Source organism: Quercus suber, unplaced genomic scaffold, assembly GCF_002906115.3.
Source record: "Quercus suber isolate HL8 unplaced genomic scaffold, Cork oak 2.0 scaffold_26, whole genome shotgun sequence".
Taxonomy (NCBI): Eukaryota; Viridiplantae; Streptophyta; class Magnoliopsida; order Fagales; family Fagaceae; genus Quercus; species Quercus suber.
In genome coordinates this window covers 1897954-1961203 of record NW_027069491.1, presented here as the reverse complement: position 1 = coordinate 1961203, position 63250 = coordinate 1897954, and the positions used below count along the sequence as shown (strand labels likewise).

At 34.8% G+C, this 63250-nt stretch overlaps 6 protein-coding genes across 7 annotated transcripts; 2 read left to right on the top strand and 4 right to left on the bottom strand.

The window, feature by feature from the left end:
* Positions 1-7825: 7825 nt before the first annotated feature.
* LOC112028249 (uncharacterized) lies at positions 7826-9350 on the bottom strand. Its single transcript, XM_024060924.2, has 2 exons — positions 8921-9350; positions 7826-8324 (listed from the first exon to the last, which is right to left on the bottom strand). Exons 1-2 carry the CDS (start codon positions 9115-9117, stop codon positions 8036-8038), a joined length of 486 nt encoding a protein of 161 aa, XP_023916692.1. The 5' UTR covers positions 9118-9350; the 3' UTR covers positions 7826-8035.
* Positions 9351-10742: 1392 nt separating this feature from the next.
* On the bottom strand, positions 10743-13042 carry LOC136065377 (probable serine/threonine-protein kinase At1g54610). The gene is made up of 2 exons (XM_065768495.1): positions 12931-13042; positions 10743-11398 (listed from the first exon to the last, which is right to left on the bottom strand). The coding sequence occupies exons 1-2, from the start codon at positions 12982-12984 to the stop codon at positions 11105-11107; spliced, it is 348 nt and encodes a 115-aa protein (XP_065624567.1). The 5' UTR covers positions 12985-13042; the 3' UTR covers positions 10743-11104.
* A 67-nt stretch (positions 13043-13109) lies between these two features.
* On the bottom strand, positions 13110-17266 carry LOC112033682 (E3 ubiquitin ligase PQT3-like). Of its 2 annotated transcripts, none has more exons than XM_065768483.1 (11): positions 16489-17266; positions 16123-16297; positions 15475-15571; positions 15130-15211; positions 14863-15029; positions 14693-14772; positions 14531-14596; positions 14241-14397; positions 13999-14147; positions 13582-13746; positions 13110-13492 (listed from the first exon to the last, which is right to left on the bottom strand). In XM_065768483.1, exons 2-11 carry the CDS (start codon positions 16286-16288, stop codon positions 13125-13127), a joined length of 1497 nt encoding a protein of 498 aa, XP_065624555.1. In that variant the 5' UTR covers positions 16289-16297; positions 16489-17266; the 3' UTR covers positions 13110-13124. The 2 variants fall into 2 exon arrangements, with proteins under 2 accessions (XP_065624555.1, XP_065624559.1); XM_065768487.1 differs by having other exon boundaries at positions 14531-14587; positions 16489-17265.
* A 4916-nt stretch (positions 17267-22182) lies between these two features.
* On the top strand, positions 22183-22938 carry LOC136065147 (uncharacterized). Its single transcript, XM_065767922.1, has 2 exons — positions 22183-22394; positions 22515-22938. The coding sequence occupies exons 1-2, from the start codon at positions 22183-22185 to the stop codon at positions 22936-22938; spliced, it is 636 nt and encodes a 211-aa protein (XP_065623994.1).
* Positions 22939-36181: 13243 nt separating this feature from the next.
* LOC112033686 (uncharacterized) lies at positions 36182-45708 on the bottom strand. The gene is made up of 10 exons (XM_065768478.1): positions 45488-45708; positions 40282-40341; positions 40134-40173; positions 38643-38821; positions 38460-38498; positions 38197-38283; positions 37855-37915; positions 37240-37364; positions 36528-36619; positions 36182-36381 (listed from the first exon to the last, which is right to left on the bottom strand). The coding sequence occupies exons 1-10, from the start codon at positions 45533-45535 to the stop codon at positions 36267-36269; spliced, it is 846 nt and encodes a 281-aa protein (XP_065624550.1). The 5' UTR covers positions 45536-45708; the 3' UTR covers positions 36182-36266.
* LOC112033685 (uncharacterized) lies at positions 45534-52486 on the top strand. The gene is made up of 6 exons (XM_065767919.1): positions 45534-45576; positions 45696-45802; positions 45844-46105; positions 46352-46770; positions 51708-51933; positions 52340-52486. Exons 1-6 carry the CDS (start codon positions 45534-45536, stop codon positions 52453-52455), a joined length of 1173 nt encoding a protein of 390 aa, XP_065623991.1. The 3' UTR covers positions 52456-52486.
* Positions 52487-63250: the final 10764 nt, after the last annotated feature.

The window sequence follows — 63250 nt, the reverse complement described above, 5'->3', positions numbered from 1 at the left end:
ATAAAAAATTAGAAAAAATGTTTTTTTTTTTTTTTTTTTTTTTTTTTTTTTTTTTTTTTTTTTTTTTGAGAAACACATATATTGGGGAAGGGGGAGCCAAAACGTAGTTAATTGAATAAAAGACACTTTAATTATTTTTATTTGGGATAGGTGGATGTCAAGAACAATAATTATACAACTATGACATTTGTCAACAGACTCAACACCAATGGGACTACTCTTCATTGAAGTCCTCAGGATTTGAATAAACAAAACTTAATTAAAAACCCATAATTGAGTGATTCTACAAAGCACGTCAACATATAACTAATTGTTTTCTTTGCTTCAATATTTAATTTTTGACTGAACCTTCTTCATACAAGTCAAGTAAATGGCAAGGATCACAAAAGATTCAAAGAAATAATAGAATCAAATTGTAATAATCTTCAAAGCTGTATTCTATATATAGAGAGTCAAAGCCTCAAAACTAAAGCTAGTGAAAAAAAAAAAAAAAAAAAAAACTACCTTTTGCCTAATTTTTCATGTCTATGGATGAGCTAGGAAACATTATTTAAATTTTTATTTCCATGGTTGCTTTTGATTGAAGCTAATCAAGCTTGTCTTTCAGGACAAACCATTAATCATGTACTAAAAAAAGAAGGAAAAAAAAGGTTCCAATGATTTAGTAGTAACCGACACGTCTTTCTTAAGGTCCTATCGGCTATCACGTTTCATTAAATATGCAATAAACATATATGTGACTTGAATTGAACCACAAATCGAAATAGAATTGGTTGCGAAAATGTCAAATCCATAGTTTTCTGATAGTGACTCAGCCTTATGAATATTGAATAGGTATCGACGCCCATGCTACCTTTGAGTTGTTTCAGAATTGGATGCTGCCTGCCTCAGATATAAATTTTGGAATGTAAAATTTGAGATTCAGATCAGTTGCACCTGATGCAATTGTAATTAATGGTTAAAATTGAATGTTGGAAAAACTCTTTTTCAATTTTCAATCTCAACCATTAAATAAAATATATTAAAAAAGTTAAAAAATAAAAATTATAAAAAAATTGGTGAGGGGAAATAGGTGAATTGCCTCAATGCAATGTCTCAATCCTAAAATTTGTTGTTTTGTCCTTTTTACTTTCGACACAATCCCTCTTCTTCTTTTTTTTTTTTTCCTGCCGCGGCAACTTTTTGGTTGGTTTCCGTTTCTCTCTGATTTTCTGGCCGGTTATAGCCGACCAAATAAAAGTTAACAGGAAGTTCCAAAACCAAAAGCCAGTCCCATAAAATCTATATCTTGTTTATCAAAAGAAAAAAAAAAAAAAAAGCGTCTTGCTTGTTGGGTAAGTACAAAAAATTGCTGTTTTGCACAAGAAGACACGGCATGATTAGACTTGCTTGATGTCTATTACTTGTCAAGCAATTTCTTATTATCACCCAATCCATATTCTAACTAATAACTGTATTAATTTGTTTCTCAAAAAAAAAAAAAACTGTATTAATTTTGTAAATAGCATACAAATAGATTGGTATTACCTATCTCTTAGCAAACGTGAGAGATCTTAGGTTTTGGTTTGCTTAATTAGTAAAAAAATTTCACTTATACTAAAAAGGAATCTATCGATATTTTAACTCCATAGCAAAGAACGATGATCATGGAGTGGACATCATAAATTCAAATTCTATTGTATTTATAAATAAAATAAAATAAAATAAAAAAGAACTTAAAGTTTCCAATTTGTAATCTTTTAGGGTTTGTCTAGAATGGAGAGGCTCTCTCCTCTCCCTTCATCTCCCTTCATCCAAATATAAGGTTACACAGTCACGCAATGGTCTTTAAATTGTATTGTAACATTAATTGAAATATTTAAAAAAAAGGAAAAAGAAAAATCTACTTATATGCAAATCGACAATTTTATTTTCTTGGGTTTGACTTGCTTGTCATTTTAGATGGTAACAATTTTATTTTGATTGCTTACCAGTTGCCACCATTATTTTAGATTAAAACAAGTTATTAAATTAAAATTCAAATCTCAAAACTTTCATGTCAATGATCTTAGTGGTTTGCTTAATAAGTCAATATAGACTTTTTTTTTTCCTGTTTCTCAATTAAAAAAAAGTAGTGAAATATAAGAAGTCAAAAACAACAAGTTTTATATATACTAGTATGAAAATTCTGGTAGTATCCGTTGATTCCTGTTGAAAAAGAATGTGTTCTAAAAATTTTAAGTAACAAATAGAAATAAAAATTAATAAACATAAACAATGGGAGATGTTGATAAGGATTCACCATCAGCATCTGCTTTGTGTTTTTGGAAACGGTTTGGTGGAGGAGAAGTTTGTGTTGTTTTTATAGCAAGGGGAAGTGTTGGTGCTTGTAAGTTGAAACTGCTAGTAATGGCTGCTAGCTAGTGGGATAGAAATTAGAACGTGGAATTTGAATTTTTAGGGAGATACATGTTTACTAGGATGCCCTCAAATTTTGTCTTTGTTCAAACCTTATTTGTAGGGGTATTTTTGAATGAATTTTTAAGAAACTAAAATTTAGGAATTGAAATGGAGTAAGTGTGCTAGTTTTTAGAGAAAAAAAAGTATCAAATGTGAGGTGCTATGTCCACAACATTTTCACAACATTTTTACAACAAAATCATAGTTAGTTAGTTGTTGTTGGTTCAAATTTGAAACTAATACTAAGATTATTTTTTTGCGCCAACAATAACAACCAATAATAACCTGCCATTTAGAATTTGTTATAAAAATGCTGTGGACACATTATTTCTTTATTTAAATAGAGAATATCCTAATTTTTTGGAAAAAAGTTTCTCTGGTAGTTTTTTTTTTTTTTTTTTATTTTGTTGAATTACAATTTTAACCTCTTTTTTTTTTTTTAAAGAATAATGATTATCTAATTAGATTAGGGGTATTTTTGACATTTTTTGAAACCATAACTAACTTTCTGAATCTTTTTAATATATAAAGAAGAGATAATATAAACAAAAACAAGAATAGAAATTGATGTGTTGGTCTTATGATTTTCCCGCTATTTATACTTTTTATTCCTCTCAATCCATAAAAGAAGAGAAACAAGGAAACTACTCTACTTACCTTTTGCTCAAAAAAAAAAATAATAATAATAAAAAGAAGGAAACTAATCAAATCTTGCAAAATGTAGACCATCAACTACGGGTGTTCACCAAACCACATAAACCGCACCAAAACCGCCCGCAAAATGACATAACCGCACCGCACCGCAAGTAATAGTGCACTGCACCGCACCGCACCACACCGCATGGTGCAATACGGTTTGCGGTTTTATAATAAGAAAACCGCACTACACCACACCGCACCCTCTCTATATATTAATATATTTAATTATTTTTAATATTAAATATATTATTAATAGTTTAATAACCCTAGTTTAAAAAAAAAAAATTGATAACCCTAGCAAGTATTGATTAGAAAAGCCAGCCCAAAATAAAGAAAAACTAGCTCAATAATTTAAAACTTGGACCAAAACAAAGGGAAAAATTAGTTTTGGTCTAGGTAGAAAAAGTCTAAAATTTGAAAAATATACCAACTTCAAATCATTCAAACCACATCTTATACACCGCACCGCATATGTAACCGCAAAAATGAGATGTGGTGCGGTTATGATTTTGACTAAACTTTAAACTGCACCACACCGCGCCGCACAAGTAACTGCAAAAATAAGGTACAGTGCAATTATGGTTTTAGTTAAACCGCACCGAACCGCATCGCAAACACCCTTAAGTCATTTTTTATCATTTAATTCATTTTCCTTTAAAATTTCAATTGACAACGGTTTTTCTAGCCTACATGATTGCCCTACATGATTGAAAGCAATCAATTCTCTTCTAGAGACCTCTCAATTATGATCATCGTTGGCAAGAATTGAATGGATCTCGCCTAATTATTTATGCAATAATCGTGACAACATGTGAACATAGTGCCCTTCTAAACCTCTCCTCATTCTTAAAACATGAAATTATCTTGTGGATTATTTTATGAAACTTACCTTTCTTGTGATTTGCTTTAAGCGACATTTACCTTGTGTGGTTTTCTTTTTGATATTTTTCCACTAATTTAAATAAAATTTGGAATAATGCTACAGCCACAAATTATTTTACAACATTTTTACAAACTGTTAATTTGACCAATTTCTTATTAGTTTTTATTTAGGCACACCATTAACATTACTTTTTTATTTACTAATAATCACTCATCATACTAGCAGTTTGTAAAAAAAAATTTAAAAAAGTTTATATCTCTAGCACTATTCTAGAATTTGATGATGGAAAAAATGCTATCTTCATATAGAAAAAAAGATTTGAAAAGAAAATCGTTTTACCATCATATTTTTGTCCTCTCTAACTTTCTCCTTCAATTTTCATTTGTGTTTGGCAAATGTAAGTTTTAAGGTATAACCGGATAGTTGGTTTTAATTGTTTTAGTTTAGAAAATTGGTTCAAAATTGTACCAAATATCTTCCCATAAAAAATTAGTTTTAAAATGGTTGTTTGGCTACACATTCCAATTTTTTTTTTTCGTCTTTTAAAAAAAGAGAATTTAAAATTTACAATATTCTCATTCATTGCTTAATGGCTTAATGCATGTAATATATACTAGCCTCTGAGCATGTGCTCACGCGCGTGCTCAGAGGCTTTTCTATTTTTTGAGTAAAGATTAATAATTTGCATTTATTATAATTTGGAATTTCTACTTTTTCCAATCACAAAAAAAAAAAAAAAAAAAAAAAAAAAAAACCCAAGGTGTGATGAAAAAATTATTTCCCCCACAAATGCATAAATCAATACTACCAAGAACTTTGGAAGATACCTATTTGCTCAACAAATGGTTTGAGTCTTGATTGCATTTGCCAATCTCAATTCCAGACCCCGTAAAATGTGTTCCTAATATCAAATCCATTGAAGCCATCAATTAGTTGCTAAAGTTTGGCTTAATTTTAAAAAATAACCATTGAAAAGCACAAATTGAACAAATTGTCAAAAAAAAAATTTACAGAGAAAAAGAAACATGAGATTGATGAGAATGAAATTTGACCTTCACAAATATAAGATAAATATAAAATTGACTAACAAACGTGGAGGTTAGTGATAATGAGGAGATCGTGAGTGAGAAAGTGAAAAACAAAAATTAAAGCGTGAGAAATTATATAATAGTAACTACTTTTTAGTGGGGATGTTGGGATGATAAGGATGGATAGAAGTTATAGTACTGATTTTATAGTAGGAGTCTTTTTTCTTTTTCTTTTTTTTAATAAAAAAGAAGAGATTTTGGAAAATATAAATGTGAGATTAGAGTAATGAATTTTTTTTTTTTTTTTTAAATTTGAAAAAAAAGGGGGATAGAAGAAACAAATACATCGTGATGAAGTAAAAAAAAAAAAAAAAGAATATGTGAGGTGAGTTTTGTAGATTAGAGGAGTTTTAAAACTAACAAAAGAGTGATCCTATTTTGTAGGGAGTTAGTGAGTAGAAGCAGGAATTTAAATCAACTTAAAAGTAGAAGTTTATTAGAAGCAAGAAGGCATTTTAAGGTAAAAATATGAATTTATTATTTTTGTCAATTTACTATTTTAATCCCATATTTAAGTTTTAGTTAGGGGTATTTTTGACAGTAAAAAAAGCAATAACTAATTTTCTTTTGCCAATTTACTATTTTAATCCCATTTTTAAGTTGTTGGTCAATTAATTTAAGAGTATTTTTGATAAGAAAAAATGCAAACTAACTTTCTAAATCCTCTTAATATATACCCATTTTTTAGGAAAAAAGTTTCTCTAGTAGTTTTTTTTTTTAATTTTGTTGAATTACAATTTTAACCCCATTCTTTATTTTTTAAGAATAAAGATTATCTAATTAGATTAGGGGTATTTTTGATATTTTTTAAAATCATAACTAATTTTTTGAATCCTCTTAATACATGGAAAAGAGATAATAAAAACAAAAACAAGAATAGAAATTGACGTGTTGGTCTTATGATTTTCCCGCTATTCTATACTTTTTATTCCTCTCAATCCATAAAAGAAGAGAGAGAAGGAAACTATTCTACTTACCTTTTGCTCAAAAAAAAATAATAATAATAAAAAAAAAGAAAAGAAAGAAACTAATCAAATCTTGCGAAATGTAGACCATCAACCATGGTTCATTTTTATCATTTAATTCATTTTCCTTTAAAATTTCAATTGACAACTGTTTTTCTAGCCTACATGATTGCCCTACATGATTGAAAGTAATCAATTCTCTTCTAGAAACCTCTCCATTATGATCATCGTTGGCAAGAATTGAATGGATCTCGCCTAATTATTTTATTTATGCAATAATCGTGACAACATGTGAACATAGTGCCCTTCTAAACCTCTCCTCATTCTTAAAACATGAAATTATCTTGTGGATTATTTTGTGAAACTTACCTTTCTTGTGATTTGCTTTACGTGACATTTATCTTGTGTGGTTTTCTTTTTGATATATTTCCGCTAATTCTAATAGAATTTGAAATAATGCTACAGTCATAAATTATTTTACAACATTTTTACAAACTGTTGATGTAGTCAACTTCTTATTAATTTTTATCTAGGCACACCATTAACATTATTTTTTTTATTTACTAATAATTACTTACTACATCAGTAGTTTGTAAAATTTTTTGTAAAAAAGTTTATATCTTTAGTATTATTCTAGAATTTGATGATGGAAAAAAATGCTATCTTCATATAGAAAAAAAGATTTGAAAAGAAAATCGTTTTACCATCATATTTTTGTCCTCTCTAACTTCCTCCTTCAATTCTCATTTGGGTTTGGCAAATGTAAGTTTTAAGGTATAACCGGATAGTTGGTTTTAATTGTTTTAGTTCAGAAAATTGGTTCAAAATTGTACCAAATATCTACCCATAAAAAATTAGTTTTAAATTGGTTGTTTGGCTACACATTCCAAAATTTTTTTTTTTGTCCTTCAAAAAAAGAGAATTTAAAATTTACGGTATCCTCACTCATTGCTTAATGGCTTAATGCATAAAATATATATGACTGCCAACGATATTTTGGTATTGGACCTGAGCTATAAAATTTCCAATCGGCCCAGACAAGTCTCAGATGGCTAGAGTGTTACACATTTCCTGCCCCCTGTTTAATCCAGCATGCCCTTGATGACCATTTTGCATTAGCTTAATACTTGTTTAAGGGAATATCAATATAGCCCAAATAGAGCAGTAGATTGGGCTAGGAGAAATGGGCCTCTTCATGGTGTTTTGGGACAGGCCTGGACTAGCCCTTCACCAACTCTAGTTGGAGTATTCCCTCAATCAAGAAAAACCAATTGTAAAAATGGGTAGCGAGAATTGGTTTTAACCTCTCTTCTAGGCAGTTTTCTTGATACTGTGACTAGTCTTAACTCTTAACAAACTCCTCCAGTCGGTAATGTTGCATATTCGTATATATGCTATGCTATTTCACAATTTCACTTGCCAATACCTAACAAATGAAGTCAAGTTTACAACAACCATTACATTTGTATGTGTTCTATAATTTTATTATAAACTGTTGTTTTTATCTAAAAATTATTGTTACTTGGTTTAGTCACCGCAACTACAACTTCTAAGCCCTTTATGAAATTTAGTACAGCCATTTAGCGTAATCACATTTTTGTAACTCAATATATGATTTGCCACTGAGAAGAAAATTGTTATTGTGGTAGATTATAAGCTATCAAATATGTTTTGCCACTGAGCAGAAATAAAATTGTCATTGTGGTAGATTGGAAGCTATTAGATATGAAGACAAAAATACAGAAGTAGAATTTTAGAAGGATAAAAATATGTTATATCAATCCATAACGTACATTACATTTCTTTGTTAGAAGATCACTTTGAGCATTATGTGCCATCATAAGTGAACGTCTATCACACTCAAAAAAGGTGAAAATTTGGGGTTATGAAAAACATATAGTCCTGTAACCATATGTATTTGGTTACATGTAAATACTCATCAACAAGTGAAATGACAGGATTTAAGGAGGTGGAGGTCCAAATGGGTCAGGTGGGCCACCAGGAGGTCCAAATGGGTGAGGTGGGCCAGGGGGGCCAGGAGGACCAGGTGGAGGAAACAGAATAAGAGGAGGTCCAGGTGGTGGTGGCGGAGGAGGCCCAGGAGGAGGAGGAGGTGGAGGTGGAACAAATATAAGAGGAGGTCCAGGGGGTGGCGGTGGAGGACCAGGAGGAGGAGGAGGAGGAGGAGGAGCTGGAGCTGGTGGACCAAAGCAGTCCTGTACTAACCAACAGCAGCACAAGAAGTAGAAACTGCCAAACAAAATTAAAATGTTGTTAGATTTTTTTTTTTTTAATTTGTAAAAAATGAATTTTGAAATAGTAAGAGTAAGATGAATAGTAAGTTGTGATTATATATTTGGAAAAAAGTTTGGCAAATAAGTAGAAATGGTCCCACAACAAAACAAAACAAAACATTTTTTTTTATGCCTTATGTGCTGATAAATCAATCAACCTATTCTCACTTTTCATGGTGGCATATGGTATAACTGTTTCCATAGTTTTTTTCACAACTTGTTAAGGTTGTAAAGTTGTGAATAAAGCAACGTCACATTTGCATGAACCTATCACAAACACTATTTTTTTTTTCCTGCTAAAATCACATTTGCATTAACATATACTATATAGTATATTGACAGTTAAAAAAAAAATTGAAAATTATTGTACCGCTTAATGGATATAGTATGAGATACAAATTGGCTAAGAGCCATTTAGCTCAATTGGCACCTACCTATATACAAATTGTTTGGGGGTCTAGGAGAAAAAGCTTTGAACTGTGAAATTAACAGTATATTGTAACTACATAGGAAAAAAAAAAGATAAAGTATGAGATACAAATAGTGACTTACCATGAGGATATGGTGTTGCATAATCCACCAAATAAGCCACCAAGAAAGTCTGGCGGTCCAGGCCATGGAACTGGAGGTCCGGGAGGTCCAGGTGGACCCCAACCAGGCCCAGGCCCTCCAGGACCCCAACCAGGTCTAGGTCCAGGTCCAGGTCCAGGTCCTCCAGGATGAGGCCCACCAGGACCCGGTGGTCTCATTTAGCCCTTGAAATCCAACCAACCCTCTAGCACTGCTGCTGCTAAGCTTAGAACACTAGAATTGATTTTTCTTTTCTTTTCTTATTTTTTTTGGATTCTCTACAATTTGGAGGCAGCAATAGAGGAAAGCAAGAAACAAAGAATACAAAGATAGGGTTCAGGGTTTATGAGTTTGGAGATAAGCCACTTGTTGTAATATATATAGAGAGGGTCTTGAATACACTTTTTTTTATGGTACATTTGTAGTGATTTGTTGAATGGCACAAAGCATTTACACCTAATACGGTTACTAGTTTCTACGAAGTTCTAAGCCTTCCCAATCCTCCTGTCAAACCAAACAACTGCTTTTCTTCAACCTACCTACCTGTCTTGAGGGCTATATATTTTTCCATATGACCATTTGGGCTCTGCTTTCCATAGAGGAAATAAGTGACTATTGACAAAGTAAGAGAAAAAAAGATGAGCGGAAAGAAAAGTTTTGAGGCTGTAAATTGCTTTAGATCACAAGTCATGTTGGGTAGTTAGGTTCTTTCCATCCAACATTCCAATATCTGAGGAAATACTTAATGATAGAATAAATTCAATAAATTTAAGGATACAAAATATTTTAACAAATTTTAAAAATAATTGTTAACATATCATATGTTGGTGCATATTAAAAATGATATCAGTAGTAAGTTTATATAAAAATGATGTTATTTCAATCACCCATTACCCTTTTTCTTTAAACTATAAGATTGCTTGAATTCAATTTTGTTATTTATTAGACTTGACTACCCAGTAAAGAAGATTGTCATGGTGATGAATATTGATTTTGTCATGGGGAACTAACTACTCAGTCATGAAGACTGTCATGGTGAGCTGTTGGATTTGACATCATTGAGAAGGGTTTCAGTGTTTCACAACTTCTACTACACCCCAAAAAAAAGAACTCTGCCAAGCAAAACAGGTTCGATATCATCATTTATGAGGTAGATTGGTAGTTGTCACCAAATTTTTTTTCCATCTTACTGAAAATCACACTGCTTTAGCACCCTTGGATGGATTAGGTCGTCTAATAAGTGAAGATAGCACAAGTCAACTAATTTCTGTACTAGAATTTACAACCTACTCACCCATACGATTATTTTTTCAGTTATGCTATTGTAGTTGGATTAACGCAAGGGTGAATTACGCAAGAAAAATGCTAGACACAAAAAAAGTCCACACTTTTCAAATGACGAATTATAAGTGGTGGAGGTAAAATGGTGGGACTACACCTCTACCACCCAATAGAAGGCATTTTACACTTTTACTTCTGTGGTAAGATATGATCATTGCTGTAATCTTTTATTCTTAGCTAGAAGCAAGTGTTCAGTGTGCAACAGAAGCATCAGTACTTATAGAATAATGCAATTATCTTAAACCATGGGTGGGCAATCATGTGATTTTATTCAAACATTTAACTCCAATTACACTCCTAAAGAGAGAGAACACTTGCAATATGGATTAACTAAAATATTCTTATGTGAAAAACCAGAAAGCAAGCTCTCAGATAAGAACAATACAAAAGTATTTGGCTTAGGAAAATATATTTAAATCTCAAAAAGAATCAAAAAAAAATTACAAGAGTAAACACCAGATCAGGGTTCTCAGTGCAAATTTATTAGAATTTCAACTAAACTAATAGAGTATTTCAACTCAAAGGGGGAAATAATATAATAAAAAAAAATATACAATATTGAGAAGCCTCTCACAGTTCAAAAATAGAACAAGAAATTGAAAACTGGATTACAAGATATATTACCTCTCCATTGAATTTAATTGGCTTTTCCGGCTTTAATATATGACATCCGGCTTGAATATAAGACACCGAATCAGTAGCATTTGCAGCTTCATGAATGCTCTCAGAAATTCATATAAAAAATATATATTACATGCCTTTTGTCTCTTTGATCCGAGAAGAATTCTTATCTTCTTGAATGACTGTCCATGATGAGCAGAATTCTTATCTTCTTGAGTCTTTTTTTGATGATTTTGAGTGTCCATGACCATCACCTGCATGTTTCTTTCTCCTTGGAGCACCAACAGCAGCAGGGTCCACTAATGGACCAGACCATGTTTGGATATGTGTTTTTGAATATGAGAAGTTTGTAGAACTGAATGGAACATCAGGAGGATCAAATGCTGGATCAATATGATGTGAAGAACCCAAAGGATAGCCAAGTGTTCCATCTTGGTGTGGAGGTGGAAACTTCTCGCTCTTGCTCTTTGCATTTGCATGTGTAATTAGACGCCTCCTCTGTAGTAAGCAGTAACATAAAAATAGAATCATCATGAATATTCAATTGAAAGTAATTACATGGGCAATAGTGGTGAAATTATACAGTAAGGTAATGCAAGAGACTAAAAACTGCATGAATGAAACAACTGCATTATTTTAAGAACACACTTATCCTGCATTGTGAGGAGAGAGGGGCACCATGTAGGCAACGTATCAAATTAGCAACAATGGCTAAAAACAAAGTTGTTCTAATCTTCTACATTCTAGGACTTGGCATAAATCAAATGGTTGGTCAGATGCTAATCCTAGTCAGCTGCCTCATGAGTCCAAATATGTTGAACCCAAATGGGACATGTACAAATTATCCACTTTATGTGACATTTTTTTGATAATTAAGTATAATGTTTTATTGAAAAAGAAAATTACTGTGTGTTCATGATGATCGCTAAGTATTTAAAAATACAAACAATTAGATAGAAGAACCTAATGAGTTATGAAAATCAACAAGGGAAGTAGACATTTAAGGGGGAAAAATAAATCGTGTTCACCTTCTCATGGAGCCACTATAACAGATATCTTATTTGTTTGAAAATCTATCATGGACTGATGTTGAAAAGAGATGTCATACTGTTTCTGACAGTTTGTTAACAGAGTAACTTATACATCTCAAAATGAACATTTTATAACAACTCCAAATTTGTACTATATGCACAACTAACTCACTGGCTAGGGTGAATGCAGTCCCTAAGCACATCTGCAATGCCAACATTTACATCATAGCAATTCAAATCTTGGAAAGTGAAGTATTACTTGCATCCCATACTTATAGCATGCATGACAACAAAGAATATATTTCATAAGAAATGGCCGATAAATACCATTTTTCCCCCACACAACATCCAAAATCTTTAATCAAACACTCTAAAACATGGTAAGTGTATGCTACTTCCTCTCTATGAGGCAGCTAGGCTACTTTAGACATTTAGCAAGCTTATATTATTAGTCCTCCAAGGTTCCAAGTGTTCTATATGTCAATTATCATCAAGTCCACACATATCCTCTTCTATCTTTCCTTCAACAACACCACAGTTCACTGAACACCAATTTGCTCTTTGGTGTGAAATTCAATTCTTGTTCCTTTTTTTCACTTTTATTGCGTCAAAGAAATGACTATATTGTACACTTCCTGTACAGATGTTGGTGAACAATACACCAACAAGAGGCACTTTTGTTCTCAAGGGGATTGTGCGTATGAGTGTGAAATTGTTTTTCCTGAGGCACTAGGGAAAAGCAAAGAGTGAAAAAGGCCGGCCTAAGTGGTGATTAATTATAGGCAGTGCCAACCATTGGAGTCACATGCTTCTCTTCTTGTCGGACTCATGCATCTACCTAATCAGCCAACAGAGTAGAAAATTGAAAATGTTCTTTCCTAAGTTTTAAGGTAACATTTTCTACTCCAAACAACTTAATTTGTGAAAAACCATGGAAATAGAAACATATATATATATATATATTTTTTTTTTCTGAAAGAAGCAACTTATCTAACATACATCAAGATTGGCTTGAAGCTCAGCATTTGCTTCTGGAGCAGGAATTCCCCTCATAGCTCGATCACGTTGACGAGATCTCCTCACACCATCTGGATTAGCTTTGCTAGTAGCTCTTAAAAAAAAAAAAAAAAACATATGGGAAATCCATGGGCTGAAGTATATAAGATTCTAAGCAGCAGTGGACTCAATATGCATTAGGAGTGGACAAAAAAGAAGTGGATTAAGCTGAAAAAAATACCATTAAAAAATACATTACCAGCATCACTGACAGCCACCCTCTGCTGCACTTCTTCCTCAGCCAAGGGAGCACTCCCCTGTGATGCTGCTGGTTCTTTCACACTCATCGACTCGTGTGTTGCTTCAGAGATATCAGCTGTTTTTGCAGTCCTTGCTCGCTCTGCTGTCTGTTGTGGGAGAATAGCAGCAGCCTTTCCCTCAGCTGCAGTATCCTGTATCTTTGGGGTCTCTTCATTAATGGTTGATCGCTTTTGTTCACCCTTTGATGCAGCAGATAAAGTTGGGGATGGAATTTTGGGCTGTGGACAACGAGCAGACTCCATATCTGAATGTTAAAAGTCAAAAAGTCATTAATAAAATGTATTATATCACACAATTATGATTAATATAAAGGCTATTAACTAAAACACATACCTTGAACTTGAAAAGTACTTCCAGCATTTTCAGCACTGCTGTTACCAGCCTCCAATATTCGATTGATTGTATCCCTAAGTGTCTTATTTGGCAGAAGATCATCTGCAAGTATATTTGTTGCCCCACATATACACATTGACTTCGAGATTATATGGTCCCTGATACCTGAGTAAAATTATACAAACAAAAATTTCAAAGATATGGCAGTTTAAGAACAAGGAGCAGTAAAGTGGTTGAAAGAGTGCTAAAATCACTGATGGATGAAGACAAGCAGATGAAACCATAGTACTGAAGTAAAGATTCTAATTACGTTCTAATGCTGGCAAAAAATAACTGCATTTAAAGGTTTTTTTTTTTTTAATAAGTAAAAAGAGAGGATAATAATATTATAACTGCATTTAAAGGTTTAAAACATACATCTATCACAGAAGCTCTGAAAACAGCACTTGCTTGTCAGCACAGCATCTTTCATTACATCCTTGCACAATGGGCAGTGGAGCTCTGGTGGTAGCTCACCAACAGAACGTGCGGATGGTAAACCTTCAATTTCTCTCTCAAAAGCAGCCCTGTTTTCAATTTAAATGTTATGATTAATTTTCAAGCCTACAATTAACAGTATGGATAGCCACTGTAAAAAACTTTGAATCATATCGGCTTACTCATTTGGTCTCAAGACAGCTACAGCACCACTTGGCAATGCATATGAGCCATCTGGGGTTGCCATCAGCATGGACTTCGGTATACCAGTTGGTGGCTTCACCTTTTTGATGTCAAAATTTGGATCACCGTTTGTAGGGCAGTGCTGAATGAAGTGCCCTGAACACAAAAAGTTTCACGTAGTGAGCCTTTTTTTGCCACAAAGATAGACCTCTCAGCAAGTAATTTTATAAATAAAAAAAGGTGGAATGACCAAAAAGGGAAGGAAAAAGGCATAAAACCATGAACATACCAGGCACCTTGCACCTGTGACATACATAGCCCTGAGGAGGAGTTTTGCGCTCAAATCCTGCTCGACCTCAAAGAGAGATTAACAAATTTCAGCTTATCACAGAAATACATATTAGTAATGGTTGATGTGAAATATAAAACTAAATGTGGTATACGGACTCACCAAATCCACGCCCACCCATTCTACCTCCCATACCCCCCCTTCCAAAACCTCTACCATGGGCAAAGCCATCAGGACCTTGACTGCACCATCCAATACAAATTATGAATATATGTTTCTCACATTAGTGATTTAACATCATATAACACAACAAAAAACAGAAAGCATCTCACCGTTGCCAGTCCAAGGCAGGAGTATCAATTAGAGCTTTAATCTTGCTGTCCTCATCAGCTTTGTTAGTTGGGAGAGCTTCCGGAACTGGATTGTTTGACTGAACAGGGAGAACTTCAGGGATTGCATACAAATCATTTCCAAACTCATCCCATTCCGAGTCTTCAGGCTGTAAAGTCAAATTAAACACATTATTACTTAGATGCATTACATCTAAGACAAAAGTCAAAGTTCAATAATAATGTGATTAAACCCAAGGGTAAGCATACATATTTCATGGTAGAAGCATTAGAAACTGGAAAGCTACTCTTTTCTGGTTCAGGGTCATCCATCTTACTTTCCACCTTCGGTCTGCAAAACAAAACGCAGTCCAACTCAACCACACTTTCAGAGGTTGCTTCACTTTAAAAAGGACTTAATGAAGGGAGAAATCTGTTACTGCACATATCACCACCATGATACGGCCTTGGTAGGAATATGACAATAACAGCCCATATCATGCTTGTGAGCCTCATGCTGCTAGCTCAGATTTTATAATTGGCTATTCCATAAAATAACTAAACTGAATCAAATGCAACTATGCAGTCAAAGATATTAAAGGTTTGAGATAGTACTCTTGTTCAGTAACAATTGTCATACGAGGCCGTCCAGGAACACGACGAATTAAAACTGAGGTATTTTTAGGTATCAACATTGCTTCATCAAGATACTCTGAAATTGCAAAACAGAGAAACAGACCGACTGTAAAATACAGCTAATAGATATTAATCCATGAAACCAAACATACACAAGTATCAAAATAGAATTCCCCCAACTTGGTGACTCTATTCTTCCTAAAAGTATGCCTAAACATTCATCTAACTCCAACAATAATCTCACAATCCATCACCTATCAAGGTTCATGAAATCAATCCCCTTACAATTCAATGACAATTCAAAAATTCACCAATACACAAATTATATCTTTATATATGCCAGGGCACGAGGAAGCACATGTCAATGGCATTGTAACAGTGCAACCCCAACCCTTTATAATTTCCTTTGGGTAAGTAATTAAAAAAAAATTAATGAAATTTAACCATTCACAACATTAGACACCTATAATTATCAAGTGGAGAAGAAAGCCCCAAATGAAAACTATGATCCCAAAATTAATTGGAAAAAAAAAAAAAAAAAAATCATCTCACCGCCCAAAACCCAAATTTTGTTGGAATATTGAAAAGGAATTATTACTTAAGTAATATCTAAGAATCAGAACCAACCTTCATTGGTCTGGGCATTTGTGACCACAAGGTCGAAATCAGTGCCCCTGCCCAAATGCTTGGATTCAAATATTTTTTCTTTCAAAGTACCAACTGAGAGGAAAGGACCATCCATGGGAATTGAATCATAATCTTTTGCACTCTTAAATTTATAATACACCGCCATGCTATTTTTCTTCAAAAAAATATAACAATAATACCAAGAATAAGAACAAGTAATAAAGCCCTAAAGAGCAATAACCAAAGGCCTTAAAAATAAAAGGGCCTGATATTTAACTTGAACAAAATCAAACAGTACAAAATCCAAGCTTTTTTTGTTTTTGTGTTTTTTTTTTCTATGACTCAAATAAGATGAACAATTCGAACCACAGAAGGAGAGCTCTTTAATTCTTCTTCGTGCGCCGCTGGTCACAGAAATCTCTTCGCGCTCAAAATCTTCAAACAATAAGTGTAAAATCAGATAGCGTCTGAACGAGAAAAATCAGATCGCAGTGATTATTCTTCTCTTCCGATTGCCACAGTTGCCGTGGAATTACACAGATCTCAGCAAAAATCGAAGAATCCCCCTTATCTTCAAGGCGAAGCAAAGCCAGTTCTTTGAATAGTGAGAAATCCTCACAAACCCTAAATCTTCCACAATCAGTCCGATGAGGGATGCATCAGAATGAAACGAGACCCGGTCAGAGGAGCGAGATCTCCGATTGGCCGTACGTGTCTTCAAAATCGCGTACTCGAAGAAAGCGTCTGAAATCGAAACCTTTCAGAGAATCGCCAGGAAAAAATCGAGGGCTTGCGAGAGAAGATACGTATATGAGAATTCTTCGATGAATCGCAAGCCCTAGATCGAGTATATAGAAGCCGAAGATTGAAGATCACGATGTGGAGCTAGGGTTAGGGTTTGAGAAACATGGAGAGGAGAGAAGAGGAGAGAGATAGCGAGAGCAAAAGGAGAACTAAAGAGAAAAACAGGTGAATTTGGAATTTGGTAGAGATTTTTTTTTTTTTTTTTTTCCTGTGTGAGAGTTTTAGTCATCAGTTACCAATGTAGGAAAGAGTTGGGAAGTATATATGGAGATCGATCGGATTGGGGTCTATGGCCTTTCTCTCCTTGCTCACGAGTCACGAGTGGCTGCGATGCTGCGTCCACACGCTTTTTACATGCGCGTCTAAAATTGTTGCGCTGTGAACTTACGCTATGTTTCGCAATTCGACTACTGCTCGGAGTCGGACTAGTCCAATTAAAATAAATAAATAAATCATGTTTTTAGAAACATTAAAATCGTGTTTTATATACACACAAAAAAATCGTGTTATACATATATATATATATATATATATATAAAATAAAATAAGTTTCATCAAAAAATAAAATAAAATAAGTTGCTAGGTTCTCTAATATTTTGAACAATAACCAAGGACAGAACCAGGGTTCGAAAATGAGGGGACCAAAGTATTAAAAAAAAAGAAAAATTAGTATAGATCAAACTTAACATAAGCTTGTTCAATTGCATTGTGTTAATTAACATCAAAATATATTTGTGGTAATTTTAGATTATTCTATAATGAACTATTACCATTTTATATATGGTGATTTTTCAAAAATTTATTTGATGGATTTTAGAAATTGGGACTTCAAACTAGATGTTGAAAATACTGTATTTTCAATATGAACTTCTAAATTATTTTGAATATTTCTTAATAAAAAAAATATCAAAATTGAACATTATTTTTCCATGATCTTTAAAAAAAAGGCAACATTAATTAATTATAAGGAATTTATCCTACATCTACCTAACCATTTATATAATATTTTGACATAAGGTTGACAAATTTCTCTCATTTATTAAAAAGTAACGTTACCAAACAATTTATTACAGCAAACTCATTATATAATTTTTTTAATAAAAAATAAACATTATTATTACAGCAAACGCAACTAAAAACTTTTTAAGAAGTAACTTAAAAAATATAACAATAAGCACTTCACAGTTCACACCATGTGAGCTGAACATCATACATTTAATAATGCCAAATTTGTGTTTTACTTATTGTTGTCAATATTAGTTTGTCTACAGGTAATTCATGTTATTTTTTGGGCAATTGGGTTTCTTTGTCTACAGGTAATTCATATTAGTTTTTGGGCAATTGGGTTTCTTTGGACTAAATTTGTGTTTTATTTTTATTTTTTTGGTTATTATCCAAAGGTTATTGTAATTATTTTTCAAGCAACTGGGCAAAAAGGATAGCATAGAACATATACTTTTGGATTTCATGGGCCAATTTATAATTATTTTGGAGGGAGGGGGCCAAGATTGCATATTTTGGGGCAAATTGAAAATTTTCTTTGTGCACACACGTACTAAGAATTTTTTTTCCATTTTGGGGGGGGGCCATGCCCAAGGCTAGGTCTATCTCTGACAATAATAATTATTTTGCAAATTTTGCCATCTAATCTCTTTAGTTTAATTCCCCAAAAAAATCTTTAGTTTAAGACTTTTTTTTTTCCATTTTTTTACAATTTGCTAATGTGATAAATAATGATTGGAGTATAAATTCCAAATGGACCCATCATTGATATTATTTTATTATAAACCAGTCATAACATATTAACAATGTATGTTAGCAGTTGTCCAAAATTTATCAATATATTTGTAGGAATAAAGGTCCAAATTTGTATATTGGGCTTTGGGCCTTATCTGGGAATGTATGCATGTTCGAGGAGGGGTAAGTAATTGAGAGAGACCCCAAGTTTAAAATCTCACAAAGAAGGAACGGATGGAGAAAGGTCCGAGGAGTAATTCCTCCTCAGACACAACAAATACAGTTTGAATCTATAGTCCGGCAACCTAGATGACACATCACGAGGTTTACACGATGAAGATGAGCTTCTAGCATGTATTTAAGTGATAAGAACTCAGAAATATCTAAAGAAAAAGCTGCTACTATCACATTAAATGCATTGCAGCTACCTTTCTAGCCGCATTTATTTGGAGAAGATCCCTGAACAGTGCAGCCTCAGCTATCACTATTCACAGAAAGCCAAAGAATGCGTCTAATGGTACAGGCACTCAAGTGAAAGTTTAGATAATTGACAAGTGTAGGGTCATGATGGCTTGAGAGGAATTATATAATGTGAGAGACCTTCCACGAGAGGGGGATGGAAGACAAGAGAGGAAAGAAACACTGTAATAATCAAAGTTGTATTTATAAATAGTTATATTAATTTATACTCAGAATTATCTCCTCAGACAGTGAATTTATTCAATCCAATAAGTCTTGTTCTTGCTTGATCATCTTCTAAATCCATACTAGCCGTTATTAAGTTCATTAAGGCCTACCTCTTTAACTCATTCTCTACAAATTTATTGTATTGTGCTCATTAGGCCATCATCCAATTCTTCTTTGGGCTTGGGCCCTATATTGTGACCCTAAAATATATTTTTGGGATAATTACAGTAAACTCACCTGAGATTAGGCCCGTTTTCACTTTGTCTACCCGTGGTTCAAAACTTATCACTTTGCCCACCTGAACTTCAATCCGTTACTCCCCCGTTGCCCACCTCACCCTCAAACGTTAGACAAACACGTTTTTATTCCAAATTAGAACATAAAACGGATTAAACAACACGAACTCACTCTCTTTCCCTCGCGAGCCCTAGGAAAGCGAAAATTCCTGTAACTCATCTGATATTGACATTGTGTTGCAAGTGTAAACCCAGAAGAGCAACGGGTTGTTCGAGGGACTAAAATCCTGGTAAGAAATCAGTCACTGTTTGGGTTTTTACTTTGGGCTCATGGTTGTTTATTGTGTTTTTAGTATTCAATCAATGGTCAGTGTTACATGTAATGGAATGAGAATATTAGTTGTGTCGGTTGATGCTTATGAAAAATGTGACCACCTGTTCTTTGGATTTGTGTTTGTTTGTGGGCATTTTGTCTGTTTGTCGTGGTCATTGTGTCTCACAGAGTGGACCCAAGTTTCTATTTTGCTTTAAATTTTCAGTGTTTGCATGTGTTTAGTGAAACAGAATAAAAAACAAAGCAAAGCAGAAAATGTGGTCCCTCTGTGTGTGTTGCATCCCAAAAGCAAAACAGAAACATGCAACTGTTTAATCTTTTGTTGTTTACAGTTCTTTAATTGTTAATTGTATACGTGTCAAATGGTAATTTGTTATTGCAGATGGATGATATTGTAAAATTGGAAGTACATTATGGGGGTGCTTTTCTGTGGAACCCTAGTTTAGAATACTTTGGAGGGAAAGTTGAAATAGTGTATAAGGATCCTGATTTGCTTAGTTATTTTGAACTAAAAGGTATATATGAGGAATTGGGGATTGATGAACCGTGTAGAGTTCATTATTTAGGTCCTGGGGGCAACTTGGAGCAAGACTTAAGGCTCATACAAGATGATCAAGATGTGGTAGCCCTGTGCAAGCCTAATGAGGGAGGGCCAAGAGACACCATCATACTGTATGTGGAGAGTGGTAATGCTCCACTTGCAGTTGAAGTTCCTGATGGTGCAAGGGTTGGTGTAGAAGCTGGTGCAGCGATTAGTGCAGGGGGTGCAGGGGTTACAGGGGCTAGTGCAGGGGCTGGTGCAGGAGCTGCTACAGGGGGTGATGGTCTGGAGGAGGAGTTTGATTGGTTGAGTGAAGGTCTGGAAGGATAAGACTTTGCTGATGACATTTTTGGTGAGTCTTCTCCACCTCATCCAAACACTGATACACCTCATCCAAATACTAATACACCTCATCATCCAAACACTGATACACCTCATCTAAACAGTAATACACCTCAGCCAAACACAAATACACCTGGCCCAAGCAATGTTCCTCCTGCAAACATAGATTTAGATGAAGAGTGGGCTGAACTGGCTTTAGAGGATGATATTGCAAGTGTGGATAGTTCTGATGATGAGCAAGGTGGCAATTTGGAGTTCAATAAGAGGACTGATATGGAAAATATTAGGTTGGCAAAAGGGATGAGGTTCCCAAACTCCCAGGTGTTTAGGAAGGCTTTGAGGGAGTATGTGATTCAGCATCACATTGATGTCAAGTAGAAGTTAAATGAGAAGAAGAAGATTTCTGTATATTGTAAGAACAGTTGTGGATGGAGGTGTTATGCCTCAATGGTGAGTGGAGAATGCACATTTAAGATCAAGACATTTTATCCTGAGTGTACCTACCCCCTAATATTTAAAAATGGGCAAGTAATATCAGCCTATGTGGCAAGAAGGTATTTGAAGGATTTTGGTAAGAATCCTAAGTGGGAAGTCTCAGGTGTTAAGCACCATGTGATGCAAAAGATTTCTATTGATTTAAGTCTCAATCAAGTGTATAAAGCAAGGACGGCAGCTAGGGGGCTGATTACTAGGAATGAAGAGTCTCAGTATGGCCTACTTAGAGATTATGCAGAAATGATATTAAGGACAGATGTAGGAAGTATGGTGATTATGCAAACAGAGATGGAAAATGAGAATGCACAGCCCAATTTTAAAAGGATGTACATTAGGTACAATGCTCAAAAGGTTAGCTTTCTAGGTGGTTGTAGACCATTTGTTGGGTTGGATGGATGTCACTTGAAGGGTAGGTTTGGTGGCCAATTATTGTCTGCCACTGCCAAGGATGGAAATAACAATATATTCCTAGTGGCAATGGCTGTTGTTGAGCAAGAGACAAAGGATAGCTGGATGTGGTTTTTGGAGCAGTTTGCAGATGACATTGGCAGGCCAGAGGAGCTCAATCTGGTATTCATCAGTGACAGGCAGAAGGTATTGCTTACCTTAGCTGTTTACATTAACTTACTTCATTGCAGGGCCTTTTACATGCTTACTTGCTTTTTACATGCTTACAATGTGATGACATTAGCTTGCTTGCTCGCATGCTTACTTGATTGCAGGGCCTTTTACCTGCAATGGAGACTCTATTTCCAACTGTGGAGCACAGGTATTGTGTGAAGCACATATACAACAACTTCAAGCTTAACCACAAGGGCATGGAGTTGAAGAGTGTTCTGTAGAGGTGTGCTGGCACAACATCAGCCAGAGAATTTGAGAGGGGGATGGACCATCTTAAGAGTTTGGATGAAGAAGCTTGGAAGTACCTGGCTGATATAGAGCCTGCACAGTGGACCAGATCCCACTTTTCTTCAAGAGCTTTGACAAATTGTATGGTAAACAATCTGAGTGAGAGTTTTAACTCTATGATTGTGAAGGCCAGAGACAAGCCCATCTCATCAATGCTAGAGTGGATCAGAGTTAGGCTTATGAGCAGGTTGTATATAAAGAAGACTGGCATAGAAAAGTATGGTGGCAAGTTGTGTCCAAGCATATAAAAAAAGTTGGAGCAGTTAAAATTAAAGTCTAAGGGTTTTTGTGCAATGTCTTTTGGGAGGTTTGTGTATGAGATTGACAATGAGAGGGAAAGACATGTCGTGGACTTGGTAAATAGGACATGCAGTTGTAGAGTATGGGACTTGACAGGAATCCCCTGCAAGCATGGAGTTGCAGCCATTTTTGTGAACCGTGAGAAATCAGAGGACTACACCCATCCATGCTACTACAAGGATGCTTATGTGGAGACATACAAGATACCCATACCTCCCATGCCTGGCCAGTCTGAGTGGATGTCAAGTGGCCAACCCAAGCCTCTTGCACCTATTGTCCATAAGCCACCAGGCAGGCCACCCGTGAAGAGGAAGAGAGATGCTGATGAGCCAAACCCTTATAAGGTGTCTAGAGCAAACAGGCCACTTAGGTGTGGAAAATGTCACCAGAAAGGGCAATGCAAGGGGATGCAAGGCCAATGTCACTGGTGAGACAGCATGGGAGAAGAGGCAGAGATTGCAGAAAGGGAAATCTGTAAGTTTTTACAAATTTTTTTATTCAAATGCAAAATGCCAATAACTGACACTGTAAAAACATGCTCATATTTGGTTGTAGGAAAGTGGAAGGCCTTCCACACACAGACAAGGATCCCAGGTCTCATCTTCATCACAGACCCAATCCTCAGCTTAACCCCCATCTTCATCACAGATCCAATCCTCAGCTCAACCCCCACCAACACATCAGTCTTACACTATGGCATCATCCTCATCCAACCAGGCAGCAGGGTCACAGCCACAAGATCCAGCTCCTCAGCCACAAGCTCCATGGTTAGGGCCACAAGCTCCATGGTTAGGACCACTAGCTCCATGGTCACAGAACCCAAGTCAGTGGTACTCTTTAGACTTCAGGTACACAGTTAGAGGAGCTCCTTGGTTCTCTTCAAGCCAGTCAGCACCACACACCCCTGCAGAAACATGGGACAGTAGAGCACCATCATCACAGGTACTGTACTTGTAGGTTTGATGTTTTATTCATTGTAACTGTGATACTGGTAGCTAACATGTGAATTCTTGTACTTTGTAGCCTACAAGACCACCTGCTACCAGAGGAGGAGCTGCTTTGAGAGGAAAGGGTGATGTAGCTAGGGCTTAGAAATGTAGAACAAGAGGTGGAAAAGCCAGCTGTGGTGGGAGAGGCAGGGGCAGGGGCAGGGGCAGGGGCAGGGGTAGTAAATGAAGACCAAGTCAAGCCACTTTTGTTGCTATGTATAATGTATTAGGGTTATGTAGTGTTAGGGTTTTATGTAGTTTGTAGACAATGGCAGGGCAGACAATGGCAACACTTTTTTATATAGCTGTTCAAATACTTTTTGTATTTTTGTAAGTTTTGTAAACATTGGGCAGCTGCAACTGTTTTGGTTGTTGTACCAAATGCCTTGTATTACTTGGGGTTGATGAAAGATTAAGTCAATAACACCTTAAAATATGTATACAATTTCCAACTTAATGACAGGTGTTCATAATTATTATTCTGATTATTGCAGTTTGTTATTTGAGTTATTATTATATGAGTTTGTTTATGTGTTGAATAGCAGGTGTATGTGTTGAATAGCAAGTGTATGTGTGCATTTGTTGTCTTTTCTTGCAAGTTGACAGATTGTCATGCACTTTAAAACAACTTTCGACACAATTGTCTTCACACAATGCGCTTTATGCACAAACCAACACAGTTGACAACATAAAACAAAACACCAACACCAACAGCAACAGCTCACAGCTCACAAGTAGCCAATTCACTTTAAACAAAAATACCAACAACATCTAACAGAAATAACATTTTATCTTAAAAAGGCATATATTATTAAGTGGCCTTACATAGTTCTCATTCTCAAAAAATTCTTTCATACTTCTATTACAATACAATTGAGGACCAGCTTATATTACAACCCATTAGGCAGACTCAGTCTCATCATTCCAACATTCTCACTTGAGCCAAAACATGAAAACAACATAACCAAAATAAAAAAAACCCCATGACACAATTAGTGCAATTTTGCACTTTCTCTCTTGCTCTAAAGCTCTAACTGCTATCTCCTTAGCTTGAACAGAGGAAGCTCGAAACTTTCTCTCCCTCTCAGTGGCTTTTACTGCCCTATCTTGAGCAATTTCTGCCATTTGGGTAGCTTCTGCTGCTGCCTGGATAGCTTCTGCTGCTGTCTAGGTAGCTTCTCTTTCCTTTTCATGTGCAAGTTGCAGCTTTGTTACACCAAATGGGCAGCTTCATTCCCACGCATACAATTGGGATTATCAATCCATCTAAAGAAAAGGCAGTTGGGACCAACCTGTTCATAAATTAAGTTGAACACATGACATTCTAATCTCATGTGAATCAACTAGATTAAGTAAAAACTATACTTACCTTATATCGGCTACAACCCAGAAACCTTCTCCCAAAATTATCCACTGTCAGACTTGTTCTCAACACAGAAGTCTCATATGTACACATATGCCCACTTGAACCTGAGTAATTTCCACTCGAAGAAGACATCAATTACCAACTTCCTGTGAATCAAAGCTACCATCAAAAACTTGAAATCCCAGCTCAGAACCATAAAGCAAAAATGTCGTACCTGGTGATGATCTATCTCCGAATATTCAATACCTCAAGACAACCCAAAGTTAGAACCTCACCCACGAAAGCACGATCAGGACCAGCTTAGTTACAGGAATTTTCGCTTTCCTAGGGCTCGCGAGGGAAAGAGAGTGAAAGAGTGAGTTCATGTTGTTTGATCTGTTTTATGTTCTAATTTGGAATAAAAACGTGTTTGTCTAACATCTGAGGGTGAGGTGGGCAACGGGGGAGTAATGGATTGAAGTTCAGGTGGGCAAAGTGATAAGTTTTGAACCACGGGTAGGCAAAGTGAAAACGGGCCTAACCTCAGGTGGGTTTACTGTAATTATCCCTATATTTTTTGAAAAATAAAATGGCTCTATGATTCTTTTTTTTAAGTAAGTTCTACTAGTTGTAGAGATATTGCAATATAAATTGTTAATACTTGCAATACAAAATAATATTGATATTTCAAAATATTATTTACAATCACCAAAATATAAATAATAAAAAAACACCGAGAGAAAAATAATATAAATTAAAATTTATCGAGTTTTCAAATTAATGCATTAAAAATATTAGAATTTTATTATGTAGGGTACTATGCTAATAAAATAAAATAAAACTCTATGCATAGAACTTTAAACGTCTTATCTATAGCTATGGCAACGGGGCCCAAAGAAAAACTGATGAATTGGGGCTAGACTCTCAATTTATTTGTTATTTGGTGATTTCTTGGCCCACAATGGGAGATCCCAAAAATAGTTGGTTGCTGCGATGGCTAGGGCCTTTAAGCTAATCCTTGCTGGTTCATTAGAGGCCAAGCTGAGTATATTATCCTCTTGCCAAGCTCACCCTTCTAGGTCCCAAACTAGGCTTTAGTTTCCTGGTGTTTTAGGGCTCGTTTGGATTGGTCATCACTCAATACTCAGAACTCATCACTCAAACTCAAAACTCATAACTCATAACCCAAACCTCACTTTTTCTCAAATACTCAAAAATATATGTTTGGCTTAAAAACCCAATCACATATCTCACCTTTTTAACCCAACTTTTTGCCAAAGCTGTAGACCCCACCCACTGACACTACACAGTGGTTCACTAACAGCTACCCACGTCCCCTTCTTCTATACTACACAGTGGTTCATTTAATCCCATCAAAAAGCCCATTTAACGCATCTCACAATACCATTCATCCAAGGCTCTTCCCTTACCTCCCACATCATTGCACGTGCAAATCATCCAAGTTCCTCTTCTTCGTTTTAATGCTTTTTCCTTTTTCAATTTCACAATACCTATATGCAGAAAACAGAGAGACCCATCTGCTCATCTAGATCACAAACCCATACTCAGCAAAGTTCAAAGCTTCTATTCTTCTCCAACAAAAGCCGAAGACCATCTCTAGCTCCATCACCACCACCAACGGCAAACCCAGAATCGACCACCATAAACACCACCAACAACCACACAAAATTCAACCATCAAATACACTCATAACTAAAAAGCCAAACCCACCAACATACAAATGTATAGGAAACCCAAACCCAAACCCAAACCCACAAACATAGCAAACCCAACTCAAATCTGAGCCTTCACCAGTGGAATTCGAAGCCGAAGTCGCTGGAGTCGCCGAAGTTCATTGTGAAGAGTGGTTAGGATTCAGATTTCTGGAGTCATTCAGATCAGGATTCGTTCTTCGTCATCGTCGAGATTTAGATTCGAGTTTGAGGTTTGGGTTTAAGGTTTGAGGTTTAAGTGGTTCAGTGGTGGCTTATGGAGGAGTGGTGGAGGCTCTGTGTAGAAGAAAAAAAATGAAGAATGAAGAGATGAGGAGAATAGAAAGAAAGAAAAGAGATTCTGACAAAGAGAGAGTCGTTAGGTGCAAGCTGCTGCCATGACATGACATGACAAGACAAAGTTGTGGGTCCCATAAGTTAAATGAAATTACCATATTGCCATTGAGTTTCAGTTTTCAAGTTTTGAAAACACCAAAAACCTGTTTTCATTTTCCATCACCCACATCCATTTTTTGAGTATTTGAGTCATGAAAACAGTGATCCAAAATTAAGCCAAACAAATGGTCATCCGTAGGACCCATTCGGTTTGGATGATGGATCATGAAAACTTTTCATTCCATCCAAACAAGCTCTTAATCTCTCATTTCTCTCGTGTTTCACACCCCAAATGTTCCAACTCCTCTCACCTTGACCTCCTTTCCCTTTTATACTCTCTCATTGGTGGAGTCCTCATGATGAAAGAATCACTCACCAGTGTGTGGAACCTATTGAATTAGGGGTTCAAATGGTTATTTGGGTTTGTGACATTGTTCCTGCCTGTCAAATCAGTTATCAACGATGGAACCCATCCTTCTAACATTGGGAGATTGCTTGGTAACTTGTGCCTGACGTCAATTTAGGTGCTCGGGCGCATGTTAGTCTTTGGATGGGGGCATGGGGCCATGGGTCCAAGTGTCGGGCCTTTTCATAGCTTGCTCATCCTCGGGCCAAGCGTATTCTCTAGAATGGGCCTCTCAACATCTTTGGCCCAACTCTAGAATGGGCCAAAGACCTGTCCCACTACAATAGCTATATTTTTATTTATTTATTCTATATTTGTATAAAAATTTAAAATTAAAGTCTTTGACATTTTGATGACTTCTAATATTGTCATATAAACTTTAAAAAATATATATATATATATATATATATATATATATTTGTCATCATCCTAATATATATTTCTTTTAACAATACTAAATTATGTAAGTTTAAGCTAATTATAACTCACCATCTTTTGAATAAAGCAACCAACAATAAACAAATTTTAACGAACTTGGATTAATATTCTCTAAACAAATTCTAATTAAATTAGGTATGTTCATTTATAATTTTTTTTTTCAATTTTTCTTTTCATTTATTGGTCCCTATTAATTAAATCTAATATATATATATATATATTAATAGGTAAAGCTTAGAGAAAGTTCAATTAGAACTTGAATTTTTTTTTTTTTTTTAAGAAACAAACACACATACACATAAGGAAGAGAGAAAGAGGTTATAACACAAAGACACATCATAAAATCCACTCAAAAGCCATGATAACTTTTAAGGGAATGTGGGGCAAGTTATACTACACACAACACACTCTCTTAAGCAATGTAGAACAATTATCCATTTTTTTTTTCTTTTTTGAGAAACAAACAACACACACACACACACACACACACACACACAAAACATACACGGGAGAGGAAAAGAGATTCTAACACAAAGGCACACCACAAACTCCACTCAAAAGCTATGACGCAAAATTGGATTCTAATTAGAACTTGAAATTATAATCCAATTTTGCATCATGTGTCTAAAGTTATGTGGGGCCACATTATAATTATCCACATAAGTTTTTTAATTTTTGTGTCAAGTGAGTTTTTTTTTTTTTTTTTTTGAGAATTTGTGTCAAGTGAGTTAATGAATGCAAATTACTAAGAATCTAATATTAATGAACCATAAAATTTAAATTAAAAAAAAAAGTCACATATACTCAATAAAAATCACTGTACAACAAAGATCACCACATGTTCTATCTTATTAAAAATTAGAAAAAAAATTATCATAAGTAGTATTAAATTTAGGTAAGAATTTTAATTTATGACTAATTGCGTTTACTTTAAAAAAATTTACTAATTATTTATATTTATATGAAAAAATTTGTGTTTAATTTTAAATGTATCTATACATATGCATGTGTTACATGCTATTTTTTTAAAAAATAATAATTTGACTAATTATTTATATTTTTATAATAAAAATTGTGTTTAATTTTAAATACACCCATGCGTTTGCATGGGTTACATGCTAGTATATATAAAATGAAGCAATTTGGATTTTAGTTGACTTTATAATATTGTGCCACATAAACTTTTGAGGTCTCATAATTTTACATATCATTATTTTAATATATATTTTTAAGTATATTCTATATTTAAAATCTCCATCAAAATCTTGGAAAACTATACACTTTAAATAGTAGAATAATATAGTTTCATAGACAAACAAAATCATAATAAATGTATATTAATAACTATTAGAATTATCAAATTTCATTGACAGACAAAAATAATAATAAAAAAAATGAAGAAATCATATTATGTTATATTTTCTCATGTATTACTAAGGGTCGTCAATGGGCTGGGCTAGTATATATAAAATGAAGCAATTTGAATTTAGTTGACTTTATAATATTGTGCCACGTAAACTTTTGAGGCCTCATAATTTTACATATCAATTTTAATATTTATTTTTAATTATATTCTATATTTAAACTCTCCATCAAAATCTTGGAAAATTATACCCTTTAAATAGTAGAATAATATAGTTTCATATACAAACACAATCATAATAAATGTATATTAATAACTATTAGAATTATCAAATTTCTTGGTTAGACAAAAATAATAATAAATAATAAGAAATCATTTTATGTTATATTTTCTCGTGCATTAGCATTACACGGGTTGTCAACTAATATGTATCATATATTTGGTTTGGATAGAATATTGATCATATATTAGATCCAAGCAATAAAATTAAATTTGAGTTAAAGGTTGTAACTTTAAGCTATGGTTGGCTATAATAAGAGTTGGGTAGAGGAAATCAAGGCCATAAAAAAAAAGGTGGCTGAGATGAGGCATATATTTGAAGATTTTATTGTGAGTTTTACAAATTCTTTAATGACAGGAACTAACGATAGCATGTATAGAGACTCCTAGAGGAGACTACAAAGCTTTGGACATGCTGAAAGATGGACTCAACGATGAAATCGATGATATAGAATATAAAACTCCTTTCACGATGTCAAACTCGTAAAACACAAGGCAGATTGGATGATCAATCAGTGTGCGCAATTGAATGGAATGATGAATTTTGTGTCGTAAACTAGGATTCTCCACAAATTTATGATAACTATCCCAAAGAGCATAGCCAATGAGACAGGATGGCCTTGATGAAGATTATATGCATACAAAGTGAGCACATAACCTACACTGTTGATGAGACTTCCTTTTTTCAAGAAATTTTTTCTTTTTAAGTGGAGTTTCAATCTCTAAAAATATTGAATACACATTATACATTCAACGTTATGATTATATTGGGATTGATGAATTTCCCACAAATTTCTCTAGTGTAAAGTTAATCTTAATCTAGAAAGATTTAGAGAATGATCTTGATCCTTTGTAAAGATTTTGTTGAACAAGAATTAATAAAACTGAACAAGAAGCATGCAAGAGTGATGTTGGTTAAACTTGGAGGAAGATGCACTATGAGATGTAGGCCAAATTGGGCTTTTACCTCTTTCTCACAAACTTTTCAGTAAAATACCTCATATCTGAAACAAATTAAGGAAATACTCATGTTTTAAAACTCGATTATCTAAAAAAATAATCGAGTTTCAAATGTAAAACTCGATTTTTAGAACATCGAGTTATAGCAAACGTGGACTTAGAATTTTTTTTTTTTTGGGAACTCGAGTTCATGGAACTCAAGTACTTCACATGGAACTCGAGTTTTCAAGTTCTAGAAATTTTTTTTTTTTTTTTTTAATTTTCAGTTCGTTATAACTCGATTTTTAGAAATTCAAGTTTCAAAATAGGGACATTTGCCTAAATAGTTTCAGATATAAGACATTTTGCTGCGAAAGAGACAAATGCCCATTTTCTCCGTGAGATGTATGCATAGATTCCTTTTTAGTATTTGCTCACCATGGTGAAAGAGGTCTAGAATAAAAAATTTGTTCAATAAGATTTAGCATATTGATTTGTCTTGTCTTGCTTGGGAGATTAGGATGTAAATGATTAGTTGGACATTCGAGACATTGAGATAGGACAGTTTGAACTTGAAGAAGAGTTCCCCAACCTGGAGAGAACTGATGCAAGAGAATTTAAGCCCAATAAATAAATATTAAAAAAAAAAGGCTCATTAATCTATTCTCTTATATTTTTACTCTATTTTATGTTTCATATTTTTTTTTTTTTTTGAGAATCAAGACTTTGAACTTTATTAACTAGTAGGCAAATTTGCTTGATAAGTAGCAATAGTGTACGATGGGACATCTTCCATCCATACTTGAAAACCAGTGACATGTTGTGCATGTCGAGCTAGGTTGTGAGCTATACTATATCCTTCTCTACGAATATGTGAAAACCTAATACAATGAAATAAACTTGCAAAACATTTAACAACTCAACTAAGTAAACCCAAGGATTCCAAAGAATGCAAATCAGCATTCAAAGCATTCATAGCAATCTCTAAATCTCCCTCTGGGATGACATCTTTCAAACTCAGATTGGTATCAGACTGTAAAGCTTTCGATATAGCCAAAGTTTCAAGCTCTATGACAGATAGGGGGAGAGGGATGATTTCGACCATGTGTGCCAATCCTTTACCTTGGCAATCTCAGTTGATCACTCCAATTCCTGCCTTACCTTCTTCTTGAAACATTGTATCGATACAAAACAACGCTAATCCACCTCCCATCTCCAAAACAACACCTACCAAATTTTGTTCCAGGAAAATAGCATCATTAGAGTTCACCTTCAGGATCGGCCATGGAGGTGGTTTCCAAATGGCACAATGTGGAGGCTGATTAGACTGATCCGGCTCATTACCTTCCATTGCTATTGTTTTGCTTTTTTCCTTGTCTAGAGTATTGAACATATTAAACACTTACCGTTGGGATTGCTGGGAATTAAAGTTAATAAGAGCAATAATTGTTGGGCTGTCCTGCGTGGGTAAAGCTGCATCAATATCACTTATTTCTGCTACCCATGTATTACTCTTTACTTCTTCAACCGAAATAAGAGGTACATTAAACAGGCTGGACTTGTTAATGATTGGCTGGGATTTTGGATTTCCCATAGTAGTTGTAGAGTTTGAAACCACTGCTAGCTTCAATGTCAGCATTAATGAGGAATCAATCCCACAAAACTCGGTTTCCATAACTGATGTAATGTCCGCTTGCACCGTTGCAACCTTTTCTTGCACCATTTCATTGTCGTCTCCCTCAGTTGAAGCTGCAACGCCGGATTTAATTGGACATAAATTAGGAGTGGATACGTTGGATATAGAGTCCCTATTTGGAAAGGAATCAATATCCTGTGGTAACATATTCTCCAATTTATTGGTTTCAGAATTTGCCAGGTCACCATCTTTAATGTCTTCCCCTCCTTTCTCACCGGTTTCAGTCTCCATGTCTGATCGAATCACCTCCGTTGGGTCACTCACCGATGCAGCCACAACCGGTTTAGATTGTGTCCGAGCTTCCTGTGATTTGTGTGAACCTAATTTTCAGCCCCCGTAAAAACCTAGAACATAAATGACTGACTTTCCCACAGACGTATACGAGCTACCTTCAGGTTATAGCTGAATTGATACTGTTTTGGCGGAAGTGTGCCTTTGCTATCAAGGCCCAGATCGCTATTCTTGTCACTATGAATCAAACGGCAAGAGGAAAAGCACACGAGACAGTTGTGTTTCCCAAAACCCCAGAAAAAGAAACCCATAGAAGTAGACTTGCTACCTTTAGAGAATAGAACTCTCCTTCAAGAAGAAAGGACTTGCTACCTTCAGAGAACAAAACTCTCCTTCAGTAAGAAGGGACTAAAACTTCTACTGCCTAAGAGAAGTGAGAGCTCTCTTTCTTAGCGACAGAGAGACAGAGTTTGGATTCCAACTAATAAAAATTAGTTTATGTTTCATTTATTATGTATGTATTATTTTAAAAAGTCACATGACTAGCATGTGAGTTTTAATGAAGTTGGATGGGTAAGATTTAGTTGTTATATCTAATATGAAAATTTATGTTTCTAACATTACTAAAAACTATAATAAATAGTTTCTTATAAGATATTATAGCTAGTCTTTTCATATATTATCCCCAAAAAAAATTCAAATTTGAATATATCTTAAGCTATTTGAGTCCAACCATTGATATTTGATTGTTCTAACTTCAATCCTATTGTGTTTTTCTTTGTTTTAATCCTATTTCTTGTCAGGGCAGCCTAACAAACTTTGAGATCTAAAGCGATATATTTAAATGAGGTTTTTTTGTTATTATTTAAATAATATTTACCTAGTTTTTAATGTCATAATTTTTTTATAACAAAAATCCGTTCTTTTTATCTTGTAATATGCCATTTTTTTGGGGGGGATTGAAATGCTAAAGCTATAATAAATTTGACTACAAAAAACTTACAAACGATGTATCAATGAATGTGATTAGTGACACTTCAAGAAATAATTAACAAGTATTTGAATGAATGATGTTAGAGATATTATAAATTTTACAACATGAGGCTTATAAAGATGTATCACCAATCATAAAAATTAATTTAAAGATGCATTTAGGTTGTTAATATTCACAAATCATATTAATTATCACATCAATTTGTAAAGGTTTTGAAGTAAAATTTATAGTATTTCTAGCATTTTCCATATTAATTATTTTTTGTGATTAGTGACACATATTTGTAAGCCCTATGTATTTAAATTTGTATTATCCTAGCATTATTAAATTCTTTTAGACTTCTTAAAAGTAGAGGGAAAATGTAAAACTAATTTTTTCCCCTATATCTCAAAAAAAAAAAATTAAATATATTTCAATTTTTACCCAAAATTTTGGGAGCCTTTCTCTTGTACGGGCCCTAGGCAATGGCCTAAATGGCCTAGGCCTAAGGCCACCCTATTTGTTGTTCAAACTTCTTCTTAAATCCTTGTTACAAATTAGATACAAGTTCTTCACCATCACATTATAATTTTTTTGTTTGTTGTTCAAATTTCTTCTTAAATCCTTGTTACAAATTAGATACAAGTTCTCCCCCATCACATTATAATTTTTTTTATCGATGATATAAATAGAAGTTTTGAAAATTGAAGTTAAAAATTACAATTGTGAAAGCCAAGGGCTAATTTAGAATAGACGCTAGACTTAGGGTGTGTAAAGTGTTTTTTTTTTAAAAAAAAAAGATAAGTAGAGTAGATAATAGGGAAGGGAAAATATGGCCTATCTACAAACATAAGACGCCACCAAAAAATGCCATTACACCAGGAGGATCACTTTAACTTCCATGTAAAGTGCACTCTAACCCAATTATTTTATGGCTTCTCCCTCGAGAAATTTTGAGCCTTCTTAAAAAAAAAAAGAAAAAGAAGATCACATACAAAAATAGACAATCACAACTTCTTTCATAACTTGTTGAAGTGACAAATTGGGATTAGGGCAACATTATTTCCATTAAGATCACCACTGTCATCATTTTTATTATATACAAATCACAACTTGCGAACTTAACAAATGTAAAAAATATTGTGAAATTTTATTGTTCCTCAAGACCTATCATATTAAGAGTATCCACTAAAATTTCAAGAACTTTTGTTTCATTTTATGCCATTGTGCAACATGTTCCCTCCTGGTTAAATGCAGGAAAAGGGATCTATGTTGTGCATGGGCAGGACCATGAACCAGGAAAAGGGATCTATGTTGTGCACAGGCAGGACCATGAATAATATGGGGGTAAGATCTGTCCACTGAATCCTCCAATTCCCTCAAATTTTTATTCCCTCCAACATGACATTTAAAAATCAAATAAATATCACGATTCACATCCACCTAAGAATTGAAAAAAATGGGAGGATTCAATAATTATATATTGGCTTCCCCATCAACATATGGAGGCCACCATTCCAACACGACCTTTATGCAAGCTTTTGACAGAACATGCATTATAGCAATAAGATAATCTAACAGCAAGAAAACCTCTCCTTTTTTTTTCCTTTTAATTTGTTTCTATTGATATTGAAATCAAACTAACCGAGCCCATTATTTAAAAAACAGGGGATATATAATATTGGTTTTTAGAAGAAATTGATTAAAAAAGAAGAAAAAGAAGAAAGACAACTATAATTCATACATCAGTTAAGATTAATGAAGATACAATCACAACATATGCCAGAAAAAAGAAAATGGCTATCTGAATGAAGAACTTTGGATTCTCCCTCATGTTAGGGGATGTAACAGCCCTGTAAACCAGAAAAACTTTCATTTAGTTAAGATCAGAATAAAAGGAAATATCTTTTTGGGAGAAAAGAATTTACAGATATAAAGTGAAATCTAATACTCCATGTTTTACTGATGGAATTGAATTCAGGCTGCAAGAAGCCAATACCTGGCAATGCGCTGAGAGAATCGGTGTTAAAGTGTTTTTTTTTTTTTAAAAAAAGATAAGTAGAGTAGAAAATAGGGAAGGGAAAATATGGCCTATCTACAAACATAAGACGCCACCAAAAAATGCCATTACACCAGGAGGATCACTTTAACTTCCATGTAAAGTGCACTCTAACCCAATTATTTTATGGCTTCTCCCTCGAGAAATTTTGAGCCTTCTTAAAAAAAAAAAGAAAAAGAAGATCACATACAAAAATAGACAATCACAACTTCTTTCATAACTTGTTGAAGTGACAAATTGGGATTAGGGCAACATTATTTCCATTAAGATCACCACTGTCATCATTTTTATTATATACAAATCACAACTTGCGAACTTAACAAATGTAAAAAATATTGTGAAATTTTATTGTTCCTCAAGACCTATCATATTAAGAGTATCCACTAAAATTTCAAGAACTTTTGTTTCATTTTATGCCATTGTGCAACATGTTCCCTCCTGGTTAAATGCAGGAAAAGGGATCTATGTTGTGCATGGGCAGGACCATGAACCAGGAAAAGGGATCTATGTTGTGCACAGGCAGGACCATGAATAATATGGGGGTAAGATCTGTCCATTGAATCCTCCAATTCCCTCAAATTTTTATTCCCTCCAACATGACATTTAAAAATCAAATAAATATCACGATTCACATCCACCTAAGAATTGAAAAAAATGGGAGGATTCAATAATTATATATTGGCTTCCCCATCAACATATGGAGGCCACCATTCCAACACGACCTTTATGCAAGCTTTTGACAGAACATGCATTATAGCAATAAGATAATCTAACAGCAAGAAAACCTCTCCTTTTTTTTTCCTTTTAATTTGTTTCTATTGATATTGAAATCAAACTAACCGAGCCCATTATTTAAAAAACAGGGGATATATAATATTGGTTTTTAGAAGAAATTGATTAAAAAAGAAGAAAAAGAAGAAAGACAACTATAATTCATACATCAGTTAAGATTAATGAAGATACAATCACAACATATGCCAGAAAAAAGAAAATGGCTATCTGAATGAAGAACTTTGGATTCTCCCTCATGTTAGGGGATGTAACAGCCCTGTAAACCAGAAAAACTTTCATTTAGTTAAGATCAGAATAAAAGGAAATATCTTTTTGGGAGAAAAGAATTTACAGATATAAAGTGAAATCTAATACTCCATGTTTTACTGATGGAATTGAATTCAGGCTGCAAGAAGCCAATACCTGGCAATGCGCTGAGAGAATCGGTGAAAGGGTAAACTCTGGATAAAGACAATGCCTGGGCCCGTTAGAATAGCTGTTACTAGATTGTCACCCTGCAAGTTGACAAACACAACTAAGAAAACTACCTTCTTGGAAAGTAGAAACAAAATAATTGATGTGGTATTAGGACAGCTATGGGTATCAGTGAAGATGAGGTAATTTTGGGCACCAAACTGGCTGGACCCAACAAATGAGACCCTATTTGTTGTGTATAAAACCACACAAAATTAGCTTTTCCAAGATAATGCAACTACAGAAGGGCTGGGTCAACCTTATCTCTAAGGTCCCAGAACCACCAAATTTTTCACCATTGGAGGTAGCAACATATACCTAAGGTGCTACTTATCAAAAACATATATACCTAAGGTGCTAAACTTGCCCAACTTCAATATTACCATTTGAAAAAACAATGCATACCTAGAATTTTTCTTTGCTAACAAGGTTAATTGAAAATATGAAGAACAATGCACTTTATTTTAAAGGTTTTCCGGAATCAGCATCTCCAAAATAATTGAGAGTAAGGTTGCCTATCAATCACGACTCTCAAACCCTGGGGAGGTGTTTCAGAATATCTTACAGTTACTACTACACATGGTTTAAACACCAATGACATCATATAAATGGGTGGAGTTGATGAAAAAACACCAGGAAACAAAGGATAGTCAAAGCTCACCCCAAACACTGCTCTTCTCATAGGACCATTGTACTTTACTTGAACATTGACTGTGGTTGTCAGGGCAACAATACAAGATACATCAACAACTAATAACTCACCCACTTCAAGATTTTTCTGCACAACTAGCAAACAGAGAAGCCCACAGAGGATTAGTCTAAAGGGTGAATATTGAAACTTGATTTTGGTATTCTGAACTAAAGATATACCTATCCAGGAAGTAAGATAATTAACCAAGAAACACACACACACACACACACACACAAAAGCATTTAAGGGTTTTTCTCCCCCCCCTTTGGGGGGGGGGGGGGGGGTGGTGTTAAAAAATAAAGGAAGAAAACAGAAACAAGCTCTGATTTAACCACACAAGAGGCTCAGGGAACTATGTTTAAGAGCTCATATAGAAATGCTAAGGTCACCAGTAATCTGTGAGGGGTAAACAAGCACAACTCAGTGCTGAACCCGCCAGAAATGCTTGAACACAGAGCAGGACAAAAGACCAGTCTATATTCTGTTTCAATTGCTTTCTCAGCAGAACTCCTGACAGAGCCAAACTCTAAAAAGGCCCTGAAACAAATTTTATAAGCATGTATATTTGAGTCAGAAAGTTCATACCTGATCCACCCGCAAGTATGAATGCAAGCCCCTGGCCTGATAGCTTCTGTCTCAGAAATCCCTATAATAACATTAACATATTATTTACCCTAAATAGAAACATTAACATGCCACCCAAATACATACACAGCAAAATTGGGAGACCAGAGAAAAAAATACAGAGTGATAGAAAATTCCCCCCAAAAGGGGAGGAAAATGAAGAAGAAGAAGAAAAAGAGGAGAGACTGAAGAAAGAAACAAGACTCAACTGCTAGAAGGAGCAATGGCAAGAGGCCAGTCAAACCAAAAAATAAAATGAAGAGAAAGGAGAGGAGGCAAATCTGAAACTGCCAAATATCTCACCTCAGCACCAGCGATGACATTACGTGCTCGTTGATCAACTGTATTACTGACCTTCACATCATTGACTGAGCAAAGGAATGCATCTGGCTACAATCAATTTCAACTAAGTCACATAAAAATCTAGATGACAGAGAAAGAGAAAGACAAGGTGATAGCAGAAGACAACCACAGTACATGGTCACAGCAGAATGGGAAAATACATGAAAGGGATTGTAAACTTTAGAAGAACAAATGGACAATTAAAGCAAATAATTTAGCTCTACCTGACATAAAATTTCTCCATTAAACATAGCCAAATCAATCTGTAAAATAATGTCCATCCAGAAACACATATAAGACTATAGTTAGCTATATCCAATAAAAGTATGGATCGTCAGCCATGCCCACTCAAAATGAGCAAGAAATGAAGTATTCATAGAAATGTGGCATGTCTGAAAAGCACTAACCGGGAGAATCCTTGCAAGAGAAGGTGCAGCAATCCCAACAAATCCATCAGTTGGACCAGGATTACGAAGAATTATGCTACTCAAACTCTTCCCAAAAAGCCATTGCCACATACCTACTTCATTTTCAGGGACAAAAACATTTTCCATTTCGATGAATCCAGACATGAAGCACATGGAACCTACAATTTTTTGCAACAAATTAAAAACACCAGGACATTTTATGATCTGTAACTAAAAAAAAAAAAACCTAATACGACTTTGGTCAAGTACAGAATGTCAAATTAAATCTATAATCCACTTTATAAAAATAGAAGATAACTATTTGAGATTACAACAATCCCATAAAGATTCCGACAAGTAATTTTCAATGAGCTCTCCATGTCTTTTCCCTGACATTAATAAAATTCCATCACTTGAGGAGCCAACAAACCAGCAACAACCCCCTTCTAAATGTATTAACTGCGTTGGCTAGATTGAAGATTCAAGAAGATGATCTTCTGGCCAATGAATGTGGACTATTAAGAATTGCACAGGAAAATAAAAATTGCATCCAGTAACCTTTCCTGAATAATGCGTATCTGGGTGTGGATATGCAAGCCAAAATAGCAAAGGAATTAAGGAACTAAGAACAAAAGTAAGGAGCAGTATTTGCTCTGCAAAAGTAAGAGCAGGTCATTCCTAGAACAACATTAACTCAAAGGCAGTGCAATGCATGTGGAACACAACCAGACATCCAGATTGAAGTCAAAGTAGAGGAAATCCATTTCTGGGCAAGTTGACATAAATTAGCATTCAAACAATAACAATCCTTAGCATAGTATACATAAAGTTTAATTAACTAATTAATTGATCCCCTTTCCTTTTCTCAGTATCCAAAGTATGTACAATGAAAAGATTTACTAACACAACATCCTTCCAAAATAAAAAGGAAAAGAAAAGATGCATTTCCATACAAAGTAATGTCAATCAAACTGCTTCCAAATTAAAGTAAGGCTAAAATAGTAAAATGCAATCTTAGGCAAACCACACTTCAAGTGAAACCAGTTTGTTATTAAAATCAATCAAGCAAGTTAAAAGCTCTTGGCATGCCTCAAATGGATAGATAGGCCCCTAAAGTGCGCATAGCCATGATTGGCAATGAGAAACATCATAGGATAAGATTATCTACGTCATCCATCACCCCAAAAAAAGTCTCTGACACTATACTTCTTTAATCACTAAGAAAATTTTCTCATTGACTACTTTAGTATCAACTGGAAGAATGTAATTCTCAATAGATAAGCAACAAAATTAAAAATTAGCATATAGATGTGCACTGACTAACCCAACTAACCCCCACCCCCCACCCCTAAAAAAAAAAAAAAAAAAAAAAGCGGGAGAAAAATTAGAAAGAAAAAAAAATGGCAAAGTTAGGATGATAGGATAACAAATTGATATCATTTCTCTAAGATAGACCATCAACTAAACCATCCATCAAAAACATAAACTTACCAGGCTTTGCAACAACCTTTTCTTGTGGCTTCAACATTATCTGAAAATGCAAAAACCATCAAATTAAATGTTTTAAGAGAAATAAAGATACAGGAGCTGAGGAATAAGGGGAAAAACATTATACACGTTGGAGCAATAAGGAATATACCTGAACCACCTGAGCTTCACCACCCAGAATCTGAAAAGGTATCACAGCATCTTGTGGACTCTACAGTAGTGAAATATGAATATCAGCTAGAAAGACATCAAAACCCATCAAGTATTTGCACAATTCACTTAACACGAGCACACATGCTCCTTACGTCAAACCGACAAAAACCAAAAAAATGAGCTTAAACAAGGAATAACCACAAAATCACATACAAATAAGTTCATAGCAGAGCATTGGATTCAAAGTAGATTATACTTTATCATATCAGATTTCCATCCCTGACTAAGAAAGAAATGGATAAACTACAGAGAACCCACAAAACACAAAAAAGACACTACAGATACTGTTTGCATACAAAAACATATACTACTCTATATAGAGTAGACTCAGATTATGTCTACAATATGATCATACATGAGCATCCATTTTGTATGCTAGTTATGGTTGAAACTCATGTTGAGTCTACAATTTGTCCAGACATTACATTTTGTATGCAACTGTTGAAACTCATTTTCAACTAAGTAAGATGATCATTCACCATAACTTCCCAGCATTTTTGGTTATCATTTCTCTTTAGTTTGCTTTAAAGTTGTACATTTTCTATCCTCTTGAGAAAGAACTACAGAAGAGATACACATTTTTAGATTAATTAACTAGAAATAATTGCATTTTCCTTTTACATGTAAAAGTTTTACTTAAAGGGAAAATACATACAAAAGACCATTATTTTTTGATAGTTATAAATGGGGGAGAGGGTATTTGAACCCTGGACATCTTCATTAGAAACACCAAGAAGTGCCAGTTGAGTACAAGACTCTTGGCCATACAAAGGACTATAATAATACATCCTCATATAAAATTAAATTTAAAGAGTTATAAAAGCAATGAAATCTAAAAAAGTATCACAATCCAAATTTCCAAAAGCATGAATTCAATCATATAATGAGCATAAGACAATGCTCTTCAAATATTTTTTTCTTTACTCTATATTATTAAGGGTGCGACTATTCCTCACCAAATTTTCTACATTATGCAAAGAGGGACAGCACCTCAAATCTCACCCTTCTCACTATGGTGAAATCTCCCTTTCCATGAGGCAAATACATATACAAACTTGCAAGGCATTAATCAATGTACTCACATAAGGTTAACTAGGGAAATATGGAACCCTATATTAGAGAAAATGTAACTGAGGTTAGCGGGGTGGTAGAAGTTGTACTTTTCTAAGGGAGGTAAGCTCACTTTAATAAAGAGCACACTTTCAAGCATGCCTACATATTTTCTCTCTCTTTTACCCTTCCCCTCTATTCATGCAAAATAGATTGAAAAATTTGCAGAAAGATTTTCTATGGGATAGTTTAGGAAATGAATTTAAACTCCATCTTGTTATTTGGAAGAAGATCTATGAATCAATTCAACATGGTAGATTGGGCAAAAGCAGTTCAGTATCTTTTAACCAAGTTCTATTGGGAAAATGGTTATTGAGGTTTGCCACGGAAAAAGATGTTTTCTTGAGGAAGGTGGCAGACAAAAAATACATGAAGTGGCTGGAAGAAGGTGGTTGGTGTTTGATGGCAAGCAGGGACCCCTACTTTATTTGTCTCCAGAAACATATCATAAGGGGCTGGGAAAAGTTTTCTAACTGCATCACCTTTGAGGTTGGTAATGGTACCAATATTCATCTCTGGCGTGATAAGTGGCTTGGGGATGTTGTCTTAAATACACTTTCCCAGAACTCAGATTGATATAGAAATGCTCAAATAAGAAAGCTACTGTGGCAGACTATATGATCTGGAAAGCAGGTCATCTTCATTGTGATGTCACCTTTTTTTTTCTTTTTTTTTTGATAAATATTGTGATGTCACCTTTCTTAAAGCTATCCAAGACTGGAAGATGTATGTCTTAATAGATTTCTTTAATTTTATATCCTCCATAAAGGTCAATCAAGATGCTAAAGACTATATTGATTGGGGACCATTAAAGAGCAGGTCATTCAAGGTCAAATCCTTTTACAAAGAGCTATATGCGGGAGATGTGCAGTATTTCTTGTGGAAAGGTATTTGGGGGATCAAATCTCCTACTAAGGTATCTTTTTTATTTAGACAGCAGCATTGGAGAAAACTCTGACTCTAGATAACCTACGATGAAGAAACATAATTTTTTTTTTTTTTGAAGAAGAAGAAACATAATTGTTGTGTAATGGTATTGCATGTATAAGAAGGATGGAGGATCAGTTGATCAGTTGCATCTACATTGAGATATGGCCAGATACTTATGGTCTTTGTTCTGTTTATTTGGGCTATAGTGGGTCAGCCTATGACGGTATTTGATATGCTATTTTGTTGGAAGGTGAGGTTTGCTAGACATCGGAATGATGATATTTAGAATGTGATCCCTTTGTACTTAATGTGGACTATCCAGAAAGAACACAGTCATTGAATGTTTGAAGGATTCAAACATACTACAATTTACCTTAAGCAAATTTTTTATGTGCTTTGTACAAGTAGGTGGCCATACTTAGGAGCCATTCCTACTCTAATTTTCTCAAGTTCCTAGATTCTTGTACTTTCTATTGATTTCTTGCAAATTTTGTTGATTTCTCACTTTTAAGTACACCACCCATATACTTGTTTTTGTATTTTTTTTTTTTTCTTAAGACAATTTTTACTTACCTTAAATGAGGATGATCTACCAATTCCTCACAAATCATACACATATAGTATCTATGCACAATTATTCCCTTCTCCTTAGGTTGCCAACTGTCAGTATTTTGCCAAAAGCAAACGTCTGCAGTCCATCCAAACGATGCTACTTTTGTTGGTAGAAATATTCTTTTTTGGAACTTCCCTTGTACAACTCTGTGTACTAGGTTGCACCTCTTTTCAATGTATTTATTACTTATCAGGGGAAAAAAGTTGCATTTTCAACTGTAAAGGTTCATATTTCTTACTGATGTTGATAAGTACAACACCAAAAGATATTAGTTATGCCACAGAAAAAACTCCAAAAGATTTAGTGTCCATTTGGCATCAGCTTATTTTTCTTTTTGCTGAAAGTTGGTTAAAGTATACTAGTAATTGAAAAAGTGAGGTTATAAAAAGCTGTATATAACCAAAATAAGCTAAAAATAAACTAAAAAACTCATGGAAAATGTACACTCAATAACCAAATCTCAGCTGCAGCTTTAAGAAAAAGCATGAAGGGAAGAGAATGTATTATTACATATTAATTATTTTCCTAAGACTTTTTTAGGTTCCATTCTCTAAATCCAAACCATTAGACATACTATGTGATTATTGAAATTTCAATATATATATATCCATAACAAGACTCAATATTTAGCATAAGTTTAATTCCTAAAAACATTAACTGGGAAACCCCAATCTAATTAATTCTCATTGAAGTCGACTTGCTTTTATTAGTTGTTTTACTCTCCCTAATCTAAATCTTGCATTGTTCACTGCCAATAGCCTTGTAGCTCAGCTAGCACTTCCTGGTGTTTCCAACTTAGACATCTACGGTTCAAATCCCCCCTCCCCCATTATTCGAATTATTGAACTATCACAAAAAAATATGCAACCACCAGTCTGGTCATCCCTAAATTTACACAACTTACAAGATTAACAAATATGGTTTTTTTTTTTATAAGTACAGATATGATTAAATATTATGATATGAAGTGCAACTAGTAATTAGACTTACTATTTCTGCCCTAAATAATTTGCCAAATTCTTGGCTGAATTCACAAAACGATAGCTGTTGGCAATGCATTCTGAATTCAGTCATCCCAATCTATCAATAGTTTTCCTTAAGTAGCCTATTCAATTTATAAAATTTATTGCTTATAAATAAATAAATAAATAATAAAAAACAGTTAGATGCTTGTAGTTTGTGTATTTGATTTTTTTGGTCCCCTGCTGTATACTTCCTGTATACTTGGGTGACTCATTTTTATGATTTTGAATAGAATTTTCTTTACTTATAAAAAATAAATAAATAAATAAATAACAGTTTTGTGCCCTATAGTATTGAGTCCACGAATCAAAATCCTAAAAGCAATACGTGAATAATTAAAAAGGCTACACCCTCAAGAATCCTATCTACTCTAGCTAGCCAAGGGATGCCCTCCACGTGGGAAGATGCTAGCCCTCATCAATTCAGATGCCAATACAATGAAACAGATCTAGGAGCAGTTGGTCCAACCATGTAACTTGCAGTAAGCATGCTTCATAGACATCATGAGCAATACACCCTACTGTTAATGCCAACTTGAATTAGGAGAGGGCATACAAATCTTGCTCCAAGCACAACTCCTATGATGGCTAAATGACACGCTGCCAACTCCTACGATGGCTTGGAGGAATCTAATTTTAAGTGGTTGAATTAATAGGCTAGCTGAGGATAATGGCTGTACGCCTGTACCGTAAATACAGCAGCAGTGCCTTCTCCAACTTCGGGAATGATTATTATTCTTGCTCCATGTCAAATTCTTGTTTCACCACTTGATGCACTAACAGCCTCTCCGAATATCATCTTTGTTGCTCCAGAAGATATGTCCCAAACAATCTGCCTTCACTTAGAATTTCCCTTACTGTCATTTTCTTTCTTTGCACCTCTCTCACTATACTTTCCACTCTTTCCTATCAATACAAAATTTACTTCTTTGTTTAAAAAAAAAAAATTATATGCCTAATGATCCTTATTTTCGTAGAAAACCTAATCATTGATTAATCTTTACCATTCAGAAAATTGCGATTCTCCTCCTCATTGAGATCAGCATGTGCTAGAAAATAGCATTTTGCTATTTTTCTAAAACCTCCATGAACTAACTATATTAATAACTTGAAACCATCGATCAAACTTAGCGAATAGCGTAATTGTCTCACAAACTTACCTCCGCCAAATTAAAACCTAAATACAAACTGAATAACAAAATCTCCAACAATGTACATTAAGCAAATCGGTAATCGGATCAAAACGCCAAACCAAAAGCAAGTCCATAAATTCACATACAAAATTAAAAGAACCAACTCCATTCAGCTACCGCGAGATGTGTTCAAAAATAACAGAAATAATAAATAAATAAAAACTTCAACTTTCTTCATTTTTCTAAGTTTTCTAGGCAACCAAACAGCGAGAAAAGAACAAAAACCAAAAATGCCATCGAATTTTGGAAGACACATAGTGTTGAAGTAGTGAGCACCTGATAGACGTAAGGTTGGAAAGGCGTTGAGAAAAACGGTGCGGCCATGGCGAAAACGCAGCGAATGGATTTGAATTCAGAGAGATCCGGCAGAATGGAATCGTTCAATTTTTCCTTTTGAGATTTCAATAGACCTCCATTGTCGTGATCGGATCGAAAACGAGAGAAATTCAGTGAGGTTTGAATGATTTTTGCTTAAAATGTAAAGGGGTTTTTGGGGGTCTTCGTAAACTAAATGAAAGAGTTGAAGTTACCAAAATAACCTTGATTGTCAATGAATTTGCGGATTTGCCTGTGGAATTGGCCGGGGTTGAGGTGGCCTTTTTGTCAGACTGAGCTTTTAATTACTGGTTCAGGTTTTTGTCTTTGATGTGGGATTCGTTGAATGGAGTACACGTGGTATTAATTGTGAAGTGGCGTCTTTCTATTGGTTATACCTCAACTCTCGACGTGTTCAAGTAAAAACAACTACGTCCATCCTGCTCAGATGTGCTCACTTCTCCGTCGTTTCACATGAAGCCATCGTCGTTTTGGCCTTCCCAAATTTCTTACAGCTGTATTACTTCTTTTTAGGACAATGGTACTCTAACTCTAACCAACTTTGTGACTATTTACAAGGTAATATTTAAACGACTCACATGATCATGCGATTACGAGTACATGTGAATAGTCTCTATAACTGTCGCGTAATGAGTTGGAAAAAGTTTTTGGCTTGAATAATTTTTTTTCCCTCTATAAGAGCATCTTTATCAGTTGTGCTATATGTGCCAAATGCTAAATATTTGGCACATTTAGCACACCAAACATCATTTATCCCTATTTATCAGATGTGCTATATCTTATCTTTTTTGCAACATGCTACAGTGTCATCATATATTTGCCACTGTACGGAATCCGTGTGGCATATCCATTTATTCTTTTTTATTCCTCTTTTCTCTCTCAGATCTCTTTCTTCTTCTCCTTCATCAGCTCACCGCCTCCATCTTTTCTCTCACATATCTCTTTCTTCATATCTCTTTCTTCTTCTCCTTCAGCTCACCGCCCCCATCTCCACTCTCTCACATATCTTTTTCTTCTTCTCCTTCAGCTCACCGCCTCTGTCTCCACTCTCTCACATATCTCTTTCTTCTTCCCTTTCCCCGCCAATTCGCTCTATCCTCTCTGTTCAATGCACTGACGCTGCTGTTTCGTTGTTCCATTTTTCTCCGAGTCGCCGATTTCCTCTGTTCTATCTCAGCGTCGCCGAGTCGCCGTTCTCAGATCGCCGATTCACTGGAAAGGAGGTAATGTAAGCCCAATTTTTTTACTTCTCAATTGGAAAAACTGAAGCATGCTCTCTATTTTTGCTCTAGATTTGCTGGGCTTCTGTTTGAATGAATCTGAAAAAATTGTGGGTTTTGAATGATGGAGTGATTTGTTTGATTATCCGTCTGCCAATTCGGTTTTTAGGTTATATTGACTTAATTTCCCTGTTTTTTGTTTGTTTGTTTGCTTTATTTATAAATTGTTAGCTTTTTTTTTTTTTTTTGGGTTTCTGGATTTATGAAACGATGAAGCCAATGTCTTATTCTTAGCTGAGTTTTACCCAGTGAACTTGATGTACCCGTGAGTTTTAGAAGTTAAATTGCTAGTTTCCATGTCTAATGGATTGTGATTATGGGGTGTGTATGGTTTCGTCCCCTCCTTAAATGGTTCACACAGTGAAGTTGTAGAATTCTGTTTAAAGTAATGACAAACGTATTTGGTATTTACACTCGGGGTAACTGTGCAGTTGTTCTTCAATAGTAGCAGGGAGGTTGTTGAACATGAAAATGATTGAAGATACTTATTTTTTGACTGATTTTCTTTTATTTACATATCTATTTAGAGCATGTACTCAAGAAATTACCGTTAAAGAATAAGAAAATTTGAAAATCTGATTGTTTTGGATCAGATGTTACCGTTAGGAACAATGATAAAGAAAGAATAAAATAAGAATTAAAAAATAATATTTAAATAAAGTAGTAAAAATATAGAACATCTGATAAATGGGATATTGTAAAATGATGTGGTAAAATAATAAAGTAGGCTTTTGATGTGGCAAAATGGCATAATTTTTACAATATCTGCTACGGATGCTCTAAAGGTAAAGTGCATTAAGATCACGTTTATGTCGTTGAACTATAAGACTTGTCTCTTTTTTTTTCCTGCCAATTTTGTTATTAATTATTGGCATAAATTTTTGAAGGGGTAAAAAAATTTAATCATGGTTTTACTCGGTGATGGAGCTAAAAATTTATATTTAGAGGGCCAAACATAAAAATAGACAATTAATTTTTTCTCTATATATATTAACTAGTATGTAGCCCCATGTTACCGCACGGGAATGGATATATTACTAATTATGACTTTATTTATGTTTAAAAGTCTCAATTAAGTCTAAATTCATATTATTAACCAGAAAATTTCATTAACAAAACTTAGCAATATATACATTTTACACAGAAAGATGAACCTTGGTGACAATGTTTATCCAAAAGATCCATTTACACTTTGAATCTTCAATCTCTATTGGTGATTGAAATTTCGTAGCTTAAAAAATTTTTAAAAAAAAAATTCTTAGAGTTGTACTAATTTTGTAGTTTTACGATGAGTCATTTTGTAACATGATGGACATTTGTGTGAAGAAAAAACCTCTGAAGTTCCATGGCTAATAAAAGAAATTCTCTCAAATCTTTTTTATAGAGAGATGGGTTTGTGCTGTTTTTATACATCCTTCATAGTTGTATTATCACGAAGCAGATCCAATGAATTTAGATTGGTACTACTGATTCCCAAAGCATGAGTGTTTAATGTGTTATTAATTTCATTTCATTGGCTTCTGCACATGACAACAAAATTAAAAATAATTAGATTGTACACGTGTATAGTAAAATTAGACTCCAATTTCAGATTCTAATTAAACAATTAGAATGATAATATATGATAGTAACAACAATAGGAAAATTCAAATAAAATTTCGGATTAAATTGTAACAATCTGAATAAAAAATTACAGTAGAAAGACAGGGAAGTAACTTAACACCAACATTTAAAATCAAATTGGACACATAGCACAAAATTAAACTGCAATTAGAAATTAATTTGATTCGATTTGAATTCTAAAATTGAACTTCAACTTAATATAATATATATGATTATATTTTTGTCACTTTTAACAAATTAACAAAATCTTAATCTAGACACACTAAATCTATTAAAAAATAAGAACTGATCATTGAGCTTGGAATCTTCTTGGAAGTGTCAATGAAGCGCTAATGTATGAGAGTGTGAAGTAAGGAAGAGTGAGATTGAACATTGTGTTTGAACCCGGCCTTGCTCTAAGAAATCCGTAAGGAGAAGAAGAGGGCAGTGTGTGGATCTAGTTGGTAGAAGTTGAGAGAGGAGGAGACATGGGATGACGATATGGAATTAGGAGGAGATTTTTTATTTTTATAGTCTTTCTCATTGGACTCATTGGTTCTGGTTGTGGGATTAGAAGAGCTCTAGACTCTATTGAGATCACCCATAAAAGTGTGCAGGTGGAGATGTTCTTGCTTAGGTCAATGAGTATTATTATTATGGTTTTCTTGGCTTCCGTGTTAAATATTAATGCATCATTTATTTGGGCACAAAAATTAGAAAATTTAGATAAGATACATGTCCACCAAAGTTNAGCTTTGACTGAAAGTCTGACAGTCACATCGAAGCAAATTTGTCACCATAAATATTACAGAATACCTTTGAATTGACTGCTCGCAAATTGAAATTGGACATGAAACATGTAAGATGTCACAAACTTAATGGAAAACGTCTCAAACACTTCGCAAATTTGGTTAAGTGTAGGAAGATCGGATTTTGAGTTTCCTTATGGTCAAACTAGGATCAAACGACATTGAATGAGGGTGTTATGTACTCGTGCTTGTAACTGTTCATTGAATGAAGATCAGATTTTGAGTTTCATTAAGGTTAAACTAGCCTTCGTCTGGGAAGAATGAATGAAATAGAATGAAATGGAATGAAAAAAAAAAATAGAATATTCTTCCTTTCCCTTGTTTTGGAGTTTTCCAAAGATTCCTTTATTGATGAGTTTAGGTAGGAGGGAATGAAATGATTATGAGAGAACACTCATTCCCTGTTTTTTCCCTCAAAACCTCAATTTTTCATTTCCCCCAAATTGGGAGGAATAAGAGAGAATGAATTTAGGTTTAATGAAAATTTTATTGAAACTCCTAAATTATCCCTTGAATCTTGACCCTTTTTATTCTCAACCAGCCATACAAATATGTTTGCTCTCTCTTTGCTACTCTTTCTTTCTCACGCTGCTATTAATCTCAACCAGCCCTACACAACTATGAGTTTTTCAATTGTTTTGATTTCATTGATTTATTTACTATTAAAAAGCTTTTGCTAATATATGTATTCTGTGAATGCTAGTGTATGCTATGAGATTTTCACTTGTATGAAGTTTAATTCCTATTATTGTCTTTTGAGTGAATGCTAGTGTACTGTACGTATTCTGCAATTATTCATTGGTTTCTTCAAAACTGTATGATTACCTGCTTGCCTCAGTTAAATCCAGCCGTACCCAACTAGTCGAACCCAACTGTTAAATTATCACTTGCATGAAGTTTAATTCCTATCATTGTCTTTTGTGTGAATACTAGTGTATGTGTTCTGTAATTATCCACCAATTTCTTCAAAACTATGACTACCTGCTTGCCTCTAACCATTAGTTTTGAATGTTAAATAAAGTCCATTAGTTTTAATCAAGTAAACCTTAGAATCATTAGATGATAGAGCCTTAGTTTTTGAATTTAAAATTAAGTCCAGATACCTTAATAAAATGTCTTTGAGTTATTGGTCTACTGTGCAACAAGTTGTTTCTGTTATTGAATCCCAAACAAAATTAATGTTTATAGTTTAGCATTTTTATTTTTAGATTAGTTGTAACACATTCATAATTAGTTAGACTATATCATCTCAAAGCATCTTTTATAAACACAAAGGTCCTGTGGAATACTCCAGTGAGAGGAATTATTTACACCATTTTATACAATTTCCATTCTCTTTATTAGTATGGATAGAACATGTGCCCATAATTTTTTTAAGTTGGACTTAAAACGTAACTATTTTTTTACTTAGATGGATTTGAATGATGAGGTACTTGAGGCCATAATTTTTTTGGACTTTATGTGGAAACTAGCCTTGGCTCATGCTACATGCCGTTATTTGTGCTACATTATCCATCGAAGGCAACGACTAAAAGGACATGTTCCCCACATTCATACAAAATCAACCATAGAAAGATAAAACGTTTGTGATGAAATAATGTCTCGACATAGGACTAGTGAAAAAAGCTATGGTGCAATACACATGGGTCCACAAGCTCTTCAAGGTGTAGGGAATTAACCTGAAATTCCCAACCTGTGAGAGACAAAAATAGAGAAAACACACACGCGCGCGCGTGCATAAGAAAGTATTTACGTGGTTCGGCAATTTGCCTACGTCCACGGAGTTGTAGGGATTTCAGTATTATAAGGGAAAAATACAAGTGCGGTAGTACAGTTTTTTCTCTCTCTCAAAAACTACAACAACAAACCCTAATCACCAAAACAACATTTTCTACATCTTGAGCACAAGATTCACAATGGGTTACAAAACGAGCCAAAAATTTTTCAAAACGCTACGGCTTGAGCTTGTCAGCCCAAGCCTCCGGTCCATGGACTAAGTCTTAGAAAATCTCCCATTAAAAACCACGCAACATCATTCGGGTCAGGTCAGGTCATCAACCGGATCAAACATAACTAAGCTCCACAAGTCCCAACACAAGGTTTGTGTGACATTTTGTGAAGAAATAGTGATCTTCAAGACACACAATGTGTCACGGTTGAAGAGCAAGCTGCCAAGTTTCTTCACATTCTATCACATAATGTGAAGAACCGTACAATTTCCTCTTTGCTTGTGGTTCTGATGAGACCATTAGTTGTCATTTTCATAACGTGTTAAAATTAATAATTATGTTAGAGGATCAGTTCCTTCAACAACCTGATGGAACCCAAGTGCCACTTGAAATACTACGGAGTAGTAGGTTCAATCCATACTTTAAGATAAATATATCATGTTTATATTTTATATTTGATAGTAGCCTAGTATAAATATATTTTAAGATAAATGCCTTTGAGACATAATGTTAATCTCAGGATTGTATTGGGGCACTTGATGGAACACATGTTCGTGTCAAAGAGTCTAATGAAGATGCACCAAGATATCGGGGTAGGAAGCGTTACCCAATACAAAATATGCTGACGGCATGCTCGTTTGATTTGAAATTCACTTACATATTACCAAGTTGGGAAGGAACTGCTTCAAATTCAAGAATAACAAAGAGTGCTTTAACTAAAAACGATAACATGACAATCCCAAAAGGTAAATTTAATTCAAATATGTATTAGGGTGTATTCTTTATAATTAAAAAAATTGTAGTATATAATTAACGATTGTTATTGTTTATTAGGTAAATATTATCTTGTTGATGCATGATACATGAATAGAAGTTGTTTGATTACACCTTATAGGAGGGTGCGTCATCATTTAAAAGAATGCTTTACTTGTGCCCCTAAAAATGCTAAAGAATTGTTTAATTTGCAACATGTGTCACTGTGTAATGCTATTGAAAGAGCATTTGGGGTACTGAAAAAGAGATTTCTTAGCATAGCAAGTACTACAAAGCCCTTCTTTTGTGTTGACACACAAAATGAAATCATTTTATCATGTTGCATGTTTCATAATTATTTAATGGGTGTTGATCTTGATGAAAGTCTTATTGCTGAAGTTGATAAAGAGGTTTTACATTCTCATCATGGACGTACGGCCCCCACTCCAAGAGAAGATGATGAGAATGCTAGGCAAGGAGATATTATAAGAGATTTTATAGCATTAGTCATGTGACAAAACTATGTCCAAATGTGATAGCTTTTGGGTTTATTGTTGTAATGTAGTTTAAGACTTTTATGTTTCAATCACTTAGACCTAAATGTTATGTAATTTTTTTTTCTTTCAGTTTGATATTGCTCTCTATCTTTTGATCATTAATGTTATGTTCGACAAAAGATACTAAAAAATAATTTTCATGAATGCCATAACATATTTAAAGATGGATCGAGTGGTTTTGGATGGAATGATTCTCTAGATATATCAACAACTGAACCAGAAGTTTAAGAGCCATTCATAGCGGTAAATTATTATTTTTTATGAATTTAATTTTGTATTACATAATAATATAATTATATATATATATATATATATTATATTTTTTGTATTACCCTTTTTCTTGATTTGTAATAGTCTAAACCTGCGGCTAAGAAGTAGATGACAACACCTATGCCCAACTACTCTAAGATAACACAACTTTGGGCTAAAGATAGAGCAAAAGGTGATCATGTTGAAACTGTAAAGGAGAAACGTGTTAAGTATGCTACATCGACCACTATTGATGAGATTGATATTATGGTATCCCAAAATGAAGCTTCTTTGGAGAACTTTGAAGTTGAAGATGATCAAAGGTCACCAGAAATTAATGTTGTATGTTCTCGAGTGTCATCACAAGATGCAATGTCTTCTAAAAGCAAGAAAAGAAGAGCAGCAGAGATGATGAACTTGGGAATGTAATTTCACAATCATTTGATAATGCATCAATGGCAATTGATAGGGCGACTGATGTTATGGCAAAGTGCTTTTCAAAGTCATATGGAGCAGAAGTTCACATAGCTTTGGGCGTACTAGCTTTGGGATCCAATTTCAAAGACTGAGGCCTACATATTTTTGATGAAAAATCCAATGTATAAGGAGATGTTCTTTGGTTGCCCAGAACATGAGCGCAAATGTGTCCTATTGACTGATGTCTAGGCCTAAAAATTAAAAAGTGTGGGATTTCTTGGCCAACTTTAAATTTCTTTATTTTGTTATTTTGTTTTGTTTTGGCAAGACTCATTACATAAGTTTTTTTATACCATGCATGGACGTTTAAAAGATAGTTGTTTGCATTTTTAGACAATGTTTTTTTTTTTTTTTTTTTTTTTTTACAATAAATATGTGATGCGTGAATTGCTTTACAAAATAGAAATATACATAGTTTGATTTTTAGCTACAATAATTTTTTTACTCCCTATAGACAATAGAATATTTGAGCTTCAAATGCTATTATCTAGTGCTTTTCACAAATAACAAATCCAAAGTAAGGGAATTTTACTATTAACCCGCAACACCTATTTATAGTTTACTATTATTGTTTTGGAAGCAAATAACAAGCAAATTCACATGGAGTTTAAACTAGAATCATTTTTATGTTCTTTAAAATGAGAGTTATAACAGTAATGTTATTATAAAATAATTACATTCAATTCCTTCCAGTGTCACTTCCAAACAATATTACTTACATTCCATTCCTTTATTTTAATTCATCCAAACAAGATTTTTTAATTCCATTCCATTCTATTCCTTTGATGATCATTCTATTCCATTCCATTCCCTTATGAACTCCTAAACAAAGAAGATTGAAGTGCAAGCTTTGTATGATTAGAACATAGGCATTGCAAGTTTTCCAATGGTTCTTCATTTGAGCCAAATTGACATCGAGAAATTGGTCAACTAAGGACACAAAAATGAAAAGATCCATGAGAAAATATGAATTTTTGGTGCAAAGGATAATTGTGGTGCAGTATTTGAACCTAAAATTGCACCAAACCACAAACCGATGTTGCAAAATAGAAAGTCTTCAAGGTTTAAGAAAGTGCCTCATCAACTACGTCACCTAACTTCTTGAGGGTGTAACTTTCTAATTGTTAAGCTGAATTGCATAAATTTTGTAACATTATACTTGGTGTACTTGGTGCGGTTTTAGGTTATATTTAGCATCACACTACATGTTGCGGATTTTTCAAAACCCTCATCGCACCTCACCTTAATAAATTGGTCACCATGTGGTGTGGTGCGGTTTGGTCGGTTTCCATATATATTAAATATGCTAACATATATTTAATATATATTATAAAACTTATATTTTAATAAGTGTGGTGTGTTGCGGTTTCCAGAAAACAATAAAACTGCAAACCGCATCACACTTGCACCTACAAGTGTGGTTTTTGCACCTCCACTATAGCCAGTGGTTTGATGGCCATATTTTGTAGTCTGAGTGATTTTTTGTATAGCCCTACTAATATTTCCTCAAAATAAGGTGACCGAATTGGTGAAATTCTACGACTAACAGGGAAATATGAGAACTCACTCTACCTTGGATTATGATCATTAGCATGAAGCTTGGTTAAATCAGCCTAAGGCTACATGAATTTGAGCCCCCCCCCCCCCCCCCAAACCTCTATAAATACCCACACCTCCACTCACTTCATTCACACACATTTTGAGAAAGATCTTCATCCCCCTATAGTTAAGGCCTTTTAGGCCTTAGTGGTGCTCTCAAATTTTGTCAAAACTCTGAAAAAAGTTCCATTAGGACCAAGGGATAGGAAGAGGGTGTGGAGTTCCATTAGAGGTAGTAGTCTTAAAGACAAAATGCAAAAGCTCTGTTAGAAATGGCAGTCGCAAAGTTGAAGGAGAGAAGGTTCTAAAGGAGAAAGGAGTCGCGGTTTATCAGAGTAGTAGTAGTTTTGAAAAAGAAATAGTAGAGCGATGATCAATTACCAACCTGAGCTTTTGTTAAGCAAGGTCATATCTTATACTTTCTCTCTCTCTCAATTATGCAATTAAATACTATGTTATAGTTAACGCTTTAATAAATCTTTAAAAGCTTCCTAGTTAAGTGTATGTTTGACATTGGCTTAAAAAATTAGTTTTTTTACTATTTAGCTTAATTTTGCTACTATTTATGGGTCCCATTGCACTTTTTGGTACTATTCATGGGTCTCACTGTACTATTTTAGTTACTTTTAACTTTATCTACGGTACTTTTAGTAAAAAAAAATTTAGTTTCAGTTAAATAAGCTGTTCCCAATGGACGGTGATATAAATATTATGACACATGCATTATGGAATAGTGATATTCCTAACATGAAGGGCTGGAGCCTCCAGTCCAAGCCAAGATATTAGGACAAAAGGTCCTTTGCATGCAAAATTGGCTCAAGCCATGGAACCATGCCAGGGCTTATGAGGCTTATGACACTTATAAAAGAGGAGAAATTTCAGCAACTAGTGTGATATATTTCCTTTTGCTCATATAATAATTAGTTATGTGATCATGCACTTAATGCTTAAATTATTTCATTGTTCGGATAGTAAATTTCATGATTTGAATATTTAACTCATGCTTTCATTGTTAGATGTGTGGATTAATAGGTTTTAGTCCCTCTATTTAGATTCATTATAATTAGGGTCTCAATCATTAAAAAAAAAAAAAAAAACTAGTATGTAACCTGTGCTTATGCGTGAGCATGATAAATTGTATGATTTTCAAACCCAGACTGAACTGCTTGGTCCGATTGGGTTAACCATGAACTGACTTAAAGATCGGTTTTTTCAGCATCAGGAACCGGACATTATACTAAAGTCCGTGAACCACTCAAACTACAGGTGAACTATCTGGTTTTTAAAGAACCTGTGCTTATGCGCAAGCATGATAAATTGTATGATTTTCAAACCCGGACCGAACTGCCTGGTCCGATTGGGTTAACGATGAACCGACTCAAAGATCGGTTTTTTGAGCATCAAGAACCGGACATTATACTAAAGTCCATGAACCACTCAAACCGCGGGTGAACTATCTGGTTTTTAATGAATCAGACAAGGTTCAAACATGGTTCAAGTCAAGGTCATTAAGTTGCAAATGGTAGGAATGGAACCCGGGAGCACAACAAACAAATACATACGCGCTAACCACCAGGGCAACCAAGCTTCTTATGCACTAAAATGAAAGCATATTATTTTTAACTTAACTTTCAAAAACTTAGATATATTAAAAAAGAATCCAATAGCCTGATTATAAAATATATAGTTTAATTTATAATTAAAATCATAAATATTTTATTGTAACTAATATACTTAATATTATTGTATGTGAAACATCAAAATTATTTTATTGTTTAAGCACAATTTTTTACTCTAAAAAAAAAATTATATTTGAAGGATTAAGTGTAATTGTACTTTTTTTTTGTGTTGTATTATATATATATATATATATAAGTTGTGAAAAAGTACTTGAAAATTATTTAATTTTTCTATATCTTTTTTTTTAATCAAAATTACTCATTCTTACAAATATGTTATATTATTTTGTATTTATTAAATTAATTATGACATCATCACAGTCCGACCTTAAAAACCTTGAATCTCTCTTTTTTACGGTTCTATGAACAGTTTGGATCTGAAAACCATGATAAATTGTAGTGGTGCTATTGATGTTAGCTTGGGTTATAAAACATATAGGATATTAGTTCGACCAGGACATTTGGAAGTACTAAAATAGTTTTTTCTTACCATTTTCATGATATTGGTTACGTCAAGTTTCCCATTACACTGTTAAAATCACTATTGGATACTACATATACAATATTAATTCATAATCATTATCTGTGATGTAAGGACGCAATTTGACTCCCAAGCCCAAAGGGTGGATGAACTTAGGTCCAAAGAGCCCAATACAATAAATTTGTAGCGAGTGGGTTGGAAAACTGGGCTTTAATCAGTTAGACAACAAGTAAAGTAGATCCAGATGACAAGAAAATGAAGATAAACTAGTTTAATCTAAAGAAAATCATCCTCGGCACAATCCGAGGATATCAGTTTTTAATATTTTTCTCAGGTTTGATAACAAGTTTAGCTCTTAATTGCTACAGTGTTTTTCTCTTAATTTCTTGCTCTTCTTCCTTCAGGGTCTTCTTTCTGTTTTATACTTTCTTCCTTCCTTCATCTCTACCCTCCATGTGTAGAGTAGATTGTTGGTGTTGATTCTTGTCCCATCAGCACCATCCTGAAGTCTCTGGTAGTAGCTGTAAGAATGAAAATTACTGTTTAAGTATCACTTCCTCATCAATGCAACCAGAAAATTAGCTATAGAGCATTCAATATGGTGGTAACAGCTTTTTCTTTAGATATTTTAAGACTTCCCTCTATCCTGCGCTTTTATGATGCTTATTCGTATTAATAGAATCTCCTGGAATGTTGCCCTAGATGGCAGACCACCTCTTCAGACCTTGGTTTTACTCAGCCGAGGAGGCATTCATCCTCGGACCAACCTCCTGGACACTTATGATCAAAACTAATCTCTTCACTTACTAACACGAACTCCCCGGATAATGTTCACCCCTCTTCGGACTACTTCATGTCCTCGGATTGGGCCCCCAGCCCAATACATACATAGATATAAATATTGTTGGGCCTAAAACCCCTACAATAGCCTCTTTAAATTCTCCTCTCTGACTCTTCGGGAAGAAAGGAGGATTTCGATGTCGCTACAATGACCCTGTACCTTGTTACACATCATCACTGTCTGCACATGTTTCTTTTTAACTGCCTAATGCATGCTCCTGACGTTTCGGCATCCGAGATGTGCCCTCATTAAATTTATGTGGCTCTATGTTCCCCACGTTCTACGGCGCGATACGAATCCAACGGCTAAGGATTTTGTTGGAACTCGGGCGGGAATTTTCCCGATTGTCACTCTCTCTTTGATATAAATATTACCCAAACACTTCATTCACCTCACTTTAGCACTCATACACTAAACTTGCATACTTATTCATTTACTCGTGCCCTCACACATACCAAGAACCAGTCTGAGGATAGTTTTCTTCTCCTTGTAAGTCTTTATAAACCTTTCCATTTACTTTTGTTTTTGTTTTTCTTTTCTCCGTGTCCTTTTCTCCTCGGCCTCCCTATTTTCTCCTTATCTTCTTAGTACCTTCAACCTTCCTTCAAGTGTGGGTAGATTCGCTTATCTGGTAGACTCTGAGGAGGGTATAGAAAGCTTTAGAGCTCAGTATAGGATTCCACCAAGAGTGTTCATTAGGTATTGTAAGGAATGGGAATGGCATGAGAAAAGGCAAGAGGGAGAAGTGGTCATCCCAATGATTGCCTTTATAGAGGGTGGGATGAGAATTCCCATGGGCACCGTCACTAGGGACTACCTTAGGGCTTATAGATTAGCTCCCACTTAATGTGCCCAAACATGTTTAGGATTTTTGGTAGTGTAGATGCCCTTAACGAGAAAATAGGCTTAAACCTTACCCACCACGACATTAACTGGGTTTACAATCTTCAACACCGAAAGGGGCAGGGGTATTACTTAAAAACTAGGCACCCCGAGGTCAGACTTATCTCATGCCTTCCTGATTCCAACAAAGGCATGAACAAAGATTTCTTAATCATTTTGGGGGAGTGGCACGATGCCCTCCCCTACCCAAAGAGAGAGGGGCAACCAAGTGGGGTTTTAGGTCTAGGCTAATTACTTGAAAATCACAGCTTCTTCCTTTGATATGTTATGTTCCTATTAGTCTATGTTATGCTTGTAACTGAATTTTTTCTTGTCCCCCTTTCTTTTGCTAATGATGTCTTTATTGTTTTCTAATGGATTCACAGACAAGCACGCTGCTGTTCCCAATTTCAATCTTGTTAACCAGGTGAGCTTGGACAAAATACTAAAGGCCAAGGTGTTTGTTCACAAGGATGGCCAACTAAGAGTGGCCCACCTAATCTTAAACTACACCCCGATCTCGTCCAGTTTTCAAGTGCCAAAGTGCTAGATAAAGGCAAAAGATCTGTGCTTACACTAGAAAAGCATCGCTGCTCCCGATTTCCTCACCACCAGCCCTATTCCAGAAGGCATACCTCTAACAACTCTGCCACTTCAGTATACAAGCGGAAAGGCCACCCATTCCCATCCTTTTGTTAAAGAAAAAGAAGAAGAAGAAGAAGAAGAAGAAGAAGAAGAGATAGTAGATATCTCGGACTCAGGGGACGAATAACTAGTCTTTAACCAGCCTCTATCCCTAGAAATCCCAACTGGTGACCTCGGCCATCCTTTCCTAGGCTAAGCCAGCTACAACCAAGAAGTTACTAACGAACTAGACGCTGTGGGGATACAGCACAAGCCGAGGTCAACTCTCCAAGAGCTGTTGGAGTCCTAACCTGGGGGGAATGCGCTAGGGAAGGTGGCCCAAACTAGACTTCCCACTACCTCACCCACCTAACCTCTTCAATCTGATCCCGCCAATCATAAATGGAAGAGGAAGCAGAAGGACAAAGAAGTGGTGGAGATAGGAAAAAGCCACCCCTCCTAGGAAGTTAAGCCCTAGATATGGGTCAAACAAGCCAGAGTGGGGCAAACAGTGGCTGACAAAAGAAGTGATTCTCAAGTCGAACCTCCGTCCTGGACCCCTACTCCAATGCCGGATGGAGCTCCTTTGCCCGCCAATGCCTTAATTAGGGACTTCAAGTAAGGGAAGGCCGACTACGTGGCTAATGTAATGGAGCCAGCACTTCTGCTTCCTGAGGACATGGCCGATCTAAGGTCCATAAGGAGGTACAAGGTTTTCCTCAGTTTGAAAAGGGACCTCGCGATGGTAAGTCCTTCAATTAGCCTTTTCTTTCTTTTCTTTTTTATTTTTTTTAAAAATGCTGCGACATTCCTCCATTTTCTTCCCTTTACTGTTTCCCTCTTTTTTTTTTACTATGTTTCTTTCCTCGGTAGGCTGTTCAAGCCACATTTAAGGCTGATGAGATAACAAATTTCTGCTAGTAGCAAATGAAAGAAGAAGAAGGAAGGCGCATTGCGGCCATGAAGGCCTTTAATGTGGCCAACAAAAGAATAATGAGCTAAAGAATAAACTGACCGAGGTAGAAAGGAATAAAAAGAGTGCTGAAGCTGCCTTGGACAGTGCTGAGAGGCAAGCTGAAGGTCAGTGAGTGCTACTTTGTAAGGCCAAGGACCAGCCGGTCGCCTCCAAAGAACAAATCACCACCTTAAAGAAGAAACTAGAGGAGGCCGAGAAGGCAAGAGACCAAGTTGAGCAAGACGGCTATGACGTGGGGGTGACAAAGGCCGAGGAGGTCCTCAAAGCTGAGGTCTCAGGGGCATGTAGAAACTATTGCCTCTAGGTGTGGAATGAGGCCCTTAACCAGGTTGGGGTTGAGACCTCTTTTGCACTTAGGAGAGCAAAGAGTGTATACTACCCTCCTGCTATCCACGCACTAGGCTCAGCCAATTCCATGGTTGACACCTTCTTCGAGGTAGCAGAACTTGGGAAGGGCAGCCCGACCAAGGTCCCTCCTTCCTTTGACAGCCTTTTCGAGGAGGCTAAAAGTGTGGGGTTGCTGAAAAAGAAGTTGATGCTAACAAGGGAGTGGCCCCTAATGCTACCAAGCCTCCAGCTATTCCTCAAGATCCACTTAAAGAGAAAGAGGTGCCCTCTAAGATGGAGATAGTTTTAGCAACTCTCCCAGTGCCTGCCAAGGATGATCTTAAAAGCAAAGACTCAGGATCTTCAGAGGCAACACTCTCACTGTCTACCAAAGCCCCTCCTCCTCCCCCCCCCAGTTTTTTCTCTCCAATTTCATGACCCCACCAAAAAACCTCACAATAGAATCCATTTTATTGCAAATCGATTCAGGAACCTTAAAACAAGAGAAGGTGTATAACGGAAGGGATTGGAGAACAGAGAAGATGAGGGTAGTTCTGCCAGCCTGTGAGAGAAGCGTAGCTTTCCAACCCTGCAGCTTGGAATGAAACTTATCAATTAGAAAATGAAAATCAGCAATACAATTCCCTCTCAACTTAAAATTGATACCAAGGTATTTGCTAGGGTGTTGGACAAGGTTCACATTCAAGCTTCTAGCTATGGATGCTTGACATTCCTTGGCCATATTTGGGGAGCAGAAAAGATCAGATTTTGCTAAATTTATTTTTTGACCTGAGATAGAACAATACCAGTTTAGGATGGATTGGATATTACCAAGAGAGCTCGTGTCATTCTTGAAGAAAAGAAGAGAGTCATCTGCAAAAAAGAGATGTGTGAAAGAAATACCACTGCTGCCTACTTTCACTCCTTTGATTTTACTAGAGTATTCAGCCTGTAGCAAAGAAATAGAGAGAATGTTAGCACACAAAAGAAAGAGATAAGGCGATAAAGGATCACCTTGCCTTAGACCCTGTTTTGGATGAAAGGTTGAAGTTAAACTCCCATTGACAAGAAGAGTGTATGACACAGAGGATACACATTCCATAATCCATCTAATCCATTTGGACTCAAACTTCATGGCTGTTAGAACAGCTTTTAAGAAATTCCAATTGACTCTGTCATAAGCTTTGGACATGTCTATTTTTAGAGCTCCAAAAGAGAATTTCTTTCCTTTCTTTTTCTTTAGGGTGTCCATGATCTCATGAGCCAAAAGAATATTATCTGAAATGTTTCTCCCCTGTATAAAAGCATTTTGGTAAGGAGTTATCAAGCTATCCATTACAGGTTTCAACCTATTAACCATCACTTTGGATATCACCTTATAGATCACATTACATAAACTAATAGGTCTGAAGTGAGAAACTTCATCAGGGAGGGTCCTGTGGGATAAGCACAATGTAAGAGTGGTTTAAGGGTTTATATAAGGATCCTGAGTGGAAGAAAGCTTGGACAGCTCTTATAACATCCTCTTTCACTATGTCCCAAAAAACATGGTAAAAGAAATCAGGAATTCCATCAGGACCTGGAGCTTTATGGGCTCCTAGTTGAAACACAGCACACTCAATTTCAAAATCTAACGTTGCCAAGAGAGAGATGACTATCACTAAAAACAAAAGGAATATATATATATATATATATAACACTCTCTTGCTCTTGATTTTTGAAGCAATTAAAATTTAAAGCTCAATATTTTTTTCCCTACTCTACTTGCTGCTATCTTTTTGATGAAATCCTATTTAATATTGACTATGTCATAAGAAAGATTAAGTGGTTAATCATGTTATCAATTGAAAAGTGTTAAAGGAACTTGAATACAAAAACTTGATTAATAATTTTGTTTCTCAAAAAACAAGAAAAATAGTTAAACGAAAACAAAAGATAAAGTTTAAAATACATATTATTTAAATAATGTTAAATAAATTAAAGGCATTGATTATAGATACAATCTGAGAAAAGAAAATTACATTGTTACATTTCTTAGTGACTTTCTAAAAAGAACATGGAAGGAAAAATTACACAAAAAGTACAAAAACTGAGATATCTTGTATGTTTCTTTTAACACTTATTTCTCATTTCTTATAATTAGTAAAAATTCTTAATAACATATTATGTTGATAACTCATTAAATTAAATAATATATTTATTATACTATCCTCATTTAATAAATGTTCACATCATAGAATTATTTTATTGAGATAATTATATAACACTCTAAAGTATAATAAATACCTACTTTCTTCTCTCACGTAATAGTAAATGTTATAATTAAATTCATAACATGTCTCTCCCAAAAAAAAATCATAATATGGTCTATTTTTATGTAAGATGAGAAAGTACATATTTATTGTACACTCAAGTATTATAATTTTCTATATGAGTGAGTGAACAAAATAAACCCAAATCAAGCAAAACAAAATAGGTAAATTACTAATTTAGTTCTTTAATTGTGTAGAAAAAACATAAAGATGACAAAGACTTTATTTAAATGTCAAGGGACCACATTGATACAATCAATAATTATGGGATTAAATTAAAATTTTTCTAATAATGGAAGACAAATA

Bases quoted from the DNA above. Each gene is read 5' to 3' on its own strand.
- LOC112028249 (XM_024060924.2), bottom strand. From the start codon at position 9,117: ATGAGACCACCGGGTCCTGGTGGGCCTCATCCTGGAGGACCTGGACCT. The intron at 8,325-8,920 runs GTAAGTCACTAT...TTTGTTTGGCAG, and splicing joins TGCAACACCATATCCTCATG to TTTCTACTTCTTGTGCTGCT.
- LOC136065377 (XM_065768495.1), bottom strand. From the start codon at position 12,984: ATGAGGGGAATTCCTGCTCCAGAAGCAAATGCTGAGCTTCAAGCCAAT. The intron at 11,399-12,930 runs GTATGTTAGATA...TGCTTACTACAG, and splicing joins AGCTTCAAGCCAATCTTGAT to AGGAGGCGTCTAATTACACA.
- LOC112033682 (XM_065768483.1), bottom strand. From the start codon at position 16,288: ATGGCGGTGTATTATAAATTTAAGAGTGCAAAAGATTATGATTCAATT. The intron at 15,572-16,122 runs GTTGGTTCTGAT...TTGCAATTTCAG, and splicing joins AAATGCCCAGACCAATGAAG to AGTATCTTGATGAAGCAATG. The intron at 15,212-15,474 runs GTACTATCTCAA...TTTGTTTTGCAG, and splicing joins ACAATTGTTACTGAACAAGA to ACCGAAGGTGGAAAGTAAGA.
- LOC136065147 (XM_065767922.1), top strand. From the start codon at position 22,183: ATGGACCATCTTAAGAGTTTGGATGAAGAAGCTTGGAAGTACCTGGCT. The intron at 22,395-22,514 runs GTTGTATATAAA...GTCTTTTGGGAG, and splicing joins AGAGTTAGGCTTATGAGCAG to GTTTGTGTATGAGATTGACA.
- LOC112033685 (XM_065767919.1), top strand. From the start codon at position 45,534: ATGGCGAAAACGCAGCGAATGGATTTGAATTCAGAGAGATCCG. The intron at 46,106-46,351 runs GTAATATTTAAA...AACATGCTACAG, and splicing joins ACTTTGTGACTATTTACAAG to TGTCATCATATATTTGCCAC. The intron at 51,934-52,339 runs GTAAATTTAATT...TTATTGCTGAAG, and splicing joins TAACATGACAATCCCAAAAG to TTGATAAAGAGGTTTTACAT.
- LOC112033686 (XM_065768478.1), bottom strand. From the start codon at position 45,535: ATGGCCGCACCGTTTTTCTCAACGCCTTTCCAACCTTACGTCTATCAG. The intron at 40,342-45,487 runs GTGCTCACTACT...TCACTACTGTAG, and splicing joins TCCAACCTTACGTCTATCAG to AGTCCACAAGATGCTGTGAT. The intron at 38,284-38,459 runs GTAGAGCTAAAT...AATTGATTGTAG, and splicing joins ATGGAGAAATTTTATGTCAG to CCAGATGCATTCCTTTGCTC.